Source organism: Podarcis gaigeae (assembly GCF_964106915.1).
Source record: "Podarcis gaigeae genome assembly, chromosome: 13".
Lineage (NCBI taxonomy): Eukaryota > Metazoa > Chordata > Lepidosauria > Squamata > Lacertidae > Podarcis > Podarcis gaigeae.
In genome coordinates this window covers 13,816,346-13,888,434 of record NC_139689.1, presented here as the reverse complement: position 1 = coordinate 13,888,434, position 72,089 = coordinate 13,816,346, and the positions used below count along the sequence as shown (strand labels likewise).

Sequence of the window (72,089 nt, the reverse complement as noted above, 5' to 3'; positions counted from 1 at the left end):
AAGGAAGTATAACTAATAATAATGATAATGATAGTAATAATTTTGTTATTTATAACCCACCCATCTGCCTGTGTTCCCCAGCCACTTTAACACAGTAAAACATATTATTTCTTTTCTTGTTATCTGCTTTCAATCCCCCGAGTGCAGGGATGGGAAGCCTATAGCCCTCCAGATATTGCTAGACTACAGCCCTCATCATTGCTCACCATTTTCCATACTGACTGGGGTTGGTGGGTTTTGGAATCCCTCAACATCTGGAGTGCCACAAATCCCCAACCCCTGCCCTAGTGGAAGTGAAGCAGAATACATATTTTAAAAAATAAAATGCAGAAATTTGCAGAGACATCAGCATCACTGAATGAAGGTGAACACTGACTTAAAATTCACCCAAAAGGCTGGAAAGTCAGGCTCGGCAACTTTGGGAATCCTGACCCCCTCACCTGGGTGTGGATGAACTGTGGGTCTGAGAGATTTCAAGAATCCTCTTTCTCCCTACGGTACCATCTGACATAGGCTGACAGAATTAGGAGATAGTTTCCATAAGTCGCTATAAAAGGAGTCATACAGCAGGGCATGGGGCACCAACTCAACCTCTCCAGAGTCATCAAGTTGGCTTGCATTGACACAAATCCCCTGGAGGTCATGATGATCACCAACAGTGGAATTTTGTCACTAGTTTCTTTTATTGGCCTGCTCATCTCATATGGATTCATTCTCTACACAATCTGCTCCCAGGGTCCCTTTGAAGGGACCACCACGGCTGCCTCGACATGCACCTCTCACCTCATTGTGGTCACCATGTATTTGGGCCCTGTTTGTTTATTTAAGCCTCACTGCCAGGCCAGGCCAGACGAGACAGCAGCCAATGGCCACAGCCAGCAAGGCACTGCCCTCCAGGAGGCACCAGTGACTGGCCCATTTATAGTGCCTTTTGGGTTGGAAAGACCCGTCCCTTTTGAGATCCACCGGCCAAGTAGAATTCCCCTCCAAAGGCCAGCAAATGTGTGTGCCTAGGCCATCGGGGAAGGAGGCTGAGAGTGAGGGAACGCAACTGTCCCCCCTGGAAAAGTGGTGAGGGGTCATTGCCACATGGTTGATGTGGATCCAGGTCCACTCAGTCAAATTTCAAGATGCTGACACACCGTACTACATTTTGGAGTCTCCATTGTTTACAAGGTCTTCTATTATGAATTTCTAACTTCACCAATACACCACTGGCCCCTTATTATCCACTGAAAGGGAATTAAACACAATAGTTTCTTCTGCAATTCCACAGGGGTTCGCAAGCATTGAATAGATAACTACATTCCAACTTGGTTATGAACAGGCTATAATTAAAGCTGTGGCTTCTCAAAAACCCCTGTGGACTTTCAGTGGCCACTTGCAAAAGTAACGCAAGGGATACTAAAATTACTAGAATAATTTAAATAGGGTCTGGGAGCCTCAAGTCTGATCTTGGATATTCCCAGATTGTATCACTTCAGGTAAATAAAGTACCATTCAAATGAGACAGCTTTTATCTTGGATAAGTTAATTATACTCTTGCCAGAGAAATAGTGGTTTCTGTGTAGAACAAACTGTTGCCTTTGAATTGAGGATGGTTATTTTAGTGGTCTTGCTGCTGAAACTGTTTGCTTACAAAGTATGTCAGGCTCACTTAGAGAAATGCAGACTCCAAGGTCCACACAGTCCACTTCACATGTATCATCAGCCAGGAGAGTTCCTCATTGGTGGCATTGTTTCCCATGGTGGCTTCATCGCCTCTCCAGCAACATTCTCTGAGGAACCCCCACCAGCTCTGCCTGAAGACCTTGTGTAAGTACTAAGCCACTCATTTATTACAGCAGAGGAATGATCAAACCTAGAGTTGCAAACTTGTTCTAATTTACCTGGGGAAAACCACTTTAGATTTGAATGGGACTTATGGTGGTGAATTAAGACAATATGGGATAAATTCCAATTTCTGGATAGAGAAATGAACAGAAATGTATTGAAATGGATGTATATTTGTGGGTCTGGGGAGCCCCTTTGAATAGCCATTATTGATAGACTTTATCTGAACTCGAATATTAGTAAGAATGAATTTTTAAAAACCTGTTCTGAAACTAAAGGTTCTTATGGCTTCATTTTTTGATCTTAGGCTAAGGTTTGTTTCATCACTGAAAGGTACTTATTAAGAAGTATACTATTCAGTGAATTACAAGGACCATCACTGCCTCATGAAAATGATGACATTACAGGGAGAGACCAGAAAGACCAGAGATGTTGTAAGAGTCAGAAAAAGACTGCAGGTGTGTAAGGGAAAACCTTCAATTACTCACATTAGCAGTTCTGATCACTACAATTTCAGAAGGATATTGGCAAGTTGGAACTTGTACAGGGGAGGGCAACAAAGATGGTCTGGAAACCAAGCCTTAAGAGGAGTGGTTGAGGGAGTTTGGTATGTTTAGCTATGATGAGACTGAGGGGAACTATGATAGCCATTTTCAAATATCTCAAGGGCTGTCACCAGGAAGACGGAACACGCTTGTTTTCTCTTGCTCCAAATCAGGGTATTCAAGTTACAAGAAAGGAGATTTGAACTAAACATTAAGAAGAACTTTCTATTTATAAGAGCTGTTCAACAGTAGAACAGACTGATTGTTAACCCCACTGAACTCAGTATGATTAACTACTGTGTTGATATGTAAATGCTGCAGCGAGGCTCCTCACGGGGTCTCTGCCATGGGAGCATATTCACCCAGTGCTTTTCAAACTGCACTGGCTCCCAGTAGAGTACAGGGTCAGATTTAAGGTGCTGCTTTTGACCTTTAAAGCCCTTCACGGCCTAGGACCCTCGTACCTACAGGACCGCCTCTCCCGGTATGCCCCACGGAGAGCCTCAAGGTCCATAAATAGCAACACCCTAGTGGTCCCGGGCCCTAAGGAAGTTAGATTGGCTTCAAGCAGAGCCAGGGCCTTTTCAACTCTGGCTCCGGCCTGGTGGAACGCTCTGCCTCATGAGACCAGGGCCCTGCAGGATCTGATTTCTTTCCGCAGGGCCTGTAAGACAGAGTTGTTCCGCCTGGCCTTTGGCTTGGAGCCAATTTGATTCCCTCCCTCCCTCTCTTTCTTTTTTCCTTTCCTTCTCCTCCTGCGATGAGGCTACATTTTAATATTTTAATGTTCCAATATGTTAATGTTGTATTTTAATTTTTTTAAAGTTGTAATCATTCAACTTGTTTTTTTTTATTGCTTGTAAGCTGCTCTGAGCCCGGCCTTGGCTGGGGAGGGCGGGGTATAAATAAAAATTATTATTATTATTATTATTAAAAGGAAATAACTGTTGATATTCCTACTTAAAAAGTTTGCAACTCTCATTCAAGGGTGGTGCCTAAGGTTTACCAGTACATCCTGGCCTTGGCATTTGCAGTCAAGGAGATCAACGAAGACCCTCACATCCTACCCAACATCACCTTGGGCTTTCACTTATATGACAGCTATTCCAATGCAAGGAGCACATACCTTGCCACGCTGCTACTTTTATCCATGGTGGAGAAATTTGTCCCTAATTATATATGTGATGTTGAAAGTTATCTGGCAGGGGTCATTGGGGGATTGGATTCTGAAATCTCCTTTTATGTGGCCACTGTTTTGGATATCTTTAAGATTCCGCAGGTAGGACACCTATGTACAATACCTCTATTAGCTTGCATAGAGAAGGAGGCAGGTTCCTTGGCAACAGTTCAAGGTGTATCAGCAGTTCAGGGTGAAGATGAAATTGGGAGCTGAACCTTGTATACCACCTTGAGATCTTTGGAAAATATAGGCGGTACATAATTATAATAGAAAGAAAGAAAGAAAGAAAGAAAGAAAGAAAGAAAGAAAGAAAGAAAGAAAGAAAGAAACCTGAATAAGAGGAAAGGTTGCAATACCAGAAAAAATATATGTCACTCCCCCCTGTCTGACACACATCTAGACCACTGATATCCCAAAGCCTCTGATGGAAGAGTGGGCTTCTACCTCACCAGCTGTTTTTAGTTATGTAGCAATTTCTACTTAGTGAGGAGGGCATCCGAATTGAGTTGCTGTTGGAAAAGGGAAATTGCTTGCAATTCTGACATAGACAGACAATGTTTAGGTGATCTGCTGTTTGGGGTATGGTGTGTATGCTCCGCCATTCAATTTTATCTATTGTACAAGACCCTGCCAAATTTTACAATGACATAAAAAAATGTGTTTTGTTTTTTAATAATAATAATATTTTATTTATACCCCACCCATCAAGCTGGGTTTTCTCCAACCACTCTAGGCAGCTTCCAAACATTAAAAGCTGTCCGTCAAACATTAAAAGCTTCCCTAAACAGTAAAATAGACACAATGACAATGCCCTGCTTTAGTCATCAAAGTGTTAACAAGATTTATAAATAAAATAAAACAAACCAAACACAGTGCCCCTCTCCAGTCATCAAATCAAAGGTTTGAAAACCACAAATGGGAGATGATCCCAGTTTTCAGCCCATCTACATGTTTGCATTTTGTATATGTGAGAGAGAGCCACTCAAACCCCGAAACGTTGGCAAAGGCCATATTTGACTAACAGGTTCTCCACATAATGATTATGAATACTGTGAAAGGAATCTACTTTGTCTCTTCTCTTCCTCCATTTACCTTTCAGCTCATTTATGGCTCTGCTCCAGTGATGAATGATAAAAGCCCAGGGCTTCCCTTCTACCAGATGGCAGCCTCGGACGCCCTTCAGTATGAGGGAATTCTCTCTTTGCTTCTGCATTTCAGGTGGACGTGGATTGGAGTCATTGCAACAGACAATGAGAATGGAGAAAGATTTGTGCAAACTATTTCCCCCATGTTTACCAACAGTGGTGTCTGCTTTGCATTCATAGAAAGAATCCCCGATTTCAGTTTTATTTCTGAAATGTATGGCTTGCTACAACAGGCGGCCAATATACGAGACAAAATCTTTAGCAGCAAAGCTAACGTAGTGGTGACCTCTGGAGAGTCTTATTCCATGGCAAATTTTAGATGGCTTCCATACCTATCAAAACATGATGACTTGATTAATAATGTAAAAAGTAGAGTATGGATAGTAACGGCCAAGGTTGAGTTTGCTTCATTTGTCTTTCAAAGAAATTGGGATTCAGGAGTATTCAATGGTGCTATAGCCTTTGAAATTCACTTCAGAAACCCACCAGGATTTCATCAGTATGTTCTGCACAGAAACCCTTCCAGCACAGATGGGGACGGTTTTATCAGAGACTTCTGGCAACAGGCCTTTGAATGTGTATTCCCAGATATCACTACAGACAAGGTGGAGGGGAATATTTGCACTGGAGAGGAGAAGCTGGAGAACCTTCCTGGATCATTTTTTGAAATGAGCATGACAGGCCACAGTTACAGCATCCACTGTGCTGTTTATGCCATGGCCCATGCTTTACATGCCATGTCCACATCCAGACTCAGACACAGAGGAATGGTGTATGGATCAAGAGGGAAGAAACTGAATCCGCAGTTTTGGCAGGTAAAGTTTGTACATCCTCAAGAGTGAGAGCTCTGTTGCTTCCTCATAATCAGAATTGTGCCCAACACTGGGGGAGGGGGAGTGCATGACATCACAGTTGACCTATCATCCCCCCCTCTCCAACGTCTTATCTTCATGAAAGGGATGCACTAGGGCAAAGATGCTTCATTCTGGATAGTTGGGGAGGTCTTGGTGTGATCAAAGCATGTGTCTGGGTAGAGCTAGGCTTGGTACGATTCTTGCCACTGGTCCCTCCTACCCCAGAGCTCTTGGGCTTCTGGCCTTTCCTGCAATTCTTCTGCAGGTAGCCTTCTTTCTCACGCTTCCAGCAATTTCACTCCTCCGAGGCTGCATTTTGTGATTAGTGCAAATCACACGGTCTTTTTGTGAGGAAGTATGAGAACTGGATAAAGCCCTATCTGTATGTATTATGTGATGTACTTTCATGTTTGCCTGTTTTCTCTTGGAGCTGGATGAGAGAGAGTCCATGTCCATGTAATATAGTGTAAATAAAGAGTCGTTTATAACTATGACGCTTCATTCTTCTTGCTGTATTAAGCCAGAAGACCAGTGTGCATAAACCAAGCTGGTTTATGCTGCTGGAGTGCCATGGAGAGGGAGGGGGTGCCTTTTCCAGAGCAATGCTCACCGGAGGACGCTCGGAGAAATGGAGGAGGGGGCTGCTGATAGCCAGGAGGGTTCTCCCAACAGTCTTCACTCTGGCACATCCTTTTGAGGATTACGGTTTTATTTTGGAAATATTATATGGCACTGGGCACCCACCCCCCACTCTGTTGAATATGTATAGGTTCACAAAATGCTGTCACCTTAGTCTTTCCTCTCAGAGTTCAAACATTTGGGCAGCGTCCAGAAATGAATCTATAATTCTGCTGACAGAGAAGAAGGCATTGATATGATTTTTTCCTAGATGATTCCCCACATACTGTGCCGCTTGCAAATCTGGGCTACATAATAGCAGTATACCCCCAGAGGAATGGGAAATGATGGTTGTGTCCTATTTTGAGTGGTTACTGCCCTGTATTTGAGGAGAAAGCATTTGTATGAGAGAAGCCTTGCAGCCCATTGAGATCTGCATTCACAGAAAGGAAGTAGTGGTCATAGTCAATAGAAAGGTTCGGCATTCTACTCTAGCCCATATCCACTAAATCCTTCCTCAGAGCAGGTGGCTGCACAACACTGTGTCTCATGGAGAAGGAGAAAGGGAAAGATGGAAAAGGGAGTGTGGGGAAGAAGGGCTTGAGATCTGGGATACGGGTAGTGCTGTGGGTTAAACCACAGAGCCTAGGACTTGCCGATCAGAAGGTCCCGGGTTTCGAATACCAGCGACAGGGTGAGCTCCCATTGCTCGGTCCCTGCTCCTGCCAACCTAGCAGTTCAAAAGCACATCAAAGTGCAAGTAGATAAATAGGTACCGCTCCGGCAGGAAGGTAAACGGTGCGCTGCTCTGGTTCACCAGAAGCGGCTCAGTCATGCCGGCCACATGACCTGGAAGCTGTACACCGGCTCCCTCAGCCAATAAAGCGAGATGAGCGCCACAACCCCAGAGTCGGTCATGACTGGACCTAATGTTCAGGGGTCCCTTTACCTTTACCTCCAAAATGTAACAGAAAAACCATGGGTGTGATTTCCTTTCTTCTGAAAACTGAGAATAGGCATCTCCTACTGAGAAACAAATGTCCAGTTTGCACGTCATTATAAAGTTTATAATGAATGTGGAGATTGCTCCAGCCTCACTCCTCCGCTAGGATGAGTAAACAAACCATGGTCCCTGACTTTTGATAAATCCAAGCCAGTGATTAGGGTTTGGTGTGCTCAAACAAACCACAGTTAGTAAGCCAAGAAGAAATTGTGGCTTCATAGTGTAGTTTGTTTGCTCCAGAACGAATTAAGTACTTAACCTGAGGTACCACTGTATACCCTGAATTTCCTTGGTAAAATTTGTCCTTTCCTAGTGAAACTTGTAATATTATTTAGGTTCCTTAATTAAAATGGGTCTGAGGAAAGCATAGTTGGAGACAACACTAAAGTTGTTGCCCTCTGTTATAGTTTCAAACAGTCTAGGAATGACCTCTGTTTTACACACTGCAAAGACATTTCTTAGCAACAGAGCAATTCCTGTGGATATTTCTTCTAAGTCTTAAAGTTAACACAAAATAAAGCAATCCTAAAGACCAGGTGAAGAAGCACAAAGCCACAGCCAACTTGATCATACAAGTCACATATTCTCAGTACAAAAAAATGAACTTGGGATGAAAGGAAGTTTGTTCTTAAGATATGCCCAACAGGAAGCCACAAAAAGTGAAGATGTTTATTCCTTGTATCAGAGTATAAGCATGATTCCTTCACACTTCTCATATTTTCCTACAACTTGTTCTGAGGTGACTGGGGGGTAATGTCTGTGGGCCTTTAGCCTAGTCAGCCATGCATTAACAACAGTAGTATCAGCTGAATCCAGCATTACAAGGCTTAGATTGCATCAAAGTTTTCCAATACATTGTTTAAAATAACAAAAATTGGCAGGACTGAAAACTTCTGTCACCGTTTTTAAAAAATCACGGTATATTGTGAAGTTATGACATCATCAGTTAACCTCAAGAAATTGAACATGGAATTTAATATTTTGCTCCAATTCCCCATTCCATAACATTAAACAGTGGAAGCAGAGGTAGACAGGGAGAGAGAGACTATCAATAATTTGGGTAAGAAAAGGAGACTGTCATACTTGTGAAAGAAAATGGGTTGGCTCTCTCCATGCTTGGATCTGACTCCACTCACAGTTGCCTAAATCACCACCCACCATTCGCTGAATGTTCTGCACACAGGAAAAAATGTTGCTCGGCCCTGTATTACAGTGTTTCCCAACCTTGGGTCTCCAGCTGTTTTCAAACTACAATTCCCATCATCCCTGACCACTGGTCTGGCTAGCTAGGGATGATGGGAGTTGTAGTCCCAAAGCAGCTGAAGACCCAACATTAGGAAACACTGCTGTATTAGACTGTAGTCTTTTCTAAATACCTGTCTTTTCTGTTTTCAATCTAGCTCCATCACTTTCTGAGAAGTATCTCATTTAACAATACTGCAGGAGATGTGGTCTTCATCAACCAGAATGGAGAGGCAGCATCTAGCTTGGACATTGTCAACTGGATCATATTCCCCAACCAAAGTTTGCACAGAGTGAGAGTTGGGAGGATAGATCCACAAGCTCCTCCAGACCAAAAATTAACCCTTGATGAAGACGCCATAATATGGCATAGATGGTTTAATCAGGTAGGTCCACATTCTTATCTACCGTAATTCAGAAAAGATTCAATATAGCTTAAGCAATATTTATCCCCCTGCCTTTCTAATCACTGTCTTTTGGACTGCAAGTTACTGATTAGTGGATGGCCAAAGCAGGGTCAACAACTTGAATAAAATATTGGGGAGGGGCAGGTAAGCCCACCACTGCTTCTATGTAACTTATGTCTCTAGCTTGTCTGCTCCCTCTATCTTCTCTATAGGCCCCATGTGGGATCCAGAAACATTCTGGAGAAAAGTTAAGGTGCCACTAGATGCCACTCTACAGTCACTTTGGCTCCATCTTCAGTTTAAAATGCAAAATTCATTACATTAACAAAAATAATTGAAAATGGTAGAGGAGAGAGCCTGGGCGTGCACCAATGAGCTGTATGAGGTTGCCATGGGAATCCCAGGCTTAAAGGTTTGGTAAAGCGCTTTATGAATAAACAAGCCAATTCGCCATGTATATCCATAAAACAGTGTTCCCTGTGGAACACCCTCCCTCCAGATGTCAAGGAGATAAAAGACCAACACAACTTTTTAGAAGACATCTAAAGGCAGCCCTCTATTGGAACAAGGAATAAAGGCAAATATTTCATTAAGGAGGTTACAAAACAGAAGAACCCTTTTACTATAAACTACAGTTAAGCAAGACTAATAGTGTAAACTTACCTTGGGGAATCTGATTGAAACGAAAATAGCAAAAGCTAGGTTGTCTCACCCTAATCCCAACCCTTCACAGACCCCCAACACAAGCTTCATCCACGCAAATGTGATTTTTACATCACACAGGAGGTCAGTTGGAATAATAAAATGGGTTCTTTTTCTTCCCCTCTGAAAGATTGCAACCGGAATCCTAAGTATATAAAGAAAATTATTGCAAAATAAACCAAAGAAATTGGGATTTCTTTATAAATATTAAATGCTGGTTTTGAACTGAGTGAAAGACTATGTATGAATTGATAAGCCCCATGATTTTGCCTTTTTGCGAGAAAAGTGGAGAAATGAAGTGGTTGGGAAAAGGAGGAAAAAAGTGAAAACAGACAGCAGCAGCAGGTTCAGGATACCACTAGTCTTCTAAGGGAGCCAGTGGAAAAAGGTGGAAGCAGGAAAAGTGGTGAGGATACTGAAAGTGAAGGAGGGGGCTGAGAGCAAAGGTATGAAGAGCATAGGGAATGGATGCATCCGTCTGAAAAAAGAGAGGTATCTCAAAATATGTATTGTAAAGTATATTTTCCCCTTAACATGCTCAGTGCTAAATCTCTTGGATAACATCATTCCAATTCATGTATTTGTCCATAGTTTTTCTTTTATTTTTGTATGAGAACTCATAAAGAACACATTCATCAAAATCCCCTTATTTGGAACTATAAGGAACAGCATCTGATGGGTCCAAGAATAGGTTTAGCCACCGACACCAAATCAATTTTAGAGATGTCTACCTAGTGGACAACATACTAAGAAGTAACAATTATAACAAGATTAACAGGGACACTAGAGTAACATTCTGAACTCATTATTCTCTCGATGATTCTTCTGCTCTTTCGTTTATGGATTAGACACAGCCTCTTTCTGTCTGTACTGAGAGATGTCTTCCAGGATCCAGCAAGAAAGTGAAGGAGGGACAGCCCCCTTGCTGCTATGATTGCATCCCATGTCCAGAGGGGAAGATTGCAAACCAGGATGGTAAGGGAAAGACCTTGATTAAATGGGTCCATTTGATTGAAAGGTGTCAGGATGGCTGAGGTTAAGTTTCAAAAGAAGATAGAAGTTATTGTATGTGTGTCCCTGCCTCATTGTCCTTCAGATACTGGTGGTAGTAGCAGTAGTAACAATAATTTATATGCAGTCTATGTGACTGGGTTGCCCCAGCCATGCTGGACAGCTTCCAACAAATCAAAACATCAACCACAGTAAAACTTCAAACATTAAGGGCTTCCCTATATAGGGCTGCCGTCAGGTGTCTTCTAAAAGTCAGATTGTTGTTTATTTCCTTGACATCTGATGGTCAGACATTCTTAGGGTGGGCGCCACTACAAAGGAGGCCCTGTGCACGGTTCCCTGTAACCTCACATCTTGCAATGGGAGAACTGACAAAAGGCCATCAGAGCTTAATCTCAGCATACAGGCTAACGATGCGGGTATACAGGGTCAAAATTTAGAGAGAGAGTTGGAATATGTTAATCAAATGAGAATAAACTTGCATTGAGAGTAGCTAGGTGGTATGTGGTTCAAATCGTATCCAGACTGGTCCTTGTCACTCCTTCCGACTTACATAAGCTGCACTCAAGCTAGTGTGATGATACATTTAAATATCATGAGGAGGAATGGCCTTGCCTGTGTTGATTATAGGATGACATCACTCTGAACCACATAACAGAGTACTGGACATATGTTTTATTTTGAGCTGAGCTCTTTTCTTCTCAGACAGAAAGTAAGCATTTCAGCAAGCAGGCGTTAAATGAGCTAAGGACCATATCCTTATTTTTTCCAGATATGAATGACTGTTATAAATGCCCAGACAAATACTATCCAAGCAGGAACCGTGATGCATGTCTACCCAAGAATATAAGTTTCTTGTCTTATGAAGAACCTTTGGGCATCAGTTTGGCCTCTTTCTCTTTTTTCCTTTCCTTGATCACAGCTCTGGTACTAGGTATATTTATGAAACACCACAACACACCCATGGTCATTGCAAACAACCGAAACCTCACCTACACTCTCCTCATCTCTCTCTTGCTCTGCTTCCTTTGTGCATTGCTCTTCATTGGCCGACCTGACAAGGTCACATGTCTCCTCCGGCAACCAGCCTTTGGCATCATCTTCTCAACCGCTGTTTCTTGTGTCCTGGCAAAAACCTTCACGGTAGTTTTGGCCTTCATGGCTACAAAACCAGAATCCAGGATGAGGAAATGGGTGGGGAAAGGACTAGGCCACTCCATTCTCCTTTCCTGCTCCATAGTTCAAGCAGGGATATGCACTGTGTGGCTAACAACCTCTCCCCCATACCCAGATGTGGACATGTACTCAATGACAGAAGAAATTATACTAGAATGTAATGAAGGGTCAGTAACAATGTTTTACTGTGTCCTCATCTACATGAGCTCCCTGGCAACTGTCAGTTTTGCTGTGGCTTTCCTCGCCAGGAAGTTACCAGACAGTTTCAACGAAGCCAAGTTTATCACTTTCTGCATGTTGGTATTCTGCAGTGTTTGGCTGTCCTTTATTCCCTCCTACCTGAGCACCAAGGGAAAATACATGGTAGCTGTGGAGATCTTCTCCATCTTAGCCTCTGGTGGTGGGTTGCTGGGTTGCATCTTTTCCCCCAAATGCTATATAATTATTCTGAGGCCTGAGCTGAACAATAGGGAACAGCTAATAAGGAAGAAAATTTAAAGAAATGAGAAACCTGTCATTTCTGGTATTTTGTGTTTTTCTCTGTTTTTACAGTAGAACATTTGGAAATATATGTTCAGCTGCTGCCTTATATATTTTTTTCTGGGGTTCAAATTTCCATAGCTGGAAATTCATTGTAAAATTGACTTACTTGCTTTGAGGAAAACAATCATACATTTCCACATACATTATTCTCTTGTAGCATGTGTTGACAAGAAGATTCAGAGCAATTCTTATCAAAATATACATGTAAACAAATCTGTATCTAGCCTTAATTCTCAATGATCAAACTTGTCTCACAGCTTTCAGCATAATGGGATATGCAAAATTGTACTGTTGCAGGCCACGGAATATTTGAGTATTCATTTATGGTCTCTTGTTCGGTACTGCTCACAGTCAGATTTCATTGTCAGCCTACCCATACTCAAGATCATAGAGATGTAAGATGAACCTCTTGAATCAGGCCAATGGCCCATCTCATAAGACAGCCTATACTCACACTGACCAACTAGATTCCTGTGGGAAATAGAGATACTTTATTGTCACTGTACCACTTGTTTACAGTGAGATTAAACTTTCAAGCCGTATCCAAAAGCAAATGCACTGTCTCCACCATTGTTTCCTATGCCAGTGAGTTCTATAGATTATCTCTGTATTGTGAAATAATATACCTCCCATTGAAGTGGGTTCCCTCCCCCCCCCCCCGATTTTTTCTGAATCAGGTTTCCTTGGTGAAATTCATAGAACTAGATAAGAAAGTGTGAATGATTAGACCTAACCATGATGAATGGAGAATACAAGTAAACCAGAGCTTAATCAGATTGAAAGTGGAATCAAAGAGGACAGAGAGACTTCAGGTTGCATGTGTATTCCTATAATGGAGCTCAGCTTTCTAGAATCCAGGCTTAACTTCTGAATTATACCTCCTGTTATACAGCTCTTAAGGGCACAAAGCCACAGCTTTCTCTTAATTTCAACCATAAACTGGAGCCTACGTTGCCAGCTTGTACTCACTTATCTGGGATTAAGGCCCATTAAATCTCACTTGTTTCTGAGTAGACATCTGTACTGTTATACAGCAAGCTAACTATCCTTGTTAATGAGTGTCTGTAAGATTATCCCCCCCCCCTTGCAGAAGGTCCAGGTATTCAAGTGGAGAAAGGAATGGAAGGAAGTAGGACCAATAATAATAATGATAATGATAGTAATAATTTTATTATTTATAGCCCACCCATCAGGCTGTGTTTGCCCAGCCACTATGGATGGCTTGCAGAAGATATAAAAACAGAGTAAAACACATTATTTCTTTTCTTGTTATCTGCTTTCAAGCCCCCTAGAGCAGGGATGGGAAGCCTATAGCCCTCCAGATATTGCTAGACTACAGCCATCATCATTGCTGACCATTTTCCATACTGGCTGGGGTTGGTGGGTTTTGGAATCCCTCAACATCTGGAGTGCCACACATCCCCAGCCTCTGCCCTAGTGGAAGTGAAACATAATACATATTTAAAAAATAAAATGCATAAGTTTGCAGAAGAAGCCAGAGACATCAGCATCACTGAATGTATTTGGACACTGAATTAAAATTCACCAAGAAGCTGAATAGTCAGGCTCGGCAACTTTGGGAATCCTCACCACCCTCACCTGGGTGTGAATGAACTGTGGAGTCTGAGAGATTTCAAGAATCCTCTTTCTCCATGTGGTGCCAGCTGACATAGGCTGACAGAATTAGGAGAGATTTTACATAAGGCTCTATAAAAGGAGTCATACAGGAGGGCATGGGGCACCAACTCAACCTCTCCAGAGTCACAGAGGCATTTGCCCATGGGAGTGTAGGCAAACGTGTGTGTCCAGGCCATTGGGGGAGGAGGCTGAGAGGAAGGGGACACAGCTTTAATCCCACAGAACAGCAAAGAGTGGTCATTGCACACATTCCACATGGTTGGTGTGAATCCAGGTCCACTCAGTCAAATTCCAAGTTGCCGACCACACCATGCTAATTTTGGAGTCTTCTATCAGCAACACTCTCATTTTCTCAGCCATTTTCTGGCATCACTGTCTTTCAGATTCACCCTGGACCTCTGCCTATCCTACTTTGCCATCCCAATATCTCTCGTGAATTTCTTTGCCCAATATCAGATCATCTCCTTCCAGAGCTGTATGGCACAAATCTTCTTTGTCCATGTGTTTGTAGGCAATGAGATGCTCCTGCTGGTAGCCATAGCAATTGACCGTTATGTGGTCATTTCCCATCCCCTCCATTATGCCTTGCTCATGAGGCAGCCTCATTGCATGGCCTTTCTCCTTGCCTCCTATGCTGGTGGGATCCTCCATGGCACTGTGCTATTGGGTTTCATATTATTAATGTGCCTTTCTGTGGGCCCAAACAAGTGGACAGTTTCTTCTGTGGCCTCCCATTGGTCATCAAGTTGGCTTGCATTGACACAAATCCCTTGGAGGTCATGATGGTCACCAACAGTGGAATTTTGTCACTAATTTCTTTTATTGGCCTGCTCATCTCATATGTATTCATTCTCTACACAATCTGCTCCCAGGGTCCCTCTGAAGGGACCACCAAGGCTGCCTCCACATGCATCTCTCGCCTCATTGTGGTCACCATGTATTTGGGCCCTGTTTGTTTATTTACCTGCCTCCATCAGCCCAGTTCATGATCGATAAAGTGTTTTCTGTCTTCCATATCTGTGTCACCCCCTTGCAAAACACAGCCATCTTTGCTTTGAATTAGGATGTAAAGGCTGCTATTAGAAGCCTTTCAACAAGCCTTTCTGGGCAGGTTTCCTCTCAGGGCCATCCCCACCATTAGACAGCATGAGGCAGCCACCTCTAGCAGCTGATTTTGGCTGTCTCAGAACAGTCAGTTATTTAATTCACCGTTTCAATGCATTTATACATGGTGGGAAAAGTGAATAAGGAGAAGTGAATAATGAGAGGTTTTCCCCTCTCCTGATTGTATAACCCAGGCATATTCAATGAAGCTGAAAAGGAAGTAATGCACACTTTTGAAAAATAGACATTGCTTGGGCCAAGTTCAGGAAAGACAGGCACAGATCGTCCCATTATGGGGTGGGATATGCAGAGTGACCCGGAATTTTCAGGGTTTGAGTGGTGGGTGGAAAGGCTGCGACAGTCTATTTCACCACCATGTTCCCTGCAGAAAGTTCTGCTTAGCCGCTGGTTTGGGGGAGAATTTGATCCAGCTGGTTTCAGGGTGCTCCTATGCAAACAGCACCCATCAGGGTTCAATTTCTGTTCTCAGCTGGTGGCGGAGGAAGGAGTCAAATCATCTCCTTTTTAAATAAATGAAATAACACAAAAAATATAAATTAAACTTTGACTGCTGTGCACGGATTGCATTTTTAGTATAGATGTGTGTGTTATGAATTGTGATTGGAATTGTGAGTTGTGATTGGAAAAAATAAGGGAGGGTGGGAGGGTGTCACTCTTCACCCAGCCGTGCTGCGAGAGCCTCCTGCAACCGCCCTTTTAAGCCACACTGCCAGGCCGGACGAGACAGCAGCCAATGGCCACAGCCAGCAAGGCACTGCCCTCCAGGAGGCACCAGTGACTGGCCCATTTATAGTGCCTTTTGGGTTGGAAAGCCCCGTCCCTTTTGAGATACACTGGCCAAGTAGAATTCCCCTCCAAAGGCCAGCAAATGTGTGTGCCTAGGCCATCAGGGAAGGAGGCTGAGAGTGAGGGAACGGAACTGTCCCCCCTGGAAAAGTGGTGAGGGCTCATTGTCACATGGTTGATGTGGATCCAGGTCCACTCAGTCAAATTTCAAGATGCTGACAACTCCGTACTACATTTAGGAGTCTCCATTGTTTACAAGGTCTTCTATTATGAACGTCTAACTTCACAAATACACCACTGGCCCTTATTATCCACTGAAAGGGAAATTAACACAATAGCTCTGAATATGTGACAAACACATTTTCCTCTGCAATTCCACAGGGGTTCACAAGCATTGAATAAATAACTACATTCCAGCTTGGTTATGAACAGGGCTATAATTAAAGCTGTGGCTTCTCATAAACCCCTGTGGACTTTCAGTGGCCACTGGCAAAAGTAACGCAAAGGATACTAAAATTAACCAGAATAATTTAAATAGGTCTGGGAGCCTCAAATCTGATCTTGGATACTCCCAGATTGTATCGCTTCAGGTAAATAAAGTACCATTCAAATGAGACAGCTTTTATCTTGGATAAGTTAATTATACTATTGCCAGAGAAATAGTGGTTTCTGTGTAGAACAAACTGTTGCCTTTGAATTGAGAATGGTGATTTTAGTGGTCTTGCTGCTGAAACTGTTTTCTTACAAAGTATGTCAGGCTCACCTAGAGAAATGCAGACTCCAAGGTCCACACAGTCCACTTCACATGTATCATCAGCCAGGAGATGTCCTCATTGGTGGCATTGTTTCCCATGGTGGCTTCATCGCCTCTCCAGCAACATTCTCTGAGGAACCCCCACCAGTGCTGCCTGAAGAGCTTGTGTAAGAACTTAGCCACTCATTTATTACAGCAGAGGAATGATCAAACCTAGAGTTGCAAACGTCTTCTAATTTACCTGAGGAAAACCACTTTAGATTTGAATGGGACTTATGGTGGGGCAAAAAAATTCAGGAATCTCTTGTGAATTAAGACAATACGGGATAAATTCCAGTTTCTGGATAGGGAAATGAATACAAATTTTATTGAAATGTGTACATATTTGTGTGACTGGGAGAGCCCGTTTGAATAACCAATATTGATAGACTTTATCTGAACTAGACTATTAGTAAGAATGAATTTTTAAAAACCTGTTCTGAACCTGAAGGTTCTTATGGTTTCATTTTTTGATCTTAGGCTAAGGTTTGTTTCATCACTGAAAGGTACTTATTAAGAGATATAGAATTCAGTGAATTCCAAGGACCATCACTGCCTTATGAATACGAGGACATTACAGGGAGAGACCAGAGAGACCAGAGATGTTGCAAGAGTCAGAAACAGACTTCAGGTGTGTTACCCCACATTAGCAATCCCTGCTCTAGATACTATTAACCTTAAAAGATTGGAAAACTGGGACAAAAGTAACATGAATTTCAGTAGGGACAAATGCACAAATCTAGGATGAGGAACACTTGGCTTGTCAGTAGTTCATGTGGAAAGGTTGAAGCGATCTGCATCAACAGAAGTATAGTGTCCTGATCAAAGGAAGTAATAGTACTGCTGTATTCCGCCTTGGTCACCTTGGGTCCTGTGTCCAGTGTTAGGATATTTCCGTTCCTTCTTAAAAAGGGAACAGGCTGTTCTGATCGCTACAATTTCAGAAGGATATTGGCAAGCTGGAACATGTACAGGGGAGGGCAACAAAGATGGTCTGGAAAGCAAGCCTTATGAAGAACTGATAAGGGAGTTTGGTGTGTTTAACTATGATGAGACTGAGGGGAAATATGATAGCCATTTTCAAATATCTCAAGGGCTGTCACCAGGTAGATGGAACACACTTGCTTTCTCTTGCTCTAAATCAGGGTATTCAAGTTACAGGAAAGGACATTTCAAATAAACATCAAGAAGAACTTTCTTTTTATAAGAGCTGTTCAACAGTAGAATAGACTGAGAGTATGTAAAATGTGTTGTATGTAAAAGGAAATAACTGTTGATGTCCCTACTGAAACAGTTTGCAACTCTCATTCAAGGGTGGTGCCTAAGGGTTACCAGCACATCATGGCCTTGGCATCTGCAGTCAAGGAGCTCAACAAAGACCCTCACATCCTACCCAACATCACCTTGGGCTTTCACTTATATGACAGCTATTCCAATGCAAGGAGCACATATCTTGCCACGCTGCTGCTTTTATCCATGGTGAAGAAATTTGTCCCTAACTATATATGTGATGTTGAAACTTATCTGGCAGGGGTCATTGGGGGACTGGATTCTGAAATCTCCTTTTATGTGGCTACTGTTTTGGATATCTTTAAGATTCCGCAGGTAGGACACCTATGTACAATACCTCTATTAGCTTGCATAGAGAAAGAGGCAGGTTCCTCGGCGTCAGTTCAGGGTGTATCAGCAGTTCAGGGTGAAGATGAAATTGGAAGGAGAACCATTTGCACCTCCTTGAGATCCTTATAATAGAAAGAAAGAAAGAAAGAAAGAAAGAAAGAAAGAAAGAAAGAAAGAAAGAAAGAAACCTAAATAAGGGGAAAGGTTGCAATACCAGAAAAAATATATGTCACTCCCACTGTCTGACACACACATCTAGATCACTGATATCCCAAAGCTTCTGATGGGAGAGTGGGCTTCTACCTCACCAGCTGTTTTTAGTTATGTAGCAATTTCTGCTTAGTGAGGAGGGTATCTGAATTGAGTTGCTGTGGGAAATGGGAAATTGCTTGCAATTCTGACATAGCCAGATAATGTCTAGGTGATCTGCTGTTGGGGCATGGTATGTAAGAGTAGTTAGCAGCTTATTCACAAGTGAAATAAATGTTCATAAATAACGTCTGAGAAGAATCAGCACAGTTTTGCTGTGTGATGGGGCATGTGCATCATGAAGAAGAAAGACGAAACTTCAGAGAAGAAATGTGCATCTAACCCAAGTTGCAATTCTGACAAAACCAGATAATGTCTAGGAAATCTGCTGTTTGGGGCATGGTATGTTCCCCCATTCAGTTTTATCTATTGTATAAGACCCTGCCAAATTTTACAATGACATAAAAAAAATCTTTGTTTTGTTTTTTTAATAATAATAAAAATAATTTATTTATACCCCACCCATCTGGCTGGGTTTTCTCCAACCAATCTAGGCGGCTTCCAACAAAATATTAAAATACAATCGTCCATCAAACATTAAAAGCTTCCCTAAACAATAAAATAGACACAATGACAATGCCCTGCTTTAGTCATCAAAGTGTTAACAAGATTTATAAATAAAATAAAACAAACCAAACACAGTGCCCCTCTCCAGTCATCAAATCAAAGGTTTGAAAACCACAAATGGGAGATGATCCCAGTTTTCAGCCCATCTGCATGTTTGTCTTTTGTATATGTGAGAGAGAGCCACACAAACCCCGAAACATTGGCAAAGGCCATATTTGACTAACAGGGTTCTCCACATAATTATTTTGAATACTGGGAAAGAACTCTACTTTGTCTCTTCTCTTCCACCATTTACTTTTTAGCTCATTTATGGCTCCGCTCCAGTGATGAATGATAAAAGCCCAGGGCTTCCCTTCTACCAGATGGCAGCCTCGGAAGCCCTTCAGTATGAGGGAATTCTCTCTTTGCTTCTGCATTTCAGGTGGACGTGGATTGGAGTCATTGCAACAGACAATGAGAATGGAGAAAGATTTGTGCAAACTATTTCCCCCATGTTTACCAACAGTGGTGTCTGCTTTGCATTCATAGAAAGAATCCCCGATTTTAGTTTTATTTCTGAAATGTATGGCTTGCTAGAACAGGCGGCCAATATACGAGACAAAATCTTTAGCAGCAAAGCTAACGTAGTGGTGACCTCTGGAGAGTCTTATTCCATGGCAAATTTTAGATGGCTTCCATACCTATCAAAACATGATGACTTGATTAATAATGTAAAAAGTAAAGTATGGATAGTAACGGCCCAGGTTGAGTTTGCTTCATTTGTCTTTCAAAGGAATTGGGATTCAGGAGTATTCAATGGTGCTATAGCCTTTGAAATTCACTTCAGAAACCCACCAGGATTTCATCAGTATGTTGTGCACAGAAACCCTTCCAGCACAGATGGGGACGGTTTTATCAGGGATTTCTGGCAACAGGCCTTTGAATGTGTATTTCCAGATATCACTACAGACAAGGTGGAGGGGAATATTTGCACCGGAGAAGAGAAGCTGGAGAACCTTCCTGGATCATTTTTTGAAATGAGCATGACAGGCCACAGTTACAGCATCCACTGTGCTGTTTATGCCATGGCCCATGCTTTACATGCCATGTCCACATCCAGACTCAGACACAGAGGAATGGTGTATGGATCAAGAGGGAAGAAACTGAATCCGCAGTTTTGGCAGGTAAAGTTTGTACATCCTCAAGAGTGAGAGCTCTGTTGCTTCCTCATAATCAGAATTGTGCCCAACACTGGGGGAGGGGGTGTGCATGACATCACAGTTGACCTATCATCCCCCCTCTCCAACGTCTTATCTTCATGAAAGGGATGCACTAGGGAAAGATGCTTCATTCTGGATAGTTGGGGAGGTCTTGGTGTGATCAAAGCATGTGTCTGGGTAGAGCTAGGCTTGGTACGATTCTTGCCACTGGTCCCTCCTACCCCAGAGCTCTTGGGCTTCTGGCCTTTCCTGCAATTCTTCTGCAGGTAGCCTTCTTTCTCACGCTTCCAGCAATTTCACTCCTCCGAGGCTGCATTTTGTGATTAGTGCAAATCACACAGTCTTTTTGTGAGGAAGTGTGAGAACTGGATAAAGCCCTATCTGTATGTATTATGTGATGTACTTTCATGTTTGCCTGTTTTCTCTTGGAGCTGGATGAGAGAGAGTCCATGTCCATGTAATATAGTGTAAATAAAGAGTCGTTTATAACTATGATGCTTCATTCTTCTTGCTGTGTTAAGCCAGAAGACCAGTGTGCATAAACCAAGCTGGTTTATGCTGTTGGAGTGCCATGGAGAGGGAGGGGGTGCCTTTTCCAGAGCAATGCACACCGGAGGACGCTCAGAGAAATGGAGGAGGGGGCTGCTGATAGCCAGGTGGGTTCTCCCAACAGTCTTCAGTCTGGCACATCCTTCTGAGGATTACGGTTTTATTTTGCTAATATTATATGGCACTGGGCACCCGCCCCCCACTCTGTTGAATATGTATGGGTTCACAAAATGCTGTCACCTTAGTCTTTCCTCTCAGAGTTCAAACATTTGGGCAGCGTCCAGAAATGAATCTATAATTCTGCTGACAGAGAAGAAGGCATTGTTATGATGGTTTCCTAGATGGTTCCCCTCATATTGTGCCGCTTGCAAATCTGGACTACGTAATTGCAGTATACCCCCAGAGGAAAGGGAAATGATGGTTGTGTCCTATTTTGAGTGGTTACTGCCCTGTATTTGAGGAGAAAGCATTTGTATGAGAGAAGCTTTACAGCCCATTTAGATCTGCATTCACAGAAAGGAAGTAGTGGTTATAGTCAATAGAAAGGTTCGGCATTCTCTCTAGCCCATATCCACTAAATCCTTCCTCAGAGCAGGTGACTGCACAACACTGTGTCTCATGGAGAAGGAGAAAGGGAAAGATGGAAAAGGGAGTGTGGGGAAGAAGGGCTTGAGATCTGGGATACGGGTAGTGCTGTGGGTTAAACCACAGAGCCTAGGACTTGCCGATCAGAAGGTCCTGGGTTTCGAATACCCACGACGGGGTGAGCTCCCGTTGCTCGGTCCCTGCTCTTGCCAACCTAGCAGTTCAAAAGCACATCAAAGTGCAAGTAGATAAATAGGTACCACTCCGGCGGGAAGGTAAACGGTGTTTCCGTGCGCTGCTCTGGTTCGCCAGAAGCGGCTTAGTCATGCTGGCCACATGACCCGGAAGCTGTACACCGGCTCCCTCAGCCAATAAAGCGAGATGAGCGCCGCACCCCAGAGTCTGTCATGACTGGACCTAATGTTCAGGGGTCCCTTTACCTTTACCTTTAGGCATATTGAAAAATAAATCACATCTCTCAGAAATCATTTGCATCATATTTACAAATATTTTGTTTGATAACACTTGTTTCAACTCATAATGTGCCAGAAAACGTTTGGTACATTTCTACAGCTACTTTGCAAAAGCCAGTACAGTGGTACCTGGGTTAAGAACTTAATTTTTTCTGGAGATCCGTTCTTAACCTGAGGTACCACTTTACCTAATGGGGCCTCCCACTGCTGCTGCACCGCTGCCGCCGCAAGATTTCTGTTCTCATTCTGAAGCAAAGTTCTTAACCTGAGGTACTATTTCTGGGTTAACAGAGTCTGTAACCTGAAGCATCTGTAACCCGACGTACCACTGTAATCAAAAACAATGAGCTAAAAAAGAAAAGGGTGGGGAATTTTTACTTCCAAAATGTAACAGAAAAAGCATAGGTGTGATTTCCTTTCTTCTGAAAACTGAGAATAGGCATCTCCTACTGAGAAACAAATGTCCAGTTTGCACGTCATAATAAAGTTTATAATGAATGTGGAGATTGCTCCAGCCTCACTCCTCTGCTAGGATGAGTAAAAAAACCATGGTCCTTGACTTTGTGATAAATCCAAGCCGGTGAATTTGGTTTGGTTTGCTCAAACAAACCACAATTAGTAAGCCAAGAAGAAATTGTGGCTTCATAGTGTAATTTGTTTGCTCCAGAACAAATTAAGTACTTAACCTGAGGTACCACAGTATACCCTGAATTTCCTTGGTAAAATTTGTCCTTTCCTAGTGAAACTTGTAATATTATTTAGGTTCCTTATTTAAAATGGGTCTGAGGAAAGCATAGTTGGAGACAACACTAAAGTTGTTGCCCTCTGTTATAGTTTCAAACAGTCTAGGAATGACCTCTGTTTTACACACTGCAAAGACATTTCTTAGCAACAGAGCAATTCCTGTGGATATTTCTTCTAAGTCTTAAAGGTAACACAAAATAAAGTAATCCTAAAGACCAGGTGAAGAAGCACAAAGCCACAGCCAACTTGATCATACAAGTCACATATTCTCAGTACAAAAAATGAACTTGGGATGAAAGGAGGTTTGTCCTTAAGATATGCCCAACAGGAAGCCACAAAAAGTGAAGATGTTTATTCCTCGTATCAGAGAATAAGCATGATTCCTTCACACTTCTCATATTTTCCTACAATTTGTTCTGAGGTGACTGGGGGGTAATGTCTGTGGGCCTTTAGCCTAGTCAGTCATGCATTAACGACAGTAGTATCAGCTGAATCCAGCATTACAAGGCTTAGATAGCATCAAAGTTTTCCAATACATTGTTTAAAATAACAAAAATTGGCAGGACTGAAAACTTCTGTCACCATTTTTAAAAAATCACGGTATATTGTGAAGTTATGACATCATCAGTTAGACTCAAGAAATTGAACATGGAATTTAATATTTTGCTCCAATTCCCCATTCCATAACATTAAACAGTCGAAGCGGAGGTAGACAGGGAGAAAGAGACTATCAATAATTTGGGTAAGAAAAGGAGACTGGCATACTTGTGAAAGAAAATGGGTTGGCTCTCTCCATGCTTGGACCTGACTCCACTCACAGTTGCCTAAATCACCACCCACCATTCGCTGAATGCTCTGCACACAGGAAAAAATGTTGCACGGCCCTGTATTAGACTGTAGTCTTTTCTAAATACCTGTCTTTTCTGTTTTCAATCTAGCTCCATCACTTTCTGAGAAGTATCTCATTTAACAATACTGCAGGAGATGTGGTCTTCATCAACCAGAATGGAGAGGCAGCATCTAGCTTGGACATTGTCAACTGCATCATATTTCCCAACCAAAGTTTGCACAGAGTGAGAGTTGGGAGGATAGACCCACAAGCTCCTCCAGACCAAAAATTAACCCTTGATGAAGACGCCATAATATGGCATAGATGGTTTAATCAGGTAGGTCCACATTCTTATCTACCGTAATTCAGAAGAGATTCAATATAGCTTACGCAATATTTATCCCCCTGCCTTTCTAGTCACTGTCTTTTGAACTGCAAGTTACTGATTAGTGGATGGCCAAAGCAGGGTTAACAACAGGGTTAACAACAAATATTGGGGAGGGGCAGGTAAGCCCACCACTGCTTCTATGTAACTTATGTCTCTAGCTTGTCTGCTCCCTCTATCTTCTCTATAGGCCCCATGTGGGATCCAGAAACATTCTGGAGAAAGGTTAAGGTGCCACTAGATGCCACTCTACAGTCACTTTGGCTCCATCTTCAGTTTAAAATGCAAAATTCATTACATTAACAAAAATAATTGAAAATGGTAGAGGAGAGGGCCTGGGCGTGCACCAATGAGCTGTATGAGGTTGCCATGGGAATCCCAGGCTTAAAGGTTTGGATAAAGTGCTTTATGAATAAACAAGCCAATTCGCCATGTATATCCATAAAACAGTGTTCCCTGTGGAACACCCTCCCTCCAGATGTCAAGGAGATAAAAGACCAACACAACTTTTTAGAAGACATCTAAAGGCAGCCCTCTATTTGAACAAGGAATAAAGGCAAATATTTCATTAAGGAGGTTACAAAACAGAAGAACCCTTTTACTATAAACTACAGTTAAGCAAAAGGGACGCGGGTGGCGCTGTGGGTAAAAGCCTCAGCGCCTAGGGCTTGCTGATCGAAAGGTCGGCGGTTCGAATCCCCGCAGCGGGGTGCGCTCCCGTTGCTCGGTCCCAGCGCCTGCCAACCTAGCAGTTCGAAAGCACCCTCAGGTGCAAGTAGATAAATAGGGACCGCTTTCTAGCGGGAAGGTAAACGGCGTTTCCGTGTGCAGCTCTGGCTCGCCAGAGCAGCGATGTCACGCTGGCCACGTGACCCGGAAGTGTCTTCGGACAGCGCTGGCCCCTGGCCTCTTGAGTGAGATGGGCGCACAACCCCAGAGTCTGGCAAGACTGGCCCGTACGGGCAGGGGTACCTTTACCTTTACCTTTACAGATAAGCAAGACTAATAGTGTAAACTTACCTTGGGGAATCTGATTGAAACGAAAATAGCAAAAGCTAGGTTGTCTCACCCTAATCCCAACCCTTCACAGACCCCCAACACAAGCTTCATCCACGCAAATGTGATTTTTACATCACACAGGAGGTCAGTTGGAATAATAAAATGGGTTCTTTTTCTTCCCCTCTGAAAGATTGCAACCGGAATCCTAAGTATATAAAGAAAATTATTGCAAAATAAACCAAAGAAATTGGGATTTCTTTATAAATATTAAATGCTGGTTTTGAACTGAGTGAAAGACTATGTATGAATTGATAAGCCCCACGATTTTGCCTTTTTGCGAGAAAAGTGGATAAATGAAGTGGTTGGGAAAAGGAGGAAAAAAGTGAAAACAGACAGCAGCAGCAGGTTCAGGATACCACTAGTCTTCTAAGGGAGCCAGTGGAAGAGGTGGAAGCAGGAAAAGTGGTGAAGATACAGAAAGTGAAGGAGGGGGCTGAGAGCAAAGGTATGAGAACTCATAAAGAACACATTCATCAAAAACCCCTTATTTGGAACTATAAGGAACAGCATCTGATGGGTCCAAGAATAGGTTTAGCCACCGACACCAAATCAATTTTAGAGATGTCTACCTAGTGGACAACATACTAAGAAGTAACAATTATAACAAGATTAACAGGGACACTAGAGTAACTTCAAAGTGTGCCTGTGCAACCCAGAGCAATAGAGGAGATATTACATCACGCCAAACATTACTACTACTGAAAAGAAAAGTAGCAATTCCTCTTGGTGGAGGCATTCTGTGTCAGTTTAGAAACATAGAGAAGAGCCTTAGAACCTGAAACATTCTGAACTCATTATTCTCTCGATGATTCTTCTGCTCTTTCGTTTATGGATTAGACTCAGCCTCTTTCTGTCTGTACTGAGAGATGTCTTCCAGGATCCAGCAAGAAAGTGAAGGAGGGACAGCCCCCTTGCTGCTATGATTGCATCCCATGTCCAGAGGGGAAGATTGCAAACCAGGATGGTAAGGGAAAGACCTTGATTAAATGGGTCCATTTGATTGAAAGGTGTCAGGATGGCTGAGGTTAAGTTTCAAAAGAAGATAGAAGTTATTGTATGTGTGTCCCTGCCTCATTGTCCTTCAGATATTGGTGGTAGTAGCAGTAGTAACAATAATTTATATACAGTCTATGTGACTGGGTTGCTCCAGCCATGCTGGGCAGCTTCCAACAAATCAAAACATCAACCACAGTAAAACTTCAAACATTAAGGGCTTCCCTATATAGGGCTGCCGTCAGGTGTCTTCTAAAAGTCAGATTGTTGTTTATTTCCTTGACATCTGATGGTCAGACATTCTTAGGGTGGGCGCCACTACAAAGGAGGCCCTGTGCCCCGTTCCCTGTAACCTCACATCTTGCAATGGGAGAACTGACAAAAGGCCATCAGAGCTTAATCTCAGCATACAGGCTAACGATGTGGGTATACAGGGTCAAAATTTAGAGAGAGAGTTGGAATATGTTAATCAAATGAGAATAAACTTGCATTGAGAGTAGCTAGGTGGTATGTGGTTCAAATCGTATCCAGACTGGTCCTTGTCACTCCTTCCGACTTACATAAGCTGCACTCAAGCTAGTGTGATGATACATTTAAATATCATGAGGAGGAATGGCCTTGCCTGTGTTGATTATAGGATGACATCACTCTGAACCACATAACAGAGTACTGGACATATGTTTTATTTTGAGCTGAGCTCTTTTCTTCTCAGACAGAAAGTAAGCATTTCAGCAAGCAGGCATTAAATGAGCTAAGGACCATATCCTTATTTTTTCCAGATATGAATGACTGTTATAAATGCCCAGACAATGACTATCCAAGCAAGAACCGGAATGCATGTCTACCCAAGAATATAAGCTTCTTGTCTTATGAAGAACCTTTGGGCATCAGTTTGGCCTCTTTCTCTTTTTTCCTTTCCTTGATCACAGCTCTGGTACTAGGTATATTTATGAAACACCACAACACACCCATGGTCATTGCAAACAACCGAAACCTCACCTACACTCTCCTCATCTCTCTCTTGCTCTGCTTCCTTTGTGCATTGCTCTTCATTGGCCGACCTGACAAGGTCACATGTCTCCTCCGGCAACCAGCTTTTGGTATCATCTTCTCAACCGCTGTTTCTTGTGTCCTGGCAAAAACCTTCATGGTAGTTTTGGCCTTCATGGCTACAAAACCAGAATCCAGGATGAGGAAATGGGTGGGGAAAGGACTAGGCCACTCCATTCTCCTTTTCTGCTCCATAGTTCAAGCAGGGATATGTACTGTGTGGCTGGCAACTTCACCCCCATACCCAGATGTGGATATGTACTCAATGACAGAAGAAATAATACTAGAATGTAATGAAGGGTCTGTAACAATGTTTTACTGTGTCCTCATCTACATGAGCTCCCTGGCAACTTTAAATTTTGCTGTGGCTTTCCTTGCCAGAAAGTTACCAGACAGTTTCAACGAAGCCAAGTTTATCACTTTCAGCATGTTGGTCTTCTGCAGTGTTTGGCTGTCCTTTATTCCTTCCTACCTGAGCACCAAGGGAAAATACATGGTAGCTGTGGAGATCTTCTCTATCTTAGCCTCCGGTGGTGGGTTGCTGGGTTGCATCTTTTCCCCCAAATGTTATATAATTATTCTGAGGCCTGAGCTGAACAATAGAGAACAGCTAATAAGGAATAATAATTAAAGAAATACTAAACCAGCCCTTTGCTGTCTTTTGTGCTTTTCTGTGTGTACAGTAGAATATTTGGAAATATAAGTACAGCTGCTGCCTTTTATAATTTTTTCTAGAGTCCAAATTCCCATAGTTGAAAATTCATTTGTAAATTTGACTTATTTGCTTTGAAGAAAACAACCATACCTTTACACATTCATTATTCTCTTGTAGCATGTGCTGACAAGAAGACTCAGAACAATTCTTGTCAAAATATATGCAAGGAAATCTTTATCTGTCCTTAATTCTGAATGATCAAAGTTGTCTTACAGCTTTCAACCTAATAGGATCTGTGAAACTGTACAATTGTGGCCATGGAATATACGAGTACTCATTTATGAATTATTGTTCTGTACTGCTTACAGTCATATTTCACCATCAACCTATCCATAACCAAGATCGTATAAATGGAAGATGATCATCTTAAATCAGGCCAATGGCCCATCTGGTCCAGCAGCTTGAACTCTCACTGACCAACCAGATACCTGTGGGAAACCTTCAAGCCGTACCCAACTGGAAATGCACTCTCCCCAATGTACTGTGAGATAACATATGCCCCATTGAATTGGGTTCCCCTCCCTCCAAAGATTTTTTTCTGAATCATGTCTCGTTGGAGAAATTCAGAGTCCTAGATAAGAAAATGTAAATGAATTCTGCCCTCTGGTCCTTGGAAAAGTCCTCACTGCGCAACACATTTGCAGATGGAGAGCCACAATTGAAAAGCTTTATTTCACCAAAACATGTCATGTATCAGAACACTCTATACTTAATACATATACATATCATATATGTGACAATTATATTGTTGGATATTCCACTGACTGTTGGCACCCTTCATCAAATGTTTGATGAGCAGATAAAATTGATTAGATCTAACCATGATGAATGGAGAATGCAAGTAAACCATTAAACCTTAAAAGATTTATTTCTGTTTCGACATCTGTGGACTATGCTTGTTAAGTATTGTCTGTAAGATTATGTCCTCCTTGTAGAAGGTCCAGGGTATTCAAGTGGAGACAGAAATGGAAGTAAGACTAATAATAATAATAAGAAGAATAAGAATAATTTTATTATTTATAACCCACCCACCTGGCTTTCCCCGGCCCCTTTGAGTGGTTTACAGCAAATATAAAACAAAAAAAATTCCTTCCAGTAGCACCTTAAAGACCAACTAAGTCATTTCTTGGTATGAGCTTTCGTGTGCATGCAGACTTCTTCAGATACACTGAAACAGAAGTTTCCAGACCCTTCTATATAGTGAGAAGTTGGGGAGGGGTATTACTCAGAAGGGTGGTGGGAATGGGTGGTTGGCAGATAGCTGTGATGAGCCTGTTGACGACTCTTAACGACTGCAATAGGTCTTACAGGGAGAAGCAAGGGGTGAAAAGGTGAAAAATGGCTTTGTCATGTATAATGAGATAAGAATCCAAGGTCTTTGTTCAGGCCAGGTTTCTCCATGGACAAAGGTGGAGCTGTCGTCATCATGAACAAAACTGACTACATTCAGGAGGCTCACAGACAACTTTCCAGTACCGCCTTTTACATAAAATTGGACTCAGACCCCACACAAGAATACAAAAAAGAACTGAACAAGAATGTTAAGGAGCTACCCCCACACATCCAATAACAGATCCTCACTAACACACCAACAGAACCTCGACCAGGAACTTTCTATCTTCTACCTAAAATACACAAACCAGGAAAGCCAGGATGCCCCATCATTTCAGGTATTGGCACTATTACAGTGGGTGTCTCCGGTTATATGGACTCTGTTCTGAAACCATATGCCATCAGTGCTCCCAGCTATGTACGTGACACCACAGATTTTCTGAGGAAAATACAATCTTTAAATAATCTTCCCAACAATACTATACTAGCTACTATGGATGTGGAATCTCTGTATACCAACATCCCACACAACAATGGTTTACAAGCTATAAGGAGCACCATTTCAGATAAAACCACAGCGGACTTTGCCACCAAACTCTGCCAATTTGTCCTTACCCACAAGAACTTCAAATTCGGTGATGACCTGTTCCTTCAGATCAGCGGCACAGCAATGGGCACCCGCATGGCCCCACAGTATGCCAACATCTTCATGGCAGATTTAGAACAACGTTTCCTAAACTCCTACCCACTCAAACCTCTCTTGTACCTGCGATACATTGACGATATTTTTATCATCTGGACACATGGTCAACAGACCCTGAACACCTTCCACCAGAAATTCAATGATTTTCACCCCACAATCAACCTAACTATGAATCAATCTATGCAAGAAATACATTTTTTGGACACTACTATAAAAATACAGGATGGGCACATAGACACCACCTTATACCGTAAACCAACTGACCGACAAACATATCTACATGCCTCTAGCTACCATCCCAAACATACCAAACAGTCCATTGTATATAGCCAGGCACTACGTTACAGCCGCATCTGTTCCAATTCTACAGACAGAGACTCTCACCTAAGAGACCTACAGCAAACCTTTTTAGAACTAAAATACCCAACAGATGAAGTTAGACAACAGATCAACAGAGCCAGACTGATACCCAGAGAGAACTTGCTGCAAGACAGACCCAAAAAAGAAAATAACAGAACACCTCTAGTCATCACATACAGCTCCCAAGTTAAAACAGTACAACGCATCATCAGAGATCTACAACCACTCCTGGACAATGACAGTTCTCTTTCTCAAGCTCTGGGAGGAAGACCTTTCATTGCCTACAGACAGCCACCCAGTCTTAAACAACTCCTAACCCACAATAATACTACAACCAGACCTAACATGGACACTGGCACCAGAGCCTGCAATAAACCCAGATGCCAACTTTGCTGCCACATACACCCGGACAACACCATTACTGCCCCCACCAACATCACACATACCATCTCGGGACTATTTAATTGCTCATCGTCTAACATTGTGTATGCCATCAAATGCCAACAGTGTCCTTCAGCTCTCTAAATTGGACAAACAGGCCAGACCTTACGCCAAAGAATAAACGGACATAAATCGGACATCAGGAATCACAAGACAGAGAAACCAGTAGGAGAACACTTCAATCTCCCAGGACATTCTATACAAGATCTCAAAGTAGCTGTTTTACTACAAAGGAATTTCAGAAATAGACTGGAAAGAGAAGCTGCTGAATTACAACTTATCACCAAACTTAAAACCATGGAGAAACCTGGCCTGAACAAAGACCTTGGATTCTTATCTCATTATAAATGACAAAGCCATTTTTCACCTTTTCACCCCTTGCTTCTCCCTGTAAGACCTATTGCAGTCGTTAAGAGTCGTCAACAGGCTCATCACAGCTATCTGCCAACCACCCATTCCCACCACCCTTCTGAGTAATACCCCTCCCCACCTTCTCACTATATAGAAGGGTCTGGAAACTTCTGTTTCAGTGTATCTGAAGAAGTGTGCATGCACACAAAAGCTCATACCAAGAAATGACTTAGTTGGTCTTTAAGGTGCTACTGGAAGGAATTTTTTTTGTTTTGACTATGGCAGACCAACACGGCTACCTATCTGTAACAGCAAATATAAAAACACAGGCAAACATATTATTTCTTTTGTTGTTATCTGCTTTTTTATTTTTTTTTAAAGATTTTTATTAAAGTTTCAAACATTTTATAAAAACAAAACTAAACAATACAATAATACAAACAAACAAACAAAAATAAAAACAAGTATAATTTCAGTCCCTTATTTTCTTATAACTTACTTCCCCGACTTCCTCATACCTCCCCTTTCTGTATTCCAATTTCTAATTTGTTAATTCAGCAAATCCTTTCCCTTATTTTTCATTTAATTTTTAGTCTCTCTTTTCTTTTTTACTTATCCATTACAGTTGGAAACCACATAATTTCTAAACCAACATCATTCTAACATTCATTAATTTTACAATATTTCTTAAGATAGTCCTTGAATTTCTTCCAATCTTCTTCCGCTGTCTCTCTCCCCTGGTCTCGGATTCTGCCAGTCATCTCCGCCAGTCCCATATAATCTATCACCTTCATCTGCCATTCTTCCAAGGTGGGTAGATCTTGTGTCTTCCAATACTTTGCGATGAGTATTCTTGCTGCTGTTGTAGCATACATGAAGAATGTTCTATCCTTCTTTGACACCAATTGGCCGACAATGCCCAAGAGAAAGGCCTCTGGTTTCTTCAGGAAGGTATATTTAAATACCTTTTTCAGTTCATTATATATCATTTCCCAGAACGCCTTAATCTTTGGGCACGTCCACCAAAGGTGAAAGAATGTACCTTCATTTTCTTTACATTTCCAACATTTGTTGTCAGGCAAGTGATAAATTTTTGCAAGCTTGACTGGGGTCATGTACCACCTATAAATCGTTTTCATAACATTCTCTCTTAAGGCATTACATGCCGTGAATTTCATCCCGGTGGTCCACAACTTTTCCCAGTCAGCGAACATAATGTTATGACCAATATCCTGTGCCCACTTAATCATGGCTGATTTCACCGTTTCATCCTGTGTATTCCATTTCAACAGCAAGTTATACATTTTTGACAAATTTTTAGTATTGGATTCTAACAATCCTGTTTCCAATTTTGATTTTTCCACCTGGAAGCCAATTTTCCTGTCCATCTTATAAACCTCCATTATTTGATAATAATGAAGCCAGTCTCGCACTTTATCTTTTAATTTCTCAAAACTCTGCAATTTCAGTTTGTCCCCTTCTTGTTCCAAAATTTCCCAATATTTCGGCGATTTGGACTCCATATTGAGCCTTTTCACAGCCTTTGCCTCCATTGGCGACAACCACCTTGGGGTTTTATTTTCCAGCAAGTCTTTATATCTAATCCAGACATTATATAGTGCTTTCCTGACAATATGATTTTTAAAGGCTTTGTGAGATTTAGCCATGTCATACCACAAATATGCATGCCACCCAAAAATATTATTATAACCTTCTAAGTCCAAAATGTCTGTGTTCTCAAGGAGCAGCCAGACTTTCAACCAGCAGAATGCTGCTGATTCATAGTAAAGTTTGAAGTCTATCTGCTTTTAATCCCCTTTTAGCCCTCCAGATAGTACTAGACTACAGCCCTCATCATTGCTGACCATTTTCCATACTGGCTGGGGTTGGTTAGTTTTGGAATCCATCAACATCTGGAGTGCCACACATCCCCAATCCTTGCCCTAGTGAAAGTGAAGCAGAATACATAATTAAAAAATAAAATTTTGCAGAAGAAGCCAGAGATATCAGCATCACTGAATGAAGGTGGACACTGAATTAAATTCACCCAAAAGGCTAGAAAGTCCGGCTCAGCAACTTTAGGAATCATGACCACCCTCAGCTGCACCTGGATGAACTGTGGGGTCTGAGAGATTTCAGGAATACTTTTTCTCCCTAAGTTTCTAGCTCATGGAGGCTGACAGAATCAAGAGAGATTTTACACAAGGCTCTATAAAAAGGAGTCATACAAGAGGGCATGGGGCACCAACTCAACCTCTCCAGAATCACAGGGGCATTGGCCCTTGAGGTTTTGAGCAAAAATGCTCTCCCAAGGCACAGGGGAAGGAGGCTGAGAGGAAGGGGACACAACTGTCACCCCCCAAAACAGCAATGGGCAGCCATTCCAGTCATGCCAGATGCTGGTGTGACTCCAGCTCCACTCAGCCAAGTTCGAAGATACTGACTACACCATGCTACATTTTGGAGTCTCCATTGGCTACAAGGTCTTCTATTATGAGCTTCTAACGTCTAATTTCACCCATAAACCATTGGTCTATTATCATCTAATGAAAGGGAAAATAAAATAACAGTTCTGAATATTTTCTTCAGCAATTTTCTTATGCAATTCCACAGGGAATCTCGAGCATTGGATGAACAACTACAATCCTGCTTGGTTATTAACAGGGCTACAATTAATATGCTGCTCCTCAAAAATCCCTGTGTATTTACTCTGGCCACTGGCAACATAACACAAAGGATACTACAACTTAACCAGAATTATTTAAATACTGTCTGGGATCAGCAAGTCTAATTTTGGATACTTCCGTATTGTGTACTCTCAGGAAATTAATCTACCATTTAAATGAGACAATTTTTATCTTGGAAAAACCTATTCTAGTATTGCCAGAAAAAAACATAATTTCTGCATAAAACAAAGAGTTGCCTTTGTATTAAGGATGGTGTTTTTAGTGTTCTTGCTGCTGGAACTGATTTCTTACAATGTATGTGAGGCTCACATAGCAAAATGCAGGCTCCAAGGTCCACATCATCCACTTCACATGTATCATCAGCCAGGAGAGTTCCTCATTGGTGGCATAGTTTTCCATGGTGGCTTCCTCGCCTCTCCAGCAACATTCACTGAGGAACCCCCACCAGTACTGCCTGAAGAGCTCGTGTAAGAACTAAGCCACTCATTTTATTACATCAAAGCAATGATCAAACCTAGAGCTGCAGCCTCAGAATAATGAGTGAGGCAGCAAATGTTTACCCTTTTACCTGGGGGAATCCAGTTTAGATATGAATGGGACTTATGCTGGTGCAATAAAATGGAACAAATGTCTTGTGAATTAAGAGAATATAGGAGAAATTCCCATTTCTGGATAGAGAAATGAATACTGAAATGTATGCATGTTTGTGTGTCTAGGAGAGGCCTTTTGAGCAGCCCTTTTTGCTAGACTTTACCTAAACTACTAGAGTATTAGTAAGAATGTATTTTTAAAAATGTGTTCTGAAGCTGAATGTCCTTATGCTTTCATTTTCTGAACTTAGACTAAGCTTTGTTTCAGCACTGAAAGGTACTTATTTTTAAGCATAGAATTCAGTGAATTCCAACGACCATCACTGACTCATGAAAATGAAGTCACTGCAGGGAGAGACCAGAGACACCAGAGACTTTGTAAGTGTCAGAAAAAGACCTCCGACATGTAAGGGACGACATCCCATGAGCCCCACATTAGCAACCCCTGATCTAGATTCTATTAAGCTTATAATATTTAAAAACTTGGACAAAAGTAAGAGCGGTACCTACAAATACACAAATTTAAGATGAGGAAAACTTGGCTTGCCAGTAATACATGTGGAAAGGTTCAAGGGATCTGCATCAACAGAAGTATAGTGTCCTGATGAAAGGAAATAATAGTCCTGCTCTATTCTGCCTTGGTCACCTGAAGTCTGTGTCCAGTTCTGCTCACCACAATTTAAGAAGGATATTGACAAGCTGGAACATGTGCAGAGGAGGGCAACAAAGATGGTCTGGAAACCAAGCCTTATGAGGAATGGATGAGGGGGTTTGGTATGTTTATCTATGATGAGACTGAGGAGAGGAATGATAGCCATTGTAAAATATCTCAAGAGCTGTCACCAGGAAGATGGAACACACTTGTTTTCTCTTGCTCCAAATCAGGGTATTCAATTTACAAGAAAGGAGATTTCAAATAAACATCAGAGAGAACCTTCTATTGATAAGAGCTATTCAATAGTGGAGCAGACTGAGAGTTAACCCCACTGAACTCAATATGATTAACTACTCTGTGGATATGTGAAAGAACACGTCTTTCGAAGTTCCTGCTGATACATTTGCAACTCTCATTCTAGGGTGGTGCCTAAGCTTTACCAGCACATTGTGGCCTTGGCATTTGCAGTCAAGGAGATTAATGAAGACCCTCACATCTTACCCAATATCACCTTGGGCTTCCACTTATATGACAGCTATATCAGTGCAAGGAGCACATATCTCGCCACACTGCTGCTTTTATCCATGGTGGAAAAAATTGTCCCTAACTATATATGTGATGTTGAAAATAATCTGACTGGGGTCATTGGGGGACTGGATTCTGAAAACTCCTTTTATGTGGCAACTATTTTGGATATCTATAAGATTCCACAGGTAGGACATTCATGATCAATACCTCTATTAGCTTGCATAGAGAAGAGGCAGGTTCCTCAGCGTCAGTTCCGGGTGAAGATGAAATTGCAAGGAGAACCATGTACACCACCTTGAGATTCTTGGAAAATAAAGATGGTACATATTTGTAATATAAGCAAACAACAGACAGACAAACCTGAATAAATGGGAAGATTGAAATACCTGTGGGGACGCGGTTGGCGCTGTGGCTTAAAGCACAGAGCCTAGGGCTTGCCGATCAGAAGGTCGTCAGTTCAAATCCCCCGATGGAGTGAGGTTCCGTTGCTCTGTCCCAGCTCCTGCCAACCTAGCAGTTTGAAAGCACGTCAGAGTGCAAGTAGATAAATAGGTACTGCTCCTGCGGGAACGTAAATGGCATTTCCGTGCGCTGTTCTAGTTTGCCAGAAGTGGCTTAGTCATGCTGGCCACATGACCTGGAAGCTGTATGCCGGCTCCCTTGGCCAATAAAGCGAGATGAGGGCCGCAACCCCATAGATGGTCACTACTGGACCTAATGTTCAGGGGTCCCTTTACCTTTACTGCAATACCTGAAAAAAATGTGTAACTCTCGCATCTTACACACAAATTTAGATCACTTACAGTATATAACAAATGTCACTGATGGGAGAGTGGGCTTCTCTCTCACCAGCAGTTTTTGGTTATGTATCATTTCCTGCTTAGTTAGGAGGGTATCTGAATTGAGCTGCTGAGTAAAGGGGGGGGATTGCTTACTGGATAAAAGAAATAAGACTTTAGGCGCCAGTGGAAAAAATAGTGAGGAGGGCATGTCAAATAAGCTGCTGGGTTAGTGTGGGAAAATGGTTACAGCTACAAAAACCTTACAGGTAGGAGCCAGTACAATAACTATTCCTCTTTAGCACACCCAACATAATTAAAGATACAGAGAAGTTATGGCAAACTGCAGATACAATCCAGTTCCGCAGGAGAACAGTAAAAGTAGTAGGCTCTCAAATTAGCCCTTCTACCAACCTTAAGACCCTTGAAACAGTACAATCAAAATTCTTAAGATCATTATTTGCTACCCCAAAGTGTACACCTAATGCAGTCTTAAGGCAAGAGGCAGGACTGCCCAGAGTGGAATTAAAAGTCTGGGAGCAAGCAATATCCCTCTGGTTGAAAATCCATTACAATCCTAAGGGACTGTTACCTTACTTCCTGGCCGCAGTTCCCTATCCTCCTTGGCTTATGCAAATAACTAACAAGATCAAACAAATTGGCCTAAACCCTGAAAATCTTCTTATTGGAACAAGGCTAAAGTAATTATCACTCAGAGACTCTACGATGTCGAATTACAACAAGAAGACGCCCTACTCCCAGAGACGTATAGATCTTTAAAAGCTTGGTCTAATTTTTCAGCTGCCCCTTACTTAACTAACATCACTAACGAAGCTTATAGATGGGCTTTCTCCAGAGCCCACTTTGAGACAATGCCCTCAGCAGTGCTGTACGGCAAATTTACGCGGGTACCAATGCATGCGCTTCTCTGCCCCTGTATGTCTAATAAGGTAGAATCTGTCACTCACATCCTTCTATTTTGCGAATTCTATAGTGAAGAATGAGTTCAACTTATTTTGCCGCTTTTATCAAAATTTATACCCCTTCAACATTATTTGGAATCCTCCCCCGAAATTCTACGAAAATACCTTCTGGAAGATTCCTCAAGCTCAATATCATATGAGGTGGCCAAATTTTGCACTTTAGCAATCAGGAAGCGTAAATCTCTTTTGTTGAATGGCACACTGCGAAGCTCCCTTGTGTAATAATTTTCTTTTTTCCTTCTTCTTGATGCTGTTGTTGATTTCCTTTTGTTTGATCTTGTGGTGTTCTGTGTCACTGGCTTTTGCCGCAATAAAACTTGACTTGAGAGAAGTTATGGCAAACTGCAGATACCATCCAGTTCCGCAGGCGAACAGTAAAAGTAGTTAGCAGCTGATTCACAATTGAAATAAATGTTCATAAATAAAGTCTGAGAAGAATCAGCACAGTTTTGCTCTGTGATGCGGCATGTGCATCATGAAGAAGAAAGACGTAGCTCCAGAGAAGAAATGTGCATCTAACCCAAGTTGCAATTCTGACAAAACCAGATAATGTCCAGGAAATCTGCTGTTGGGGGCATGGTATGTTCCCCCATTCAGTTTTATCCATTGTACAAGACCCTGCCAAACTTTGCAATGACATAAAAAAACTTTTGTTTGTTTTAGAGTGAAGTAGAAACAATGCCCTGCTCCAGACATCAAGTGTTAACATGATTCATAAAGATAGTAAAAAACAGACACAGTGCCCCTCTCCATTCAGCAAAGCACAGGTTTCCAAACCACAAATGGGAGATGATCCCAGTTTTCAGCCCATCTGCATGTATGTCTTTTGTATAAATGAGAGAGATGCACCAAACCCTGAAATGTTGACAAAGGGCTAATTTGACTAATAGGGTTCACCACATAATGTATATGAATATGGTGAAAGGAATCTATTTTGTCTCTTCTCTTCCTCCATTTACTTTTTAGCTCATTTATGGCTCTGTTCCGGTGATGAATGATAAAAGTCCAGGGCTTCCCTTCTACCAGATGGCAGCCTCAGAAGCCCTTCAGTATGAGGGAATTCTCTCTTTGCTTCTGCATTTCAGGTGGACATGGATTGGAGTTATTGCAATGGACAATGACAACGGAGAAAGATTTCTGCAAACCATTTCCCCAATATTTACCAAGAGTGGTGTCTGCTTTGCATTCCTAGAAAGAATCCCCAGTTTAAGTTTTATTTCTGAAATGTATGGGTTGCTACAACAGGGGGCAAGTATAAATCATAAAATTTTTAGCAGCACAGCTAATATAATTGTTGCCTATGGAGAATCTTATTACATGACAATTTTGAGATGGCTTCCATACCTATCAGTACATGATGACATGACATACAATATAAAAAGTAAAGTATGGATAATAACGGCCCAGGTTGAGTTCACTTCATTAGTCATTCAAAGGAACTGGGATGCAGGAATATTCAATGGTGCTATATCCTTTGAAATTCACTTCAGAAACCCACCAGGATTTCATCAGTATGTTGTGCACAGAAACCCTTCCAGCACAGATGGGGACGGTTTTATCAGGGACTTCTGGCAACAGGCGTTTGAATGTGTATTCCCAGATATGACTGCAGACAAGGTGGAGGGGAATATTTGCACCGGAGAAGAGAAGCTGGAGAGCCTTCCCGGATCATTTTTTGAAATGAGCATGACAGGCCACAGTTACAGCATCCATAGTGCTGTCTACGCAATGGCCCATGCTTTACATGCAATGTTCTCATCCAGACTCAGGCACAGAGAAATGGCATACAGAGGGAGAGGGAAGAATCCGAATCCACAGTTTTGGCAGGTAATAGGCTAAACTTCCTCAACTGGAAGAGGCTTGTTATTCCCCCACAAGGTATGGGTTTCCAAAATGTTGTCAACTTGCTCTTTCATCTCTGACAAGGAAAATCACTTCCATGGGAGAAGTATGGAGACCAATGGGATGCCACTGCATTCACAGATAAGAGGCAGTTGTAATGTAAAGAGGCAGTTCAGCATTCTCTCTATCCCATATACACCAAATCCTCCCTCAGATCAGGTGATCACACACCACTCTGGTGTCTCCTGAGATGAACAGGGAGAGAGGAAAAGAGGTGTGGGGCGGGGGAGTTAAAGAAAGGTTGTTAAAACGGGGAAAGGGAGGGAGAGGGATGTGGGAGAGAGAAAATTGGTGGTCTCTCCATCCCTGGACTTGACTCCACTCACAGTTGACTGTATCGCCACCCACCACTTGCTGTAGGTCCTGCCCACAGGATAAAGATACCTTAGCCATGTATTAGAATTGCAGCCTTTTACAAACATGCTTTTTCTGTTTTCAATCTAGCTCCATCACTTTCTGAGAAGTATCTCATTTAACAATACGGCTGGAGATGTGGTCTTCATCAACCAGCATGGTGAGGTGGTATCTAGCTTGAATATTGTCAATTGGATTATATTCAACAACCAAAGTTTGCAAAGAGTGAGTGTTGGGAGGATAGATCCACAGGCTTCTCCAGACCAATCATTCATCCTTGATGAAGATGCCATAACATGGAACGTTTGGTTTAATCAGGTAGGGCCAAATTCTTATATAATTCCAAGGTGATTCAGTCTTGCATGGGCAATGAATATTCACCTGCATGTCTACTCATTGTCTTTTAAACTACATGTCACTGTGTAGAATATGACCAAAGCATCCAAATACCACATTAAGAGCCAAAAGCTTACTGCTAGAAGTCACTCAAGGAATAAAGGCAAATATTTTATTTTATTATATTATATTTAGAAATGTTTTATAAATATTTCTTAACAATTTTAAAATACTGATTTTTAACTGAAGAAAAGAGGATAGATAAGCCCCAAGATTTTGCGTTTCTTGCTAAAAAGTGGGGAACTGCTATGTAATCACGACAACTACTCATCCCAGAACAATAGAGGGAGTATGACATCACTTCAACCATTACTACTACTAAAAAAAAATAGCCATTCTACATATTGCTGAAAGACTGACTCAGCTTTGCATCATAGAGAGGGGCCCAGGAACATGAAGATTTCCAAACTCATTGTTCTCTTGCTGATCCTTCTGCTCTTTCATTTACGGAATAGACTCGGCCTCTTTCTCTCTGTACTGAGAGATGTCTTCCGGGATCCAGCAAGAAAGTGAAGGAGGGACAGCCACCTTGCTGCTATGATTGCATCCCATGTGCAGAGGGAAAGATTGCAAACCAGTATGGTAGGAGAAATAAATAGATTAAATAGATCCAGACTCTGTAGTTATCATCACTTTCACAGACAGAAAGTAAACATTTCACCAAATTCAAATGTATGACCTAATATATTTCTTTCCCCCCAGATATGAATGACTGTAATAAATGCCCAGACAAAGACTATCCAAGCAAGAACCGGGATGCATGTCTACCCAAGGATATAAGTTTCATGTCATATGAAGAACCTTTGGGCATCAGTTTGGCGTGTTTCTCTATTTCCCTTTCCTTGATCACAGCTCTGGTACTAGGTATATTTATGAAACACCATGACACACCCATTGTCATTGCAAACAACCGAAACCTCACCTATACTCTCCTCATCTCTCTCCTGCTCTGCTTCCTGTGTGCATTGCTTTTCATTGGCCGACCTGAGAAGGTCACATGTCTCCTCCGGCAACCAGCTTTTGGCATCATCTTCTCAACCGCTGTTTCTTGTGTCCTGGCAAAAACCTTCATGGTGGTTTTGGCCTTCATGGCTACAAAACCAGATTCCAGAATGAGGAAATGGGTGGGGAAAGGACTAGGCCACTCCATTCTTCTTTCCTGCTCCATAGTCCAAGCAGGCATATGTACTGTGTGGCTGGCAACCTCTCCCCCATACCCAGATGTGGACATGTACTCAATGACAGAAGAAATTATACTAGAATGTAATGAAGGGTCTGTAACAATGTTTTACTGTGTCCTCATCTACATGAGCTGCCTGGCAACTGTGAGTTTTGTTATGGCTTTCCTTGCCAGGAAGTTACCAGACAGTTTCAACGAAGCCAGGTTTATCACTTTCAGCATGTTGGTCTTCTGCAGTGTTTGGCTGTCCTTTATTCCTTCCTACCTGAGCACCAAGGGAAAATACATGGTAGCTGTGGAGATCTTCTCCATCTTAGCCTCCGGTGTTGGGTTGCTCGGTTGCATCTTTTCCCCAAAATGTTATTTAATCATTCTGAGGCCTGAGCTGAACAATAGAGAACAGCTAGTAAGGAAGAAAAATTAAAAAAATGAGAAACCTGCCCTTTGCTGTCTTTCATGCTTTTCTCTGTGAGTACAGTAGAATATTTGGAAATATAAGTACAGCTGCTGCCTTTTATAATTTTTTCTAGAATCCAAATTCCCATAGTTGAAAATTCATTTGTAAAATTGACTTATCTGCTTTGAATAAAAGAATCTTATGTTTACACATTCATTATTCTCTTGTAGCATGTGCTGACAAGAAGACTCAGAACCATTCTTGTCAAAATATATGCAAGGAAATCTTTATCTGTCCTTAATTCTGAATGATCAAAGTTGTCTTACAGCTTTCAACATAATAGGATCTGTGAAACTGTACAATTGTGGCTATGGGATATACGAGTACTCATTTATTAATTATTGTTTTGTACTGCTAACCCTCATATTTCACCATCAACCTATCCATAACCAAGATCGTAGAAATGGAAGATGATCCTCTTAAATCAGGCCAATGGCCCATCTGGTCCAGCAGCTTGAACTCTCACTGACCAACCAGATGCCTGTGGGAAACTGTCAAGCCGCAAATGCACTGTCCCCACCATTGTTTCCTATGTCATTGAGTTCCATAGTTTATCAATGTACTGTGAGATAACATACTCGCCATTGAATTGGGTTCGCCTCCTCACAAGATTTTTTCTGAATCATGTCTCCTTGGAGAAATTCAGAGTCCTAGACAAGAAAATGTAAATGAATTCTGCCCTCTTGTCCTTGGAAAAGATGGCAGCAAAGGACCATGCAGACATCACTGTGCAACGCATTTGACAGATGGGGAGCAACAATTGAAAAGTTTTATTTCACCAACACATGTGATGTATCTGAACACTCTATACTTAATACATATACGTATCATATATGTGACAAGTATATTGTTGGATATTCCACTGACTGTTGGCACCCTTCATCAAATGTTTGATGAGCAGATAAAATTGATTAGATCTAACCATGATGAATGGGGAATGCAAGTAAATCAGAGTAAGCCTCATTAAACCTTAAAACATTTATTTCTGTGTGGACATCTGTGGGCTATGCTTGTTAAGGATTGTCTGTAAGATTATGCTCTCCTTGCAGAAGGTCCAGGGTATTCAAGTGGAGACAGGAATGGAAGGAAGTAGGACTAATAATAATGATAATGATAGTAATAAATTTGTTATTTATAACCCACTCATTTGGCTGTGTTCTCCAGCCACTTTAACACAGTAAAACATTTTTTTTTCTTGTTATCTGCTTCTCTGTAAGATTTGTCTGTAAGATTATGCCCTCCTTGCAGAAGGTCCAGGGTATTCAAGTGGAGACAGGAATGGAAGGAAGTAGGACTAATAATAATAATAATAATAATAATAATAATAATAATAATTTTATTATTTATAACCCACCCACCTGGCTTTCCCCGGCCACTTTGAGTGGCTTACAGCAGATATAAAAACACAGGCAGACATATTATTTCTTTTGTTGTTATCTGCTTTTAATCCTCTAAAATTTGGCTGAGAAGCCTATAGCCCTCCAGATATTGCTAGACTACAGCCCTCGTCATTGCTGACCATTTTCCATACTGGCTGGGGTTGGTTGGTTTTGGAATCCATCAACATCTGGAGTGCCACACATCCCCAACCCTTGCCCTACTGGAATTGAAGCAGAATGCATATTAAAAAAATAAAAAGGAGTCATACAGGAGGACCTGGGGCACCAACTCAACCTCTCCAGAATCACAGGGGCATTGGCCCTTGAGGGTTTGAGCAAAAATGCTTTCCCAAGGCACAGGGGAAGGAGGCTGAGAGCCAGGGGACCCAACTGTAATCCCACAGAAAAGCAATAAGCAGCCATTGCAGACATGCCATATGGCTGGTGTGAATCCAGATCCACTCAGCCAAATTCCAAGATGCTGACTACACCATTCTTCATTCTGGAGTCTTCCTTGGCTACAAGATCTTCTATTATGAGCTTCTAAGTTCTAATTTCACCCATACAGCACTAGTCCATCAACCTGGAGATCTTATGTCCGAGGCTCTTAAATTTTTTCCAAGTCCCTTCTGCAGATCTTCTTCATATTCTTTAATGCTCAGGAGCAAATCTCGGGAAAACTCCAACCTAACAGTACTTTTATTCCTTCTGGACAGTTCAGCCAAATTTCCATGGTTAAAACTAAAGTCCATAAAGTGTTTCAGGACGTATTTCAGGATTCCTCCAAATCTAAAGGCCCCCAAAACTTCAGGCTCCTCCAAACCCAAGCCCATGTCCCAAAATTCAGTCAATCCCTGGACAGAGGGATCTTTCCAACTTTCCTTCTTCAGTCCAAGACGGGATCCAATCCTCAAAATCTGACTTTTGCTAGATTCAATCATGGAAGATCTCAATTTATAATCCTCAATTTGCTTCTGTAAAACTAAGGATCCCGCTTGTACGACTTTAGGTTTCACAACAACAGCTTTCTCCTTTTCCTCCACCATTTGTCCTGCCAAGGTATTTTCCTGTCCCGAGTCTTGAATTGTTTCTGTGTTGGTACTCACTTTTTGACTCAAATTAGTCACTTTCTGTTCCAAGTTATCAATTTTAAAGATTGTGTCATCTGTCTTTTTATGAAGCTGTTCCAGCGAGTAGTTTATCTTATATAATACTGTCACAATAGCTTCTCCTATCAACATTTTGAATGGTCCAAGGTCAATCTCTGGTTCTCAGAATCCTTATCTTGCAGCTGGAGATCTCCCTGTTACACTCCTGTAACAGTTTCACATGCTCCCTCTAGAGGGAAACAGTCTCCACTTGTTTCAATTCTTTCAAACACAACTCGAGCAAATAAAAATAGTTTCAGTTTTCAGTTACTTTTTCCTCCTTTTTTGAACGCAGAAGAGGACAATGGAAACAGTATCTTTCTTATTTTAGCTAGCTGTCAAATCCGTTCTGTCAATGAACATTCCCCAAACGTCATCTGGCAGCCCATTCCCAGGTTCAGAGCAGTGGTAATTTGATTTTCACTCTCTCCTGCAGGCTCCCCCCTCTTCTCCTGCTTCCAAGGGGGTTTTTGTATTTTTGACCGATGGAAATTTAATCCTTTGTCAAAAGCTTTCAGAGACTTTACAATCTATTTACAAAAGCGGAAGGCGGACTTCCTGTTTAGAACCTTCCCGCTTCGGTGCCAAATTAAAGTATTTCAAGATCCAATTTTCTGTTCTACTCACGGGTAGTTGTTTAAAATCCAATTGTCCACAGGAAAAAGTCAGCGCTCTCTGGCAGCAGCAATGCGGCTTCACCGTGAAAGAAGCAGTCGATTCAAAGCACCGCACCACTCACCCCACGTTGCTCTGGATCCCCAAAATAGGGTTCCCCCATGAGTAGGGGAGGTGCAAAGGGTGCCAGCCAAATCCCAAGTTCACAGGCTTCTCCCGCCTGTGATTTCAATGGGTCTCTGCCTTCGCCGTGGCGGTCAGACCCTGCTTTTCACGGAGCAAGTTCCTCCCAATCGGAGGAGCTCCGCCATCGGAGGAGCTCCGCCATTGCCGGAGGCACCACCCCGGAAGTCAAGACTTCCGACATGTAAGGGAAGACGTCCCATTACCCCACATTAGCAACCCCTACTCTAGATACTATTAAGCTTAAAATATTTTAAAACTTGGACAAAAGTAAGAACATGAATTACAATAGGGACAAATACACAAATCTAAGATGAGTAAAACTTGGCTTGCCAGTAGTACATGTGGAAAGGTTCAAGGGATCTGCATCAACAGAAGTATAGTGTCCTGATGAAAGGAAATAATAGTACTGCTCTATTCTGCCTTGATCACCTGAAGTCTGTGTCCAGTTTTGATCACCACAATTTAAGAAGGATATTGACAAGCTAGAACATGTGCAGAGGAGGGCAACAAAGATGGTCTGGAAACCAAGCCTTATGAAGAACGGATGAGGGGGTTTAGTATGTTTATCTAAGATGAGACTGAGGGGAGGAATGATAGCCATTTTCAAATATCTCAAGAGCTGTCAACAGGAAGATGGAACATGCTTGTTTTCTCTTGCTCCAAATAAGGGTTTTCAAGTAATAAGAAAGGAGATTTCAAATAAACATCACAGAGAAGCTTCTATTGATAAGAGCTATTCAATAGTGGAACAGACTGAGAGTTAACCCCACTGAACTCAATATGATTAACTACTCTGTTGATATGTAAAAGGATACATCTTTTGAAGTTCCTGCTGATACAGTTTGCAACTCTCATTCTAGGGTGGTGCCTAAGTTTACCAGCACATCGTGGCCTTGGCATTTGCAGTCAAGGAGATCAATGAAGACCCTCACATCCTACCCAATATCACCTTGGGCTTTCACTTATATGACAGCTATATCAGTGCAAGGAGCACATGTCTTGCCACACTGCTGCTTTTATCCATGGTGGAAAAATTTGTCCCTATCTATATATGTGATGTAGAAAGTTATCTGGCAGGGGTCATTGGGGGACTGGATTCTGAAATCTCCTTTTATGTGGCAACAGTTTTGGATATCTATAAGATTCCGCAGGTAGGACACCTAGGTACCATACCTCTATTAGCTTGCATAGAGGAAGAGGCAGGTTCCTCAGCATAGGTTCCGGGTGAAGATGAAATTGCAAGGAGAACCATGTACACCACCTTGAGTTCCTTGGAAAATAAAGGTTGTACATAATTGTAATGTAAGCAAACAGTCAGACTGACAGACAGACAAACCTGAATAAAGGGGAAGGTTGCAATAGCTGAAAAAATATGTAACTCTCCCCTGTATTACACACACATTTAGATCACTTACAGTATATAACAAATGCCAATGATGGGAGAGTGTGCTTCTCTCTCGCCAGCAGTTTTTGGTTATGCATCATTTTCTGCTTAGTTAGGAGGGTATCTGAATTGAGCTGCTGAGGAATAGGGGTAATTACTTACAGGATAAAAGCAATAATATTATAGGCACCAGTAGAAAAATTAGCAAGGAGGGCATGTCAAATAAGCTGCTGGGGAAGTGGGGGAATTGTTTACAGCTAAAAAAAACCTTACAGGTAAGAGCCAGTACAATAACTATTCCTCTTTAGCCCACTGGACATAATTAAAGATATAGAGAAGTTATGGCAAACTGCAGATACAATCCAGTTCTGCAGGAGAACAGTAAAAGTAGTTAACAGCTGATTCACAAGTGAAATAAATGTTCATAAATAAAGTCTGAGAAGAATCTGCACAGTTATGCTGTGTGATGGGGCATGTGCATCATGAAGAAGAAAGACGAAGCTCCAGAGAAGAAATGTGCATCTAACCCAAATTGCAATTCTGACAAAACCAGAAAATGTCCAGGAAATTTGCTGTTGGGGGCATGGTATGTTCCCCCATTCAGTTTTAAGCATTTTAGAAGACCCTCCCAAATTTTCCAATGACATAAAAAAGTTTGTTTGTTTTTAAGTGAAGTAGACACAATGCTCTGCTCCAGTCATCAGTGTGTTAAAAAGATTCATAAAAATAATATAAAACACAGTTAATAATATAAGACACAGTTCCATTTCCAGTCATCAAATTAAAGGTTTAAAAATGAGAAAAGGGAGATGATCCCAGGTTTCAGCCCATCTGCATGTGTGTCTTTTGTAAAACTGAGAGAGAGGCAAACAAACCCTGAAATGTTGGCAAAGGGTGTATTAGACTAACAGGGTTCAGCACATAATGTATATGAATACTGTGAAAGGAATCTACTTTGTCTCTTCTCTTCCTCCACTTACTTTTCAGCTCATTTATGGCTCTGCTCCGGTGATGAATGATAAAAGCCCAGGGCTTCCCTTCTACCAGATGGCAGTCTCAGAAGCCCTTTAGTATCAGGGAATTCTCTCTTTGCTTCTGCATTTCAGGTGGACGTGGATTGGAGTCATTGCAATGGATAATGACAACGGAGAAAGATTTGTGCAAACCATTTCCCCAATATTTACCAAGAGTGGTGTCTGTTTTGCATTCATAGAAAGAGTCCCCAGTTTAATTTTTATTTCTGAAATTAATGGCATGCTACAACAGGGGACAAGAATAAACCATAAAATTTTTAGCAGCACAGCTAATGTATTAGTTGCCCATGGAGAATCTTATTCCATGGCAACTTTTAGATGGCTTACATACCTATCAGAACATGATGATATGACATACAATATAAAAAGTAAAGTATGGTTAACAACTTCCCAGGTTAATTTCACTTCATTTGTCATTCAAAGAAACTGGGATGCAGGAATATTCAATGGTGGTATGTCCTTTGAGATTCACTTCAGAAACCCACCAGGATTTCATCAGTATGTTGTTGAGAGAAAACCTTCCAGCCCAGATGGGGACAGTTTTATCAGGGACTTCTGGCAACAGGGCTTTGCATGTGTATTCCCAGATATGACTTCAGACAAGGTGGAGGGGAATATTTGCACCGGAGAAGAGAAGCTGGAGAACCTTCCTGGATCATTTTTTGAAATGAGCATGACAGGCCACAGTTACAGCATCCACAGTCCTGTTTATGCCATGGCCCATGCTTTACATGCTATGTCCACAACCAGACTCAGGCACAGATGAATGGTGTATGGATCGAGAGGGAAGAAACTGAATCCACAGTTTTGGCAGGTAATAGGCTAAACATTCTCAACTTGAAGAGGCCTGTTATTCCCCCACAAGGGATTGGTTTCCAAAGTGTTGTCACCTTGCTCATTCATCTCAGACATGAAAAAGTGCTTTTATGAGAGAAATTTTCAGACCACTGAGATGCCACTGCATTCACAGATAAGAAGCAGTGATAAAGGTCAAGAGAGATGTTCAGCATTCTCTGTATCCCATATACACCAAATCCTCCCTCAGATCACGTGATCATACACCACTGTGGTGTCTCCTGTGATGAAGAGGGAAAGAGGAAAAGAAGTGTGGGGCTGGGGAGATAAAGAAAGATGTAAAAATGGGGAGAGGGAGAGAGAGGGATGTGGAAGAGAGAAAATTGGTGATCTCTCCATGCTTGGACCTGAATCCACTGACACTTGACTGAATCACCCTCACCAATTTCTGTTGTTTTTTTCCTACAGGAAGGAAAAAAAATGCTCTGCCCTCCATTAGAATTGCAGCCTTTTCCAAACAATTGCCTTTTCTGTTTTCAATCTAGCTCCATCACTTTCTGAGAAGCATCTCATTTAACAATACGGCCGGAGATGTGGTCTTCATCAACCGGAATGGAGAGGTGGTATCTAGCTTAGATATTGTCAATTGGATAATATTCTCCAACCAAAGTTTGCACAGAGTGAGCCGCAGACTTCTCGAGACCAATCATTCATCCTTGATGAAGATGCCATAACATGGCACAGTTGGTTTAATCAGGTAGGACCACATTATTAGATAATTCCAAAGAAATTCAGTATTGCCTAAGCAATGATCATTCACCTGCATGTCTACTCTCTGTCTTTTAAACTGCATGTTCCTGTGTAGAACATGACCAATGCATACAAAGAGCCAGTGTGGTGTAGTGGCTAAGAGCAGTAGACTTGTACTCTGGTGAACCGGGTTCCCGTCTCTGCTCCTCCACATGCAGCTGCTGGGTGACCTTGGGCTAGTCACACTTCTCTGAAGCCTCTCCCCCTCACAGAGTTTTTGTTGTGGGGGAGGAAGGGAAAGGAGAATGTTAGCCACTTTGAGACTCCTTAGGGTAGTGATAAACACTTCTTCATCCAAGTACCAGATTAAGAGCCAAAAGGTTACTGCTAGAAGTCATTCAAGGAATAAATGCAAATATTTTATTATATTCATAAATATTTTATAAATATTTCTTAACAACTATAAAATACTGGTTTTTAACTGAGGAGAAGAGGATAACGCGCAAGATTTTGCCTTTCTTGCTAAAAAGTGGGGAACTGCTATGTAATCACAACAGCTATACATCCCAGAACAATAGAGGGACTATGACATCACTTCAAACATTACTACTACAGTGGTACCTCGGGTTAAGTACTGAATTCGTTCTGGAGGTCCATTCTTAACCTGAAACTGTTCTTAAGCTGAAGCACCAGTTTAGCTAATTGGGCCTCCTGCTGCTGCGGCGGCGCCGGAGCACAATTTCTGTTCTCATCCTGAAGCAAAGTACTTAACCTGAAGAACTATTTCTGGGTTAGCGGAGTCTGTAACCTGAAGCGTATGTAACCTGAAGTGTATGTAACCCAAGGTACCTCTGTACTAAAAAAAAAAAAAACCATTTTACATATTGTTGGAATGCTGACTCAGCTTAGTAAAATAGAGAGGGGCTCAGGAACATCAACTGTCAGGATGGCCGAGCGGTCTAAGGCGCTGCGTTCAGGTCGCAGTCTCCCCTGGAGGCGTGGGTTCGAATCCCACTTCTGACAAAACGTTACTTTAGGGACGCAGGTGGCGCTGTGGGTTAAAGCCTCAGCGCCTAGGACTTGCCGATCGAAAGGTCGGTGGTTCGAATCCCTGCGGCGGGGTGCGCTCCCGCTGCTCAGTCCCAGCACCTGCCAACCTAGCAGTTCGAAAGGACCTCCGGGTGCAAGTAGATAAATAGGGACCGCTTACCAGCGGGAAGGTAAACGGCGTTTCCGTGTGCAGCTCTGGCTCGCCAGAGCAGCGATGTCACGCTGGCCACGTGACCCGGAAGTGTCTCCGGACAGCGCTGGCCCCTGGCCTATTGAGTGAGATGGGCGCACAACCCCAGAGTCTGTCAAGACTGGCCCGTACGGGCAGGGGTACCTTTACCTTTACCTTTTACAGGAACATCAAGATTTCCAAACTCATTGTTCTCTTGCTGATCCTTCTGCTCTTTCATTTACGGAATAGACTCGGCCTCTTTCTCTCTGTACTGAGAGATGTCTTCCAGGATCCAGCAAGAAAGTGAAGGAGGGTCAGCCACCTTGCTGCTACGATTGCATCCCATGTGCAGAGGGGAAGATTGCAAACCAGGATGGTAGGAGAAATAAATAGATTAAATAGATCCAGACTCAGCACTAATAATTGAAAGGTGTTGTAAGGACGGCTGAGTTTACTTTTCAAAAAAGATAATCTACTGTGTGTGTGATCCTGCCTCTTTCTGATCATTGTCTTTCATATAGTTTAAATATGCTAATCAAATGAGAATGACCATGCATTCAGAGGATGTCAGGGAACTGCCATCGCAACTAGCGGAGGAGGCGAGGCTCCACAGCGATGCTGGAGAGGGGCCAAGCAAGGAGTGAGGCAGGTCTCCGGCTGGGGAAGATAATCAGCGCTACACCAGGGATAGAGGGGGGCCGGTGGGGGAAGCAGAGAGGAGGCTCCAGGACTCTTCGCAGGAGACCAGCGAGGAGAGCACAGGTCCTCCGCTGCCCAAACCCACCCTGCGCAGAAGACTTCCGTGCAGGGAAAGTAGGCGGCGACTTGGCGTCAAAGAGCTTCTTTGCTGGAAGAGGTTCAAGAAACGCCCACAGACAGATTCTGCTAGTGACTGAACAGCCACGAAGTGAAGGGCTGTCCAGCCAGGAAGGGTTTAACCAGGCCACCTAGCCAGGAGTGGCGGCAACTTACGCACGAGCAACCCCACATAACCATTACAGAGTAGTTGGATGGTAGGTGGTTCAAAGCACTTCTTCTTCTTCTTCTTCTTCTTCTTCTTCTTCTTCTTCTTCTTCTTCTTCTTCTTCTTCTTCTTCTTCTTGTGTGGTAAGGCTGCCAAACCAGCCCCTTGTTAGAATAAAATTCACACTGACACATAATTTTGGTTTAAGGTTATTGGGCAAAATTTTAGGCCACAACTTTATTGATTACAGAAATGTGAGTGGTATTGGCTTAGGAATTGGCAACAGACCATATCAGACTCCCGCCCCTTTTGCAGGAAGTCAGTAAGGATAAACCACCCAAAGAGGAAGCCACATCGGGAAACCCTCCTGCATCTCTCCTCGGTGTCCCCAGAGGCCTGGCATGGCCCTCGTCCCGCAAGCGGACTTCAGACAGGAACCAGGCCCTGGAATCCTTTAACAGAATACCCTTGGTCAATGGAGGGGCAGGAGATGGCTGACTTCCCCTCCCCCACAAAGCAATGAGCCAATGCCTAACCGTCAAACCTTACAAAGTTGTGGCGATTGCTAAGAGATAGGCGAAAGCCAAGTGGCCATTGCCAATCTGCCAAATGCAAACATTCCTACACGGCTCCCGGCACAAGACAGGTGTCCAAACAAAGTCCAAAGTAACGCCAGAGAACACATAAAATAATGGGAGGGTGGGTGGGTGTTCAGCAGTGTGAAGCAGGTGCCTGACACGCCTCATGCTGCAGCTTTTATATCCCCTCACAATCACCCCACAGAAAAATGATTGGCCAAAAAGCCAGGGTGATCGTGGTGCCACCCTGGTATGATGGCGTTACTCCGCCCATGCCGGGGGGGGGGGACCAGGTTGGGGGCCTGACCGCAACCAGGAGCACCCTTAAAAATGATCCCACTTCTGCTTCTTCAATTACTCATAGCTGAGTAAGATTGTCTTCCATAATCAAAGTTTTCACAATGAGTCCATAGGTGCCTTTGGAGGCAAATTCTGGATCCATATGTCCTTCCACAGTGGGGATATTGGTTTCCGGATCAGAGCTGATCATGATGTTGATTTGCCAAGCATGCCTTTCTCTTTGCACATTCCTACCTTGCGTCCTGAGCATATCTAGAGGGGGCCTTGGCACTCCTTCTGACTTACACAGGCTGCACCCAGTCTAGTGTGCATAAACATTCAGATGGCAATGGCCCTGGCTGTGGCACTTACAGGACCACATAGCTCTGAACCAATTAAATTCAGGAATACGGCAGTAATTAAATACTGAGAATTATACCATATAAGGTTTTGACATACTGAGCATGCTCTGACTGTGGTCAGACTATTCTCAGTAACTAGAGTGAAATAAAATACTGACGTGGAAACTAATCCTGCAATAAAATTTTAGCAGACCACGATGAAGCTTCTTTGTTTAAACTGGGAGTAAGTATGCATGCTCACACTGTTTGTAATTTGGGCCAATCATAAGAAGACAACAAAGTGCCTTAAGAGGAAATGGGGTGAGGGAAACAAAGCATTTCAATTGAATAGGAAATTTAAACTAAATGGAATGTGTGGAATTTGTGCCAAACGTATAAAACTGTTTCAAACTCTTTGTACGATGTTTAGTTGTTTTAGGTTAGTTAGGTTAGTTATCCCCTGTTGAACCTTCTGCGCAGAATTAAACATTTTGGACTACAGTGGTACCGCTGCTTACATACTTAATTCATTTTGGAGATCCATTCTTATCCTGAAACTGTTCTTAACCTGAAGCACCACTTTAGCTAATGGGGCCTCGCGCTGCTGCTGAGCCGTAGTGCGATTTCTGTTCTCATCCTGAAGCAAAGTTCTTAACCCAAGGTATTATTTCTGGGTTTGCGGAATCTGTAACCTGAAGCATATGTAACCTGAAGTGTATGTAACCCAAGGTACCACTGGACTTTCCCCCTCACAGTCTCATGTGGTTTAGGGGCATATCCATGACACAGAGAAAGCTTAGATTGCAACAATACCACTTTGCATTGCATAAGACAGTACTAAACATGTGAGCTCTTTTCTTCTCAGACAGAAAGTAAACATTTCAGCAAACTGAAATCTATGACCTAATATATTTGTTTCCCCCCAGATATGAATGACTGTAATAAATGACCAGACAAAGACTATCCAAGCAGGAATCGGGATGCATGCCTACCCAAGGATATCAGTTTCTTGTCTTACAAGGAACCTTTGGGCATCAGTTTAGCCTGCTGCTTTCTTTCCCTTTCCTTGATCACAGCTCTGGTACTAGGTACATTTATGAAACACCACAACACACCCATGGTCATTGCAAACAACCGAAACCTCACCTACACTCTCCTCATCTCTCTCCTGCGCTGTTTCCTTTGTGCATTGCTCTTCATTGGCCGACCTGACGGTGGTTTTGGCCTTCATGGCTACAAAACCAGAATCCAGGATGAGGAAATGGGTGGGGAAAGGACTAGGCCACTCCATTCTCCTTTCCTGTTCCATAATTCAAGCAGGGATATGTACTGTGTGGCTGGCAACCTCTCCCCCATACCCAGATGTGGACATGCATTCAATGACAGAACAAATTATACTAGAATGTAATGAAGGGCCTGTGGCCATGTTTTACTGTGTCCTCATCTACATGAGCTGCCTGGCCACTGTCAGTTTTGCTGTGGCTTTCCTTGCCAGGAAGTTACCAGACATTTCAACGAAGCCAAGTTTATCACTTTCAGCATGTTGGTCTTCTGCAGTGTTTGGCTGTCCTTTATTCCTTCCTACCTGAGCACCAAGGGAAAATATATGGTAGCTGTGGAGATCTTCTCCATCTTAGCCTCCAGTGGTGGGTTGCCGGCTTGCATCTTCTTCCCCAAATGTTACATTGTCATTCTGAGTCCTGAGCTGAACAATAGAGAACAGCTAATAAGGAAGAAAAATTAAAGAAATGAGAAACCTGTCATCTGCTGTATTTTGTGTTTTTCTCTGTGTTTACAGTAGAATAGTTGGAAATATAAGTTCAGCTGCTCCCCTTAACAATTTTTTCTAGACTCCAAATTCCCATAGTTAAAATTTCCTTTGTAAAATTGACTTATTTGCTTTGAGGAAGACAATCATACATTTGTTGTTGTTTAGTCGTGTCCGACTCTTCGTGACCCCATGAACCAGAGCACGCCAGGCACTTCTGTCTTCCACTGCCTCCCGCAGTTTGGTCAGACTCATGTTTGTAGCTTCGAGAACACCGTCCAACCATTGTTGGAGCCAGCCAGTCAGGTGGTGCTTAGCATAGCATAGAAAAAAGACACAATGAGGCAGCGTGTATTTTCATAATGCTGGAGAGCTGCTCCTTCCAGCCTTTCTCCTCCGGCAACTTTTTATTATCTCCTTTGTTCTCCCAGCCGCATGGCCGTTTTTCCAAAGTCTCCTGTTACCTCATCCAGTCAAGGCTTGACACTCCCCTCTCCGTATAAGGTAATCATTGCCCAGAGGAATGTCAGGGGGGCCCTGCAGTTTTTACAAGCCTCTGCCTTGGCTGGATGACTCCCACATGCCCTCTTTCTTTATTTTATTATATCGAGTGCGATAAGCGACTCTTGTAAGGGCGGGAGCGGGCCGCGGACTGGACAACTATGCAGTACACATAGAAATTAAGGAAGGAATACATTGAATACATCAACACAAAATAATGCAAATAACTACTATAATGATCACTAAAATTAATAAATGTCGAAGCCAACTTCCATCCGGAAGCCAAGAATATAAGAATTCTGATTCCAAGCTGCATGGTAGGCTTCCTTTGCTATTTTTTAACCATGCACTCGTGTCACTCCTACAGCTCTGAGATTGGTCACTGTATGTTCCTGTAAGAGAACAAGAGCTATTAAACATAAATTTCAATGCATATTGACAGTTTGGATATATGTCCCATGATTCTTTCCCCTCTCTAATTTGAAAACAAATGGAGGCAGGCATACACACCCAACATTTAGAAGCATGCAATAAACTGGTAAACATAATCATATCTTGTACAAAAATATTATCCCTCCATATCTTATGATAATTTTCTCCCCTAAAAGTCTTATTCAACAACACAGTTCTTATAGTTCGAGGGTGGCTGAGCCATGGATGCTGCCAGCCAGAGTAGGATTCTGACGACTGCGGCTTGCCAGCTGATAAGGTGAAATATGGTGGTTTCAACTGGACTGGGTCGTCTGCTTCTCTTCCTTGTATAACGGTGCAGCAAAGGATGGCAAGGCAAATGGTTAGGAAGGTGCTTCTGCGGTTGAAGGGACTCGCCATGGCTGCACGCGTCGAACTGGAACCCACAAAGGCTTGTCCTCTAGGTGGCGCATGCGGAAAGGTTTCGATGCTTCATCCACAAAATGCTGACAAAGTGTAGGGGAGTTCCGCGTGCTGTGAGGCAGGACAACCCACTGATATCGCTTGGTGGGCTGCAAATTGTTATATACTGGCTGGCAATGTAAAAGCAAACCGTTCCTGTCTGCTGGAGCCAGTGGGATGAAAGTGGTTCAATGTGGCCGAAAGTCAATTGTTCAGAAATAAGCTGTTCAGAAACGAGATAGTGCCATTGCTGCAGATTTTTCCTTTGGTGGAGGCCACTCTACCCACACTGAGGTATCAATGATCTTGGTTTGCCACGCTGGAAACGTTGTATCGGTGGCTACAGGCTGGTTTTTATTTTGCACTGCCGCCAGCAGATGGGCCTTGTGGGTGGCTGTACCTACAGACTGACAAATGCGAAGTATAGCTGCTGTGTCTGTGGCAGGATTGCGTATTATCGGGTGCAACGCAACCTTACAATCCTCATTTGCATTTTCAAAGGCCAATTGTTTGATAATTATTTGTTTGGCTTCAGGATTTTCAATTTGTCTACTCACTGCTGTAAGCAGCCTGTCCATAAAGGAAGAATATGATTCTCTAGGTTCTTGTCTGATTGAACCCCACCTAGACTGGACACTGGTGGGTTCCGGGATTTTTCTCATTGCTTGTTGAACAGCAAGAGCAGTATCCCTCAATAAGATCTGCAACAGTGTGGCTTGTACTGAAGCCTGATCAAAGGGCCCACGCCCCATCATAGCAGCCATCACATTTGCGAGGGTAAGATTAGGATTATTCCCTCTTGCTTGTTGCAGTAAAGCAGGAGCATAAGCACGACAGGCGATTTCCCATTCATGGGCAAACAATACACCTGCTGATAGGGGTAACACTGTACGTGCCAAAAGCTTGATGTCATCTGGAACCAACAGCTGGGCTAATGTAGCTTCCAAAAGAGCTTGTGTAAATGGAGCTTGCAGTCCATTTGTCCTAACTGACAATTGAAGCTCTTTCAAGATTTTAAAGTCCAAAGGTTGGTGCTCGGCTTGAGTTCCTGCTGGAGCACCAGCAGGGGGCACAATAACAGGGAATGCCATGGTATCCTGTGATAAGGAACAGGCAAGTACTGCACGTTGAAAGGGGGTAGCTTGTTCTGCCGCTGAAAGAGTAGGGTCATTTCCAGCCAGACCACTGTATTTTTGCAGGATTGGGTCCTCTGGTGAGGAACTGTAATCTGGAGGTTTGGGGTCTGGGGCTGCTGGCAAAGCAAGTGCTGGAACAGGCGGCATCACAGCAGGCTGGACTAAAGAAGCTGGAGGTGATGTTGGCAATACAGCCATGGAGATATTTTTTGGTGATAGAGAGCCCATGGCATAACGAACCTTGCACCAAGCATTTAAAATTCGAACACTGAAACTGGGGTGTCCATGAAAATATGCTCCAATCTTATCCCATTGTTTTATTTCCCAAGTCCCATTTGCAGCAAGCCAGGGGCAGTGCTCATCAATGGCTTGAATGAGCTGTATCAAATCGCCATCAGGGACTTCCAATTTGTTGGAGGACAGGAGAAATTTTAAGTCTTTTAAAAATATCTGTTGCGGAGATGACAGGGAACTGCCCATATTTCTAGAATCAATATATAAGGGATCGACTCACCAGGGATCCGTAGATTAATTCAGCGCTGTGTAGCCCTTTCCGGGCAGGGTGAGTCGATGATTGAGAAGCCTCTTACAGTTTCCTATGAAGTTTGAAGTCAGCGTCCCACTGCTTCCTTTGTTTAGCCTTTGAAGTCCGTCTCAACTGCTTTCTTCAGTCATCCTCCTTTCTTTTAAGTTTTCCTCTTCTTTTAATTGAGCCTCAGAGAGGGCACCACTTGTTGGAGCCAGCCAGTCAGGTGGTGCTTAGCATAGCATAGAAAAAAGACACAATGAGGCAGCGTGTATTTTCATAATGCTGGAGAGCTGCTCCTTCCAGCCTTTCTCCTCCGGCAACTTTTTATTATCTCCTTTGTTCTCCCAGCCGCATGGCCGTTTTTCCAAAGTCTCCTGTTACCTCATCCAGTCAAGGCTTGACACTCCCCTCTCCGTATAAGGTAATCATTGCCCAGAGGAATGTCAGGGGGCCCCTGCAGTTTTTACAAGCCTCTGCCTTGGCTGGTTGACTCCCACAAACCATCTTGTCCTCTGTTGTCCCCTTCTCCTTGTGCCCTCAATCTTTCCCAACATCAGAGTCTTTTCCAGGGAGTCTTCTCTTCTCATGAGGTGGCCAAAGTATTGGAGCCCAGTGAGCACACAGGGCTGATTTCCTGAAGAATGGATACGTTTGATCTGCTTGCAGTCCATGGGACTCTCAACAGTCTCCTCCAGCACCATAATTCAAAAGCATCAATTCTTTGGCGATCAGCCTTCTTTATGGTCCAGCTCTCACTTCCATATATCACTACTGGGAAAAACATTATTCTCTTGTAGCATGTGTTGACAAGGTAACAGAGCAATTCTTGTCAAAATATAAATGTAAGCAAATCTGTATCTAGCCTTAATTCTCACAGCTTTCAGCATAATGTGAAACTGTACCATTGTGGCCATGGAATATTTGAGTATTCATTTATGGTCTATTGTTCTCTACTGCTCACCGTCAGATTTCATCATCAACCTATCCATACTCAAGATCGTAGAAATGTAAGATGATTCTCTTGAGTCAGGCCATCTTGTATGGTAGCCTGTACTCACACTGACCAACCAGATTGCTGTGGGAAATAGAAATACTTTATTGTCACTGTACCACTTGTTTACAGTGAGATTAAACCTTCAAGCCGTATCCAAAAGCAAATGCAGCGTCTCCACCATTCCTTCCTATGGCAGTGAGTTCCATAGATTATCTATGTACTGTGAAATAACATACCCCCCCCCCATTGAATTGGGTTCCCTCCCCCCAAGATTTTGTCTGAATCAGGTCTCCTTGGTGAAATTCAGAGAACTAGATAAGAAAACTGAAACGTTTTATTTTCACCAACACAAGTGATGGATCAGAACACTATATTCTTAACACAAATATGTATTGTATTTGTGGAACGTATATTTTTGAACTTTCCACTGACTGTTGGCATCCTTCAGCAAATGTTTGATGAGCACATAAAATTGATTAGACCTAACCATGATGAATGGAGAATACAAGTAAACCAGAGCTTAATTGGATTGAAAGTGGAATCAAAGAGGACAGAGAGACTTCAGGTTGCATATGTATTCCCATAATGGAGCTCAGCTTTCTAGAATCCAGGCTTAACACCTCTGATTTATACCTCCTGTTATACAGCTCTTAAGGGCAGAAAGCCACTGCTTTCTCTTAGTTTCTACCGTAAACCAGAGCCTACGTTGCCAGCTTGTGATCACTTCTCTGGGAGTAAGGCCCATTAAATCTTAAAACACTTATTTCTGCGTAGACATCTGTACTGTTATACAGCAAGCTAACTATGCTTGTTAATGATTGTCTGTAAGATTATGCCCCCCCCCCCGTTGCAGAAGGTCCAGGTATTCAAGTGGTGACAGGAATGGACAGAAGTAGGGCAAATAATGATGATAATGATAGTAAAAATTTTATTATTTATAACCCACCCATCTGGCTGGGTTTCCCCAGCCACTTTGGGTGGCTTACAGCAGATATAAAAACACTGTAAAACATATTATTTCTGATCTTGCTATCTGCTTTCCGTCCCCCTAGTGCAGGGATGGGAAGCCTATAGCCCTCTAGATATTGCTAGACTACAGCCCTCATCATTGCTGACCATTTTCCATACTGACTGGGGTTGGTGGGTTTTGGAATCCATCAGCATCTGAAGTGCCACACATCCCCAACCCCTGCCCTAGCCAAAATGAAGCAGAATACATATTTAAAAAAATAAAATGCTGAAGTTTGCAGAAGAAGCCAGAGACATCAGCATCACTGAATGTATTTGGACACAATTAAAATTCACCAAAAAGCTGGAAAGTCAGGCCCAGCAACTTTGGGAATCTTATCCACCCTCAGCTGCATCTTGATGAACTGTGGGGTCCTCTCCAGAGTCACAGAGGCATTTGCCCATGGGGGTGTGGGCAAACGTGTTTGCCCAGGCCATTGTGGAAGGCCATTGTGGAAGGCCATTGAGAGGAAGGGGACAAAACTGTGAGCCCCCAGCACAGCCAAGAGTGGCCATTGCACACATTCCACATGGCTGGTGTGAATCCAGGTCCACTCAGCCAAATTCCAAGATGCTGACCACACCATGCTAATTTTGGAGTCTTCTATCAGCAACACTCCCATTTTCTCAGCCATTTTCCAGGATCACTGTCTTTCAGATTCACCCATGTTCTTTCTGCTAGGTCACTTGGCTTTCCTGGACCTCTGCCTATCCTCCTTTGCAATCCCAAGATCTCTCTTGGATTTCCTTGCCCAACATCAGATCATCTCCTTCCAGAGCTGCATGGCACAAATATTCTTTCTCCATGTGTTTGTAGGAAGTGAGATGCTCCTGCTGGTAGCCATGGCAATTGACCGGTATGTGGCCATTTCCCATCTCCTCCGTTATGCTTCATGAGCCTGCCTCATTGCATGGCACTTCTCCTTGCCTCCTAGGCTGGTGGGTTCCTCCACGGCACTGTGCAATTGGGTTTCATCATTAATGTGCCTTTCTGTGGGCAAAATCAAGTGGACAGCTTCTTCTGGGACCTCTCCATGGTCAGCAAGTTGGCTTGCATGGACACCAATCCCTTGGAAGTCTTGATGGTCACCAACAATGGAATTTTGTCACTAGTTTCTTTTATTGGCCTGCTCATCTCATATGGATTCATTCTCTACACAATCTGCTCCCAGGGTCCCACTGAAGAAACCACCAAGGCTGCCTTCACATGCACCTCTCACCTCATTGTGGTCACCATGTCTTTGGGCCATGTTTGTTTATTTACCTGCCTCCATCAGCCCAGTTCATGATCGATAAAGTGATTTCTGTCGTCTGTATCTGTGTCACCCCCTTGCAAAACCCACCATATATGCTTTGAAGAAGAAGGAGAAGGAAGTCATTCTTTATATTGCACACTTTGGAACAATAGACTTTGCTTGGGCCAAGTTCAGGAAAGACAGGCACAGATCGTCCCATTATGGGGTGAGATACGCAGTGTGATCCGGAATTTTCAGGGTTTGAGTGGTGGGTGGAAAGACTGTCAGGGTCTATTTCATGACCATGTTCCCTTCAGAAACTACTGCTTAACAGCTGGTTTGGGGGAGAATTTGATCCAGCTGGTTTCATGGTGCTCCTATGCAAGCAGCACCCATCGGGATTCAATTCCTGTTCTCAGTTGGGGGCGGAGGAAGGGGACAAATCATCTCCTTTTTTAATACATGAAATAACACAAAAAATATAAATTAAACTTTGATTGCTGTGCACGTATTGCATTTTTAGTATAGATGTGTGTGTTATGCTATAATAACATATTCCCTTTATTCAAAAACAATTGCCTCTCCATATCCAGGGAGAGTTTTCTGTCTAAACAGCCACAGGTTCCCTGAACCTGCAGTTGCCAGTTTGTTACAGCCAGGATATTTAATTATTAATCACCCATCCTTCACCCTATTGAAAACAGTTTAAAACAACATTAGACAATCTTTCAGGTTTCTAGGTCCCAGGCTGTACAGAGCTTTAGGCACCAGTACCTGGTGAGGTCATTTGGGTAATGGGTGCAGAAAATGGCACAAATATGAAGGCTTTACACAGCTCCAACACCCTCAACCTGGAGTGACCAACCAGGCAGGACTCAAGGTAATTTTGTGTGCAGGTAAAACTAACAGGGTACCCAGAATACATCACTCATTCGGTACTTTGTGAGGCACTACTTCACCCAACACTTGAAGACTGGGATTACACCTAATTGCTTACCCACCAAAAGTTTTGACGTTTTGCTATTAGGAAGGCAAAACCTCAAGGCCAGCCAATTTGTCTACAGGCAAATTCCTTCCCAGCTCCGAATATGGCACCCATAAGCAACCATAGTAAGGTCAGCAGGCAGAAGTAAAATAAAGTGGTTAAACGGAATGACGCTTTGGGAGAAAAGCTGTGTTAGATCATGACCTGAAAAGGAAAATACATTGTATAAGCACGATAATTAATTGACCTGAATTGTGAATGGAAGTAAAAAGGGAGGGTGGGAGGGTGTCGCTCTTCACCCAGGCATGCTGTGAGAGCCTCCTGCAAATGCCCTTTTAAGCCTCATTGTCAGGCCAGACGAGACAGCAGCCAATGGCTACAGCCAGCAATGCACTGCCCTCCAGGAGGCACCAGTGAGTGGCCCATTCATGGTGCCTTTTGGGTTGGAAAGACCCCTCCATTTTGAGATCCACCGGCCAAGGAGAATTCCCCCCCAAAGGCCAGCAAATGTGTGTGCCTAGGCCATCGGGGAAGGAGGCTGAGCGTGAGGGAACGCAACTGTCGCCCCCTGGAAAAGTGCTGAGGGGTCATTGCCACATGGTTGATGTGGATCCAGATCCACTCAGTCAAATTTCAAGATGCTGACACACCGTACTACATTTTGGAGTCTCCATTGTTTACAAGGTCTTCTATTATGAACTTCTAACATCACCAGTACACCACTGGCCCCTTATTATCCACTGAATGGGAATAAAACACAATAGTTCTGAATATGTGACAAACACATTTTCTTCTGCAATTCCACAAGGGTTTGCAAGCATTGAATAAATAACTAAATTCCGGCTTGGTTATTAACAGGGCTATAATTAAATCTGCTGCTCCTCAAAATTCCCTCTTTCAGGGGCCATTTGCAAAAGTAACGGAAAGGATACTAAAATTAACCAGAATAATTTAAATAGGGTCTGGGATCCACAAGTCTGATCATTCATACTCCCAGATTGCATCGTCTCAAGAAACTTAACTACCATTCAAATGAGACAATTTTTATTTTGGAGAAGCTAATTATAATATTGCCAGAGAAATCATGGGTTCAATGTAGAACAGACAGTTGCCTTTGTATTGAGAATGGTGGTTTTAGTTTTCTGGCTGCTGGAACTGATTTCTTACAATGTATGTCTGGCTCACATAGCGAAATGCATCCTCCAAGGTCCACACCATCCACTTCACACATATCATCAGCCAGGAGAGTTCCTCATTGGTGGCATTGTTTCACATGGTGGATTCTTCTCCTCTCCAGCAACATTCGCTGAGGAACCCCCACCAGCGCTGCCTGAAGAGCTTGTGTAAGAACTAAGCCACTCATTTATTACATCCATGTAATGATCAAACCTAGAGTTCCAGCCTCAGAATAATGACTGAGACTGCAAACTTTCACACTTTTACCTAGGGAGATCCACTTTAGATATGAATGGAATTATGCTGGGGCAAAAAATAGGAAGGAATCTCTTGTGAATTAAGAGAATACAGGCAAAATTCCCATTTCTGGATAGAGAAATGAATGTAAATGTATTAAAATGTATGTATGTGTGTTTGTGTATCTGGGCGAGCCCTTTTGAACAGCAAATTTTGATAGTCTTTATCTGAACTACTAGAGTGTTAGTAAGAATGATTTTTTAAAAAACCTGTTCTGAAACTGAAGGTTCATATACTTTCATTTTCTATTAGTATTTTCTATTAGCAACCCCTAATCTAGATACTATTAACCATAAAAGATTGGAAAACTGGGACAAAAGTAACAACATGAAATTCAATAGGGACAAATGCACATATCTAAGATGAGGAACACTTGGCTTGCCGGTAGTAAATGTGGAAAGGTTCAAAGGATCTGCATCAACAGAAGTATAGTGTCCTGATCAAAGGAAGTAATAGTACTGCTCTATTCTGCCTTGGTCACCTGGAGTCCTGTATCCAGTTCTGACCACCACAATTTAAGAAGGATACGTATTAGCAAGCTGAAACATATGCAGAGGAGGGCAACGAATATGGTCTGGCAACCAAGCCTTATGAGAAATGGTTGAGGGGGTTTAGTATGTTTAGCTATGGTGAGACTGAGGGGAGGAATGATAGCCATTTTCAAATATCTCAAGGGCTGTCACTAGGAAGATGGAACAAAACAAAAAAAATTCCTTCCAGTAGCACCTTAAAGACCAACTAAGTCAGTTCTTGGTATGAGCTTTCGTGTGCATGCACACTTCTTCAGATAACACTTCTTCTTCAGATTGGTATCTGAAGAAGTGTGCATGCACACGAAAGCTCATACCAAGAACTGACTTAGTTGGTCTTTAAGGTGCTACTGGAAGGAATTTTTTTTGTTTTGACTATGGCAGACCAACACGGCTACCTATCTGTAACTGGAACTAGGAAGATGGAACACACTTGTTTTTTCTTGCTCTGAAGGTTAGGACAAAAATCAGCTTCTTCAAGCTACAAGTTTCAACTAAACATCAAGAAGAACTTTCTACTGATAAGAGTTATTCAACAGTAGAAGGGGCGGAGTGTAAACCCCCCTGAAGTTAGTATGATTAACTATTGTGTAAAAGGAAGTTGAAGTTTCTGCTGATACATTTTGCAACTCTCATTCTAGGGTGGTGCCTAAGGGTTACCAGCACATTGTGGCCTTGGCATTTGCAGTCAAGGAGATCAATGAAGACCCTCTCATCCTACCCAATATCACCTTGGGCTTCCACTTATATGACAGCTATGTCAGTGCAAGGGGCACATATCTTGCCACACTGCTGCTTTTATCCATGGTGGAGAAATTTGTCCCTAACTATATATGTGATGTCGAAAATAATCTGACTGGGGTCATTGGGGGACTGGATTCTGAAATCTCCTTTTATGTGGCCACTGTTTTGGATATCTATAAGATTCCGCAGGTAGGACACCTATGTACAATACCTCTATTAGCTTGCGTAGAGGAAGAGGTTCCTTAGCATCAGTTCTGGGTGAAGATGAAATTGCAAGGTGAACCATGTACACCACCTTGAGATCCTTGGAAAAGAAGGATGGTACATAATTGTAATATAAGGAAACAAACAGACAGACAGACAAACCTGAATAAAGGGTAAGGTTGCAATACCTGAAAAAATATGTAACCTTCCCTGTCTTACACACACATTTAGATCACTTACAGTATATGCCAAAGGCCGCTGATGGGAGAGTGGGCTTCTCTCTCACCAACAATTTATCATTATGCATCATTTTCTGCTTAGTTAGGAGGGTATCTGAAATGAGTTGCTGAGGGAGAGGGATAAATGCTTACTGGATAAAAGCAATGATATTTTAGGTGCCAATGGAAAAATTAGTGAGGAAGACATGTCAAATAAGTAGCTGGGGAAGTGGGGGAAAGGGTTACAGCTAAAACAAACCCTTACAATTAGGAGCCAGTACAATAACTATTCATCTTTAGCACACCTGACATAATTAAAGACACGGAGAGGTTATGGGAAATTGCAGATAGAATCCAGTTCCGCAGGAGAAAAGTAATAGTAGATAGCAGCTGATTCACAAGTGAAATAAATGTTCATAAATAAAATCTGAGAAGAATCAGCACAGCTTTGCAATACCCTGCTCCAGTCATCAATGTGTGAACAAGGTTCATAAAAATAATATAAAACAGACAAATTTCCCTCTCCATTCATCAAATCAAAGGTTTAAAAATGAGGAAAGGGAGATGATCCCCGTTTTCAGCCCATCTGCATGTGTGTCTTTGGAAAACTGAGAGAGAGGCAAACAAACCTTGAAACTAACTAACAGGGTTTGCCTAATAATATATATGAATACTGTGAAAGGGATCTACTTTGTCTCTTCTCTTCTTCCATTTACTTTTTAGCTCATTTATGGCTCTGCTCCGGTGATGAATGATAAAAGCCCAGGGCTTCCCTTCTACCAGATGGCAGCCTCAGAAGCCCTTCAGTATGAGGGAATTCTCTCTTTGCTTCTGCATTTCAGGTGGACGTGGATTGGAGTCATTGCAACAGACAATGAGAATGGAGAAAGATTTGTGCAAACTATTTCCCCAATATTTACCAAGAGTGGTGTCTGCTTTGCATTCCTAGAAAAAGTCCCCATTTTAAGTTTTATTTCTGAAATTGAAGGCATGTTGCAACAGGGGACAAGTATAAACCATAAAACTTTTAGCAGCACAGCTAATGTAATAGTTGCCTATGGAGAATCTTATTCCATGGCAACTTTTAGATGGCTTACATACCTATCAGAACATGATGACATGACATATAATATAAAAAGTAAAGTATGGTTAACAACTTCCCAGGTTGAGTTCACTTCATTTGTCATTCAAAGGAATTGGGATTCAGGAGTATTCAGTGGTGCTATATCCTTTGAGATTCACTTCAGAAACCCACCAGGATTTCATCAGTATGTTGTACACAGAAACCCTTCCAGCACAGATGGGGATGGTTTTATCAGGGACTTCTGGCAACAGGCCTTTGGATGTGTATTCCCAGATATGACTTCAGACAAGGTGGAGGGGAATATTTGCACTGGAGAGGAGAAGCTGGAGAACCTTCCTGGATCATTTTTTGAAATGAGCATGACAGGCCACAGTTACAGTATCCACAATGCTGTCTATGCCATGGCCCATGCTTTACATGCTATGTTCGCATCCAGACTCAGGCACAGAGGAATGGTGTATGGACGGAGAGGGAAGAATCCGAATCCACAGTTTTGGCAGGTAATCGGCTAAACATCCTCAACTGTAAGAGGCCTGTTATTCCCCAACAAGGTATGGGTTTCCACAGTGTTGTCACCTTGCTCATTCATCTCAGACATGAAAAAGTGCTTTTATGAGAGAAATTTTCAGACCACTGAGATGCCACTGCATTCACAGATAAGAAGCAGTGATAAAGGTCAAGAGAGATGTTCAGCATTCTCTGTATCCCATATACACCAAATCCTCCCTCAGATCACGTGATCATACACCACTGTGGTGTCTCCTGTGATGAAGAGGGAAAGAGGAAAAGAAGTGTGGGGCTGGGGAGATAAAGAAAGGTGTAAAAATGGGGAGAGGGAGAGAGAGGGATGTGGAAGAGAGAAAATTGGTGATCTCTCCATGCTTGGACCTGAATCCACTGACACTTGACTGAATCACCCCCACCAATTGCTGTAGGTTTTTCCTACAGGAAGAAAAAAAAATGCTCTGCCCTCCATTAGAATTGCAGCCTTTTCCAAACAATTGCCTTTTCTGTTTTCAATCTAGCTCCATCACTTTCTGAGAAGTATCTCATTTAACAATACGGCCGGAGATGTGGTCTTCATCAACCAGAATGGAGAGGTGGTATCTAGCTTAGATATTGTCAATTGGATAATATTCTCCAACCAAAGTTTGCACAGAATGAGCGTTGGGAGGATAGATCCGCAGACTTCTCGAGACCAATCATTCATCCTTGATGAAGATGCCATAACATGGCACAGTTGGTTTAATCAGGTAGGACCACATTATTAGATAATTCCAAAGAAATTCAGTATTGCCTAAACAATGATCATTCACCTGCATGTCTACTCTCTGTCTTTTAAACTGCATGATCCTGTGTAGAACATGACCAATGCATATAGAGAGCCAGTGTGGTGTAGTGGCTAAGAGCGGTAGACTCGTAATCTGGTGAACCAGATTCGCGTCTCTGCTCCTCCACATGCAGCTGCTGGGTGACCTTGGGCCAGTCACACTTTTCTGGAGTCTCTCAGCCTCACTCACCTCACCGAGTGTTTGTTGTGGGGGAGGAAGGGAAAGGAGAATGTTAGCCACTTTGAGAATCCTTAGGGTAGTGATAAAGTGGGATATCCAATCCAAACACTTCTTCATCCAAGTACCAGATTAAAAGCCAAAAGCTTACTGCTACTGTAGAAGTCACTAACAGAATAAAGGCAAATATTTTATTTTATTATATTTATAAATATTTTATAAATATTTCTTAACAATTATAAAATACTGGGTTTTAACTGAGGAAAAGAGGATAAGCCCCAAGATTTTTCCTTTCTTGCTAAAAAGTGGGGAACTGCTATGTAATCACAACACCTACACATCCCAGAACAATAGAGGGAGTATGACATCTCTTCAAACATCACTACTACAGTGCTACCTCGGGTTAAGTATTTAATTCATTCCGGAGGTCTGTTCTTAACCTGAAACTGTTCTTAACCTGAAGCACCACTTTAGCTAATGAGGCCTCCCACTGCTGCCACACCGCCGGAGCACGATTTCTGTTCTCAACCTGAAGCATAGTACTTAACCTGAAGCACTATTTCTGGGTTAGTGGAGTCTTTAACCTGAAGCCTAAGGAACCTGAAGCTTATGTAAGCCATGGTACCACTGTACTAAAAAAATAAAACCATTTTACATATTGCTGAAGTGCTGACTCAGCTTTGCATCATAGAGAGGGGCCCAGGAACATGAAGATTTCCAAACTCATTGTTCTCTTGCTGATCCTTCTGCTCTTTCATTTACGTAATAGACTCGGCCTCTTTCTGTCTGTACTGAGACATGTCTTCCAGGATCCAGCAAGAAAGTGAAGGAGGGACAGCCACCTTGCTGCTACGATTGCATCCCATGTGCAGAGGGGAAGATTGCAAACCAGGATGGTAGGAGAAATAAATAGATTAAATAGATCCAGACTCAGCACTAATAATTGAAAGGTGTTGTAAGGACGGCTGAGTTTACTTTTCAAAAGAGATAATCTACTGCGTGTGTGATCCTGGATCATTGCCTTTCAGATAGTCTAAATATGCTAATCAAATGAGAATGACCATGCATTCAGAGTAGTTGGATGGTAGTTGGATGGTATGTGGCAAGGCCCCCAAACCAGCCCTTTGTTAGAATAGAATTCACATTGACACAAAATCTTGGTTTAAGGTTATTGGGCAAAATTTTGGGCCACAACTTTATTGATTACAGAAATTTGAGTGGTATTGGCTTTTGTATTGGCAAAGGACTGTATCAGACTCCTGCCTCCTTTGCAGGAAGTCAGTAAGTGTAAACCACCCAAAGAGGAAGCCACATCAGGGGACCCTGCCTGCATCTCTCCTCGATGTCTCCAGAGACCAGTCGAACCTTCTGTGCAGAATTAAACTCTTTGGACTACAGTGGTACCTCTGGTTACATACTTAATTCATTCCGGAGATATGTTCTTAACCTTAAACTGTTCTTAAGCTAATGGTGCCTTCTGCTGCCACTGCGCCACCGCACAATTTCTGTCCTCATCCCAAAGCAAAGTTCTTAACCCGAGGTATTATTTCTGGGTTAGCGGAGTCTGTAACCTGAAGCGTATGTAACCTGAATTGTATGTAACCCAAGGTACCACTGTATTTTTCCCCTCATGGTTTCATGTGGTTTAGTGCCATATCCATGACATAGAGAAAGCTTAGATTCCAACAATACTACATTGCATAGCATAAAACAGTGCTAAACATGTGCTTTGAATTAAGCAGAGCTCTTTTCTTCTCAGACAGAAAATAAACATTTCACCAAATTGAAATCTATGACCTAATATATTTGTTTTCCCCCAGATATGAATGACTGTCATAAATGCCCAGACAAATACTATCCAAGCAGGAACCATGATGCATGTCTACCCAAAGATATAAGCTTCTTGTCTTATGAAGAACCTTTGGGCATCAGTTTAGCCTCATTTTCTCTTTTCCTTTCCTTAATCACAGCTCTGGTACTAGGTACATTTATGAAACACCATGACACACCCATTGTCATTGCAAACAACCGAAACCTCACCTACACTCTCCTCATCTCTCTCCTGCTCTGCTTCCTGTGTGCATTGCTCTTCATTGGCCGACCAGAGAAGGTCACGTGTCTCCTGCGACAAACAGTTTTTGGTGTCATCTTCTCAACCGCTGTTTCATGCGTCCTGGCAAAAACCTTCATGGTGGTTTTGGCCTTCATGGCTACAAAACCAGAATCCAGGATGAGGAAATGGGTGGGGAAAGGACTAGGCCACTCCATTCTCCTTTCCTGTTCCATAGTTCAAGCAGGGATATGTACTGTGTGGCTGGCAACCTCTCCCCCATACCCAGATGTGGACATGCATTCAATGACAGAAGAAATGATACTAGAATGTAAAGCGGGGTCTGTAACAATGTTTTACTGTGTCCTCATCTACATGAGTTGCCTGGCCACTGTAAGCTTTGCTGTGGCTTTCCTTGCCAGGAAGTTACCAGACAGTTTCAACGAAGCCAAGTTTATCACCTTCAGCATGTTGGTCTTCTGCAGTGTTTGGCTGTCCTTTATTCCTTCCTACCTGAGCACCAAGGGAAAATATATGGTAGCTGTGGAGATCTTCTCCATCTTAGCCTCCGGTGGTGGGTTGCTGGGTTGCATCTTCTTCCCCAAATGTTACATAATCATTCTGAGGCCTGAGCTGAACAAAAGGGAACAGCTAATAAGGAAGAAAAATTAAAGAATTGAGAAACCTGTCATCTGCTGTATTTACAGTAAAATATTTGGAAATATAAGTTCAGCTGCTCCCTTTTACAATTTTTTCTACACTCCAAATTCCCATACTTGAAATTTCCTTTGTAAAATTCACTCATTTCCTTTGAGGAATACATTTCCACATACATTATTTTGTTGCAGCATGTGTTGACAAGAAGAATTAGAGCAATTCTTGTCAAAATATAAAAGTAAGCAAATCTGTATCTAGCCTTAATTCTCACAGCTTTCAGCATAATTGGATATGCAAAATTGTACTATTGCAGGCCACGGAATATTTGAGTATTCATTTATGTTCTGGTCTCTTGTTCTGTACTGCTCACAGTCAGATTTCATCATCAACTATCCATACTCAAGATCCTAGAAATGTAAGATGATCCTCTTGAGTTAGGCCAATGGCCCATCTTGTACGGCAGGCTGTACTCACACTGACCAACCAGATTCCTGTGGGAAATAGAAATACTTTATTATCACTGTACCACTTGTTTACAGTGAGATTAAAAATTCAAGCCATATCCAAAAGCAAATGCACTGTCTCCACCATTGTTTCCTATGCCAGTGAGTTCCATAGATTATCTATGTACTGTGAAATAATTTATCCTCCATTGAATTGGGTTACCTCCCCAGAAGATGTTGTCTGAATCAGGTCTGCTTGGTGAAATTCAGAGAACTAGATAAGAAAGTGTGAATGATTTCTGCCCTGCTGCTTGGAAAATATGGCAAGAAAGAACCATGTACAGTTCACTGTGCAAAGCATTCAACAAAGCCACAACTGAAAAGTTTTATTTTCACCAACACAAGTGATGGATTAGAACACTATATTCTTAATAGAAATATGTATTATATTTCTGGCAAGTATATTGTTGGACTTTCCCCTGACTGTTGGCATCCTTCAGCAAATGTTTAATGAGCAGATAAAATTGATTAGACCGAACCATGATGAATGGAGAATACAAGTAAACCAGAGCTTAATCAGATTGAAAGTGGAATCAAAGAGGACAGAGAAACTTCAGGTTGCATATGTATTCCCATAATGGACCTCAGATTTCTAGAATCCAGGCTTAACCTCTGAATTTATTCCTGTTATACAGTTCTTAAGGGCACAAAGCCACTGCTTTCTCCTAGTTTCTACAAGCCTACGTTGCCCGCTTGTACTCCCTTCTCTGGGAGAAAGGCCCATTAAATCTTAAAACACTTATTTCTGCGTAGACATCTGTACTGTTATACAGCAAGTTAACTATGCTTGTTAATGGGCGTCTGTAAGATTATGCCCATCCCCCTTGCAGAAGGTCCAGGTATTCAAGTGGATAAAGGAATGGAAGGAAGTAGGATTGATAATAATGATAATGATAGTAATAATTTTGTTATTTATAACCCACTCATCTGGCTGTGTTCCCCAGCCGCTTTAACACAGTAAAACATATTATTTCTTTTCTTGTTATCTGCTTTCAATCCCCCTAGAGCAGGGATGGGAAGCCTATAGCCCTCCAGATATTGCTAGACTACAGCTCTCATCATTGCTGACCATTTTCCATACTGACTGGGGTTGGTGGGTTTTGGAATCCCTCAACATCTGGAGTGCCACAAATCCCCAACCCTTGCCCTATTGGAAGTGAAGCAGAATACATATTTTAAAAATAAAATGCAGAAGTTTGCAGAAGAAGCCAGAGACATCAGCATCACTGAATGAAGGTGAACACTGACTTAAAATTAACTCAAAGGGCTGGAAAGTCAGGCTCGGCAACTTTGGGAATCCGGACCCCTCACCTGGGTGTGGATGATGCTTCAGGTTAAGAACAGTTTCAGGTTAAGAAAGGAACTCCGGAACGAATTAATTACTTAACCTGAGGTACCACTGTATGGCTTGAATTTCCTTGGTAAAATTTGCCTTTTCCTTGTGAAACTTGTAATATTATTTAGATTCCTTAATTAAAATGGGCCTGAGGAAAGCATAGTTGGAGACAACACTAAAGTTGTTGCCCTCTGTTATAGAATGACCTCTGTTTAACACACTGCAAAGACATTTCTTAGCAACAGAGCAATTCCTGTGGATATTTCTTCTAAGTCTTAAAGGTAATACAAAATAAAGCAATCCTAAAGACCAGGTGAAGAAGCACAAAGCCACAGCCAACTTGATCATACAAGTCACATTGTCTCAGTACAAAAAAATGAACTTGGGATGAAAGGAGGTTTGTCTTTAAGATATGCCCAAAAGGAAGCCACAAACAGTGATGATGTTTATTCCTCGTATCAGAGAATAAGCATGATTCCTTCACACTTCTCATATTTTCCTACACTTTGTTCTGAGGTGACTGGGGGATAATGTCTGTGGGCCTTTAGCCTAGTCAGTCATGCATTAACGACAGTAGTATCAGCTGAATCCAGCATTACAAGGCTTAGGTAGCGTCAAAGTTTTCCAATACATTGTTTAAAATAACAAAAGTTGGCATGACTGAAAACTTTTGTCACCATTTTTTTAAAAAACACAGTATAT

The 72,089-nt window shown here is 42.3% G+C and overlaps 4 protein-coding genes and 1 pseudogene across 5 annotated transcripts; all 5 read left to right on the top strand.

The window, feature by feature from the left end:
• Window positions 1-4,663: 4,663 nt before the first annotated feature.
• LOC310830414 (vomeronasal type-2 receptor 26-like) lies at window positions 4,664-12,214 on the top strand (the record flags this gene model as incomplete). Its single annotated transcript, XM_083710198.1, has 4 exons — window positions 4,664-5,518; window positions 8,579-8,806; window positions 10,378-10,504; window positions 11,313-12,214. Exons 1-4 carry the CDS (start codon window positions 4,682-4,684, stop codon window positions 12,212-12,214), a joined length of 2,094 nt encoding a protein of 697 aa, XP_083566324.1. The 5' UTR covers window positions 4,664-4,681.
• Window positions 12,215-19,405: 7,191 nt separating this feature from the next.
• On the top strand, window positions 19,406-27,594 carry LOC310829215 (vomeronasal type-2 receptor 26-like; the record flags this gene model as incomplete). The annotated part of the gene is made up of 4 exons (XM_083707451.1): window positions 19,406-20,260; window positions 23,586-23,813; window positions 25,758-25,884; window positions 26,693-27,594. The coding sequence occupies exons 1-4, from the start codon at window positions 19,424-19,426 to the stop codon at window positions 27,592-27,594; spliced, it is 2,094 nt and encodes a 697-aa protein (XP_083563577.1). The 5' UTR covers window positions 19,406-19,423.
• A 10,465-nt stretch (window positions 27,595-38,059) lies between these two features.
• On the top strand, window positions 38,060-41,343 carry LOC310829212 (vomeronasal type-2 receptor 26-like; the record flags this gene model as incomplete). Its single annotated transcript, XM_083707448.1, has 4 exons — window positions 38,060-38,914; window positions 39,434-39,661; window positions 40,195-40,321; window positions 40,442-41,343. The coding sequence occupies exons 1-4, from the start codon at window positions 38,078-38,080 to the stop codon at window positions 41,341-41,343; spliced, it is 2,094 nt and encodes a 697-aa protein (XP_083563574.1). The 5' UTR covers window positions 38,060-38,077.
• Window positions 41,344-45,726: 4,383 nt separating this feature from the next.
• On the top strand, window positions 45,727-53,795 carry LOC310830413 (vomeronasal type-2 receptor 26-like; annotated as a pseudogene). The gene is made up of 5 exons: window positions 45,727-45,855; window positions 47,076-47,936; window positions 48,463-48,674; window positions 50,139-50,265; window positions 52,978-53,795. The product of its transcript is annotated as a vomeronasal type-2 receptor 26-like (transcript).
• An 11,183-nt stretch (window positions 53,796-64,978) lies between these two features.
• Window positions 64,979-69,563, top strand: LOC310829213 (vomeronasal type-2 receptor 26-like; the record flags this gene model as incomplete). Its single annotated transcript, XM_083707449.1, has 4 exons — window positions 64,979-65,833; window positions 66,359-66,586; window positions 67,611-67,737; window positions 68,662-69,563. Exons 1-4 carry the CDS (start codon window positions 64,997-64,999, stop codon window positions 69,561-69,563), a joined length of 2,094 nt encoding a protein of 697 aa, XP_083563575.1. The 5' UTR covers window positions 64,979-64,996.
• Between the last annotated feature and the right edge of the window lie 2,526 nt (window positions 69,564-72,089).